Source organism: Gossypium raimondii, chromosome 4 (genome assembly GCF_025698545.1).
Source record: "Gossypium raimondii isolate GPD5lz chromosome 4, ASM2569854v1, whole genome shotgun sequence".
Lineage (NCBI taxonomy): Eukaryota > Viridiplantae > Streptophyta > Magnoliopsida > Malvales > Malvaceae > Gossypium > Gossypium raimondii.
This window is the reverse complement of record NC_068568.1, coordinates 39,195,530-39,267,618: the sequence shown is the minus strand read 5'-3', so window position 1 is coordinate 39,267,618 and position 72,089 is coordinate 39,195,530. Positions and strand designations below refer to the sequence as shown.

The 72,089-nt window shown below is 32.8% G+C and overlaps 2 protein-coding genes, 1 non-coding gene and 1 pseudogene across 4 annotated transcripts; 1 reads left to right on the top strand and 3 right to left on the bottom strand.

The window, feature by feature from the left end:
• The first annotated feature begins 15,013 nt into the window (after positions 1–15,013).
• On the top strand, positions 15,014–15,119 carry LOC128040680 (small nucleolar RNA R71). Its single transcript, XR_008195486.1, has one exon. It is a non-coding gene; the product is annotated as a small nucleolar RNA R71 (small nucleolar RNA).
• A 17,606-nt stretch (positions 15,120–32,725) lies between these two features.
• Positions 32,726–34,047, bottom strand: LOC105778950 (pentatricopeptide repeat-containing protein At2g30100, chloroplastic-like; annotated as a pseudogene).
• Positions 34,048–51,601: 17,554 nt separating this feature from the next.
• On the bottom strand, positions 51,602–53,571 carry LOC105780617 (uncharacterized). Of its 2 annotated transcripts, none has more exons than XM_012605047.2 (3): positions 53,426–53,571; positions 52,571–52,818; positions 51,602–51,868 (listed from the first exon to the last, which is right to left on the bottom strand). In XM_012605047.2, the coding sequence occupies exon 2, from the start codon at positions 52,813–52,815 to the stop codon at positions 52,582–52,584; it is 234 nt and encodes a 77-aa protein (XP_012460501.1). In that variant the 5' UTR covers positions 52,816–52,818; positions 53,426–53,571; the 3' UTR covers positions 51,602–51,868; positions 52,571–52,581. The 2 variants fall into 2 exon arrangements, with proteins under 2 accessions (XP_012460501.1, XP_012460500.1); XM_012605046.2 differs by having other exon boundaries at positions 51,602–51,865; positions 53,426–53,570.
• A 510-nt stretch (positions 53,572–54,081) lies between these two features.
• Positions 54,082–55,889, bottom strand: LOC105781063 (uncharacterized). Its single transcript, XM_012605634.2, has 2 exons — positions 55,751–55,889; positions 54,082–55,406 (listed from the first exon to the last, which is right to left on the bottom strand). The coding sequence occupies exon 2, from the start codon at positions 54,774–54,776 to the stop codon at positions 54,279–54,281; it is 498 nt and encodes a 165-aa protein (XP_012461088.1). The 5' UTR covers positions 54,777–55,406; positions 55,751–55,889; the 3' UTR covers positions 54,082–54,278.
• Between the last annotated feature and the right edge of the window lie 16,200 nt (positions 55,890–72,089).

Sequence of the window (72,089 nt, the reverse complement as noted above, 5' to 3'; positions counted from 1 at the left end):
GGGCGACCTGTGCAACCTTAGAAGTCAAATAGTGAAAATGGGTCCACAGGCCCATGCTGTATGTCCATGTGGGCCCACACACTCGTGTGGCCCGCACGGCCCGAAATGGCCTTGGCCGTGTGGATCACACGGCCTGGCCCAATATTCTCGTACACCCATGTAGGGCCCACACTCCCGTGTGGCCCACATTGCCCAATTCGGCCCGGTTTATGAATTGCAAATGGCCAGCCTCAATGATCACATGCCCATGCTTAATCACACGGCCTACCACACGGTGGTCGCATGTCCGTGTGACATCGACAATCACATTTTTTGGCTTTTCGCCGATTCCCGCTTTTAGAGTTGTGTTTATACACCTGACTTCGTTGGGAGTTAGGTCGCACCCCTGGTACACCAAAACCTAAATTCAACCAAAACGTCATTCAATCAACTACATAATTCGTTAATCAAACAAAGCCAAATGACATTAAGGAATGATCAACAACAAAAAACCCTTACCAAAATCAACCAAAACTGCACCCTCAATTCCTTGATGAAGCACCAACCAACCCTTGATCTCCACCTAGCACGAGAGCCACAAAGCTCTTTTGTTTCAACCCTTAATTGCATTTCACTTAACAAGTCAATTAAACCCAAGAATACACATACAACCTTTCATTCAACAACTTATACAACGAAACAACAAACACCTACTCACTTACCAACTGTCGATAGGATAGAGTGCAAAACCGAAAAAAACAAAGGGTAACGTAGAACTCACCTTTCAATACTCGGCCAAAGAGAGGAACCAAAATTATGCACAGCCGGCTTGAGGGAAAAAGAAGCTAGCGTCAAAAAAATTGAGAACAGAAAGAGGGAACCGAATTTTGAAACAACAGCAGCAAGTGAGGGAAAAACAATTAAAACAAAACCAAGAAGGAGCAGGACAGATGGAGAGGAAAATAGTCACAGCAAAAAGAAAATTGAATGACACAATTAGCACCAAAGAACTTGGAATAGACAACAAAAATCATATTAGAGAAGAAAAAACCAATGAGGAAATTCAGCAGCAACAGAGAGGATTTAGGGGAAGCAAACGACAGCAAAATTGAAAAAATAAGAGAGAAGGGAAAAAAAACTCTATCAGCCACTGAAATTTTGAAACAGAGAGAGAGAGTCGAATTCAACATCCCGTAAATCAAGATAACTTCCCACATCCCATAATTTCCTCCTAAAATCACTCCAACCTTCCCACTACTCAGACTTTTAATGAAACACAAACTCTCGCCGTCAATCCCTGCAAATTTAATCCATTCACGCATGCAAGGATTTGAACTTTAGACCTCAGGTAACAATAGCACGCCACTCATCCCCTAGACCAGTAGGCCCATTCTGACATATTTCACCAACATTTATTTAAAAGCCTACTGATTGGAGATAGGGATTTAATCATCTTAAACAAAAATTTGCTCAAGCTAAAGCTTGAACCCAAGACATTTCAGACTCTCTAAGAACACATAACCACTGACGTAGATACACAGTTGTGTCACAACATATGAAAATAAATATAAAATATTTTAGGGTGTTACATTAAAAGTGGAAGGTGGAACTAGTAAACTGATGGATGTGATGGATAAAAGAATAAACGTCCAATTGAACCTTTTGAGATATAAATCCCAATGAACTCAATTAATGGATCTAATCAAGCCTCCAAGAAATAGTCCTTGGCAAATTGAAGGGTGAAGAATGGATTCACACGACTCCTTGAAGAAAATTAAGAAGAAAACTATTAAAAATCATAAGAAAGAAATCTTGCACAAAAAAAAAACTAACTCCCAGAGTTCAAAAATTTATTAATGAAAAAAAAATTGTCTTCTTAATGAGCAATGAAGAAACCTTTATATAGGATAGCTAAGTGGATCCAAATAAAACTCTAAAGTATATTGAAAATCTAATTAATTTAAACAAAAGTAGCTTTAAACTAAACTTTCTTATTTGACTAAAAAAATAAAACTCCTAAACAATATCCAAAATTCAGGATAAATAAATAAGAAAATAATAAAACCAAATAAATAAAATATTGGGCTCATATATAATAAAAATTAAGTCTAAAATTCAAACCAAATATGATTTAAACCCGAATTAAAAGCCCAAGACTCATAATTTTCGAAATAATCCCGTTTAAAAATTTTGCTCGCACAGTTTTTACTAAATTGGTCATAACTTGAGCTCCCGAACTCAAAATTTAGTGATTCAAAGTTCGTTTCAAAGCCAAGAGATAGACCTTTTAACACCATGAAGACATCTCAACCGAGAATGCTTGGATCCTATTTAAAAAGTCATCGCAATTCTGCTGATTCCTGAAACTCGAAAATTGGCAGCTTCAGTGAATGGAATTTAATAACTTTCACCACATCTGTGCATGTATCATTCCTCCTTTCCTTAAAAAGATTTGTCCTCGAACCTTGATTTGATTTGCTTAGCCTTTAACATTATTGTTGGGCCTTGAGGTAGTGTGAGCCCATCACATCCATGGGTTTGAAATTGGGCTTTGACACCTATATCAAATAAATTAACACATTCCCTACTAACAAATTCGAACTTATGCATTAGCCCGCAAACAATCACACTTATGTTTCCATGTACCAGCTCGTTTTTCAGTGGTAACAGAACAATGGTTTTGGGACCACAAATTTTTGTTGTGTCAACTCGTAAATATCATTTATAGAATATTTATGGATTCATTAGGGTTGTATTAATTTTTGGTTAAGAAATTTTATCGTTTAGTTAGCTAATTAAAGAAGAAGGATTAAATTGAAAAAAGTGTAAAACTTGATAATTATTGAAATTTTATGATTTAATAGCTTAACTAATAAATGTGGGAGGACTAATAAGGCAATTAAACCTTATTGCTTGCTAGCTGACAGTTTTGGAGTGAAATTTCAAAGAAAATTTGAAAGTAAATGAAGTATAATGGCAATTTTATAATTAAAACAAAATCAAAACAAAATTAAGTAAAGAAATAAGTCTTTCTTCTTCATTTTTGCTTCTTCCACCGCCAAAAACACTAAAAACCTAGCTTGGAGGATCGACCAAACTTATTGCCTTGCATGTGAGTGATTTCTATACCCGTTTCTTGTAATTTTTATGTTTTTGAGATCGTTGGAACTAGGTCCAACTAACTCGTACCTTCATTTATGAATCTGTTTAAAATTTTAGAAGTTTCCATTGATGAATGTTGAATTTTTTTTATGATAACTATGTATTTAAAGTTTTGATTGTGGTATCTGGTGATTTTATGAAGTGATTTTTGTTAGATTTTGATTTAAGGATTAAATTGTGAAAATATCAAAATATCAAGGTTTGATAGTGAATTTGATGCTTAATAGGGGCTTTTGGAGGGGCTAGAATATTCATCTGTAATGTTGACTTGAGAAAATGGTTTATTTGATGATTTTCGGGTTAAGGGACTAAATTGCAAAAGTTTTAAAAGTTAGGGGTAACTGTGTAAATTTGAAAAAAGGGTATAAAATGTAAAGTGAATTGGAATGTGAAATATAAGCTAATAATTGAGAAATTTCACATTTTAGATCAAGACCTTGTTGATATACGTGGAAAAGAAAAAATCGCAAATTAATCCCTAAACTTCTACAACTACGACAATTCAGTCCAGGTAAGTTCGTATGACTTATAATTTAACATCTATATGAAATGTTTGATGATATAATATGATATAATAGATATATTTGATTATAGATGATGTAAAGTTATTTAATAAATGTTATTGAATTTTAATACTTGGATCGGTTGGATACGGGATAGAGTACAATCGAATGTTGGCGTGATATGTGGAGGATTAGAGTGGGGATTGATGTGGTTGATACATACATTTTTCCCAACTAGGCCGAGTTTTAACATTTGTTACAAACTCTTATGTTATACTCTTTGTCTTGGCGTGTTTTCGGTTGGACTAGCTCTTCAGAGCAATTGGCGTTAGCTCTTATGAGCAACTGGTATGTTATCGAATGGATTAGCTCTTACGAGTGATTGGCATGTTTTGGTTGGAATCTCTATGTACTCATATCCATAAGTTATTCATTAGATTGCGAATCTTTGTATTGTAACTTATTTTGTAATTTTGATAGTTATAACATGTATTTGAGCTTTGAATTGAACTATACAATTCACCGGGTTGAGATTTTGGATGACAGAGAACACATGTAGTTGAGTTATTATTGAATTATTTGTTTTATTTACTTTGTTAAGATTTATCATTTTTGTACGTCAAACTTACTAAGCTTCAATGAGCTTACCTGTGTTATTTTCTGTTCTTGTAGATGCTTTTGAAGGTTGGACAGTTGGATTAGCACTCAAGTCACACTATCCACCTATTTTCAGTAGTTTTTGAACATTTTGGCCAATGTTTATAATGACATGTATAGGGTGATTTGTAATGATAATTTTTGCTGAATGCGTTGTTGATACTTTGGTATGTATAAACTTCGAAAGTCATGTTGGTTTGGTACCATTTGATGCGTTGACAAGTTATATCACGTTGGCCACCTTGTTATGCATGTTTATAAGGTCCTAAATGGTATATTTTAAATGGATTTGGAATGGTCAATATGCGGTATGTTTTGGTAAGTGTTGAACTAAGATATGATGCTTGAAATGTGGTAATTTTTGACATGTTTAGGTTGGTGTTATTTGTATGCATTTGAGTGCCTTTGAATGGCATATTGGTTAGTTGAATTAGGATTTTGAAATGGTATTTTGATGTGTGTTTTGGTGATGTTTAGGTACTTTTAAAGTGTGTTTAAATGGGTTGAAAGGTCATGCATGAAATGGTCTTGGAAATGACTTGATTTTAGGTAAATTTGAGTCCACATGGGCATGTGACTCAGCCGTGTGAGGCACACAGCTTGGCAACACGGTCGTGTGTCATCTGATGATTTCTTTAGGGTGCAAGTCAGTGAGTTACATGGCCCGACACACAAGCGAGTGAGGCAACCAGAGAGTTACAAAGCCTAGCATACGAGCGTGTGACACGGCCGTGTGACTCTACTCAAAGAGTTACATGGGTGAGGACACAACTGCGAGTCCCTAGTTCAAAAGTTACACGGCCTGAGAATCCCTTATTTTAGCACATAAATTAACCAAAATAAATCCAAATAAATCTAACAATAAACATAAAGTAGAACAATTACAGTAAAATTTGTTATTAAACACCCTGGACTTGAATGAATTTGTAAGTAAAAAGGTCTTAAAATAACTATATATTTTGGAGTTATCACGCCCCAAACTTAATTTATTACCCGTTCCAAGTAATGGCCTTAGGAAAATGCTAAAACATATAAATTCAGCACACTTAAATTAATTCTCCATTTTTGGCCATGCTTTAGAAAACTTATGCTCAAAAATAAAAATTGCAAACATATAACTTAAGTACATATATCATCCAATTTCTCTTAAGTATTAAAATGCTAACTGAAATCATGAATTGAATGTCTTCTCCTCATGATCGTGCACTAAGTTCTTTCCAATCAATTTTTTGTTTCCCTTGATTAAGCTAAGCAGCAATCCTAAGGATTAAATTATGTCTTCATATGTTAAACTTAGTAATTCCTCTCCACTAATGTAGCAGGCTTAAAAATATAAATCAATAAGTCTTTAGTAAGGTTGTAATGGTATGGAAAGAGAGTTATTTTTAGGCTAGACAACCTCAAACTCAGCTTATTTGAGCCTCTAGAAAACAATTTCCCCCCTAAAGTACCCAATTCTTCCATTTTCTTTCACTTTTGGAATTATGTGCTCACTAGTACCCTTTTCTTCACATAACTAGATTTTTTTTAACATATGATACTATATCGAGCATAAAAACACTCCAAACATTAAAGTAAGCACCCAATACCTCTTTCTAACTCCCCCAAACATAAAACCAAAAAAGTACTGAAACAAGTTGACTCTAAGGTTTGGTGAGAAGATAAAAGATAAGTAATTTTAAATAAGGTATAGTTCATTAATGCAAGGTTGTAAAAGAAATAGGCCAATCAACAAAACTGGGTTTCAAGGGATAATTTTAATAAGGTAGGCTTGAAAGACTCAAACGATTTAAACAAAAAAATTTCTAAATCATTTTTAAATTGTTATGCCTCATACAATTCCACATTAAGGAAATTTCTAAGGCAATTATAAAGACTTAATCCTTCATGCATGTTTAATTTTTCTAGGGAATTAAAACAAATTAATTGTTGACCTTATGCGCAATTACTAGGATCTGCAATTTCATCATAATTTAGTTAACATAAAAATATTTAAAATAAAAGGATGATTTGCATATTATGCCAAAATTACATTTTGAGAAAAAAATCGCTTAAACACACCTTTACCAAAGAATCAATTTTTGAAAAGTATCAAAATATAAGTTCTCGAAAAAATATCGAAAAAATTAAAATATCAAAGAAATTATAGCATGGTCCCCCTACTAAAGAGAAGCAATGTCTTTAGTGCCTAAAAGTATATAGCAAAAGGGACAAAATCAAATAAATGAATGTGAGCTATGCACCAGGTAGGCTCCCAGGAAAGGGAGGTAAGTCTCATTCGACTGCTTAAATACCCAGTCTTTCCTTGCCAGAGAGTCTTTCCTTGCCAGAGCTTATCCTAGACATGCACATTTACATTACAATACTTCACATTTTTTAAAAGAATAATTTGCAAATTAACTTAATTTTATTCATAATTGCAACTTAAAAAAATTATTACACAGAAAAACTTAAAGAAATAGAACAAAAAGAACAAAAATCCCCCCCAATTATTTGTTGACATTGTCAAACTCTGTCCCTTCATCCATGTTATCAACTAATATGAATTTGATTACGAGTTTAGAATTTGATCCATGATTTGATATGCCCATTCGTCTAAATAGATACTTTCTCAGAAAAAATGGAAGTTAAGCTTAGAACTTGAAATGTATTTAGGTAATGGAATGGAAGAACGGAATGAATAAAAATTGATAAAACGAAACTTGATCCAAAAATGAACCAGCACTATGAAACAGTGTGACCCGATTTCTACAAAGCAAAGTTAAGTCTTAACAAGTTGGTTGTTTTAAGAAAGATCGTGGCCCATTATCTATATTGAGATAGGAACCAACGATATAGGATGATCGTCACACTTCAGAAAGAGTTGAGAAGGGACGTGATAGGATCTATTAATGAACAGCGCATGAAGGTAAGTTCATGATAAGTTTGGTTTTATTCCTGAAAAGAAGAAAGTATAAAATCAGTTTAAGTTTCAAAGTTGATTGATTGGTTCATTCACTCTTACAAAGTGACCTAGGTCGAATATTTATAGGCCTTGAAAAATGCCTCTTCAAAACCGACCATACGTGTATCCCTTAGGTACAAAGTATTTTCACATTACATGAACCCACATTTAATGTTTGGAAATTCATCAGTCATTCCCCCTTGTGTCGTCCATGCATCTTTAGCCCTTAAGCAATGTTTGTTCATCTTTAAGCATTTAATTAGCAGGAATAATTCATGCACATGCATCCAAATTGAATGGTCCCCTCATGCACTCCTTAATGGTCGAATATCCATGCATGGAAATGGGAGATGGATTGACTCTTAAGCTACTGGTTCATGAACAATTCCTCTCATACATTCATCTCCACTTGACCATTAAAATGCCTTCATGAATCAGCCTTTAAGTGTCCGAAAATTCCATACATCTTCATATAGTTGAATGGCCCTTGGATCATCACTTGAATGGTTACATTTGTTCCCCAAACTGGCCACCCATCGGTGTTCCACTAGAGCACAATAAACAACATTTACGACACTTTAAATATGATAATAAAGTTGTAATAAAATTGGGCAAATTTAATAGCTAAATTAAAACATATTTAAAATGCAATTAAAGTGAATAAATAAACTAACAACTAATTTAACTAAAAACCACCAAAATTAAAGTTTAGCAATCATGAGCTGAGGGAAATTAAATAAATGAAAAACTAGTTGTGGGAAAGCAACCAAACAATCTTCTTAGACTTAATTCATCACGTTCAACAAGTTGCACCAACCTGGATCCTTAACTGGAGCCAAATAGTTGCTGAACGGATTGGGTTCAGCCAATAGATGTTGAATTAGGCCTATGAATGACTCCTTCATTTTCTTGGCCTTAGCTCGCGTAATGGGACCCAAAGGAATTTTAAGGGCATCACGAACCATTCTTTCTTCTGACAATTCTTCTAGATTCGACCCAAATGTTGTGGGATTAGGCTTCTTGAGATTGGGCCTACAAGTTGTATACGAGATCACGTCATCAACATCCTACCTAGATGTAGCAAAATCCTCAGGTTTGATTCTGCGAGTCGGGTTCCAAGGCTAGAAGATGAAATATTTTCCTTTTGAGTCAGAAATTCTCTCTGACAGTAACGAGTACCTTGCCTCAAAAACGTCCATTGAGTTCCAAGAACTGTGACTACTTTCAAAACATCTTGAATTCTTTTCACATTAACATATTCACATAGGGTCAAGAAATCATCGTTCTCAATATCAGGCAAATCAAACAAGCCATTGATGACTAATGTTGTTAGAAACAATTCCCTTTCTCCCATCTGCAACATTGTTACTGTAGACAGATTAAAATGAGAATAAAATTCTTGAACAATACCTTAATCCGAAAGATTTCAGACATCAAAAAATACTTTCCATCCCCATTCATTAACGACTTCCTGAATGAATGCCGGCGCATCGGCATCGCTATTACTAGTAAGCTGGATGTTAAACTATAACAAGAAAACAATAAAGAAATAAGGAAATTCTTCTTATTATTCATGCATGCAGAAAGCCCATGCATTTATAGACATACGTACGTAACCGTTTAACTGTTTAACAGACTAACTGTAAACTAACTACTTTAAACAGTAACCGTTCTTGGTTATAACAAACTGCTTTAGTTACTACTCTAACATTCCCTCTGCTTGTTTGTCTTTTGAGTTACAAAGTTCTTCTGTCGTTAAAACTCGAAGAGCATGTCTGAACATTGAAAATAGCTTCGGTGTGATTGGTTTTGTGAGGACATCTGCAATTTGTTGAGTTGAGGGAACAAAGTTAACTTGTAGGCAACCAGCAAGAATCTTCTCACGAACAAAGTGATGGTCTATTTTAACATGCTTCATCTTGGTGTGATGTGTGGGATTTTCAGCGACAGAAACTGTGGAGGAATTGTCGCACTAGATGATTGGCACCTTGGACACTGGCATTTTAACTTCATTCAGCAACTGTTGGATCCATAATAGTTCAGACACGCAATTAGCCAAGCTGCGATATTCTGCTTCAGCAGATGACCGAGACACCACTGTCTGTTTCTTTGAACACCAGGCCACCGGATTTGGACCAAGATATACCATATACCCAGATGTAGACCGACGATCTTCAACAAATGAGGCCCAGTCAGCATCAGAGTAAGCCACCAGTTCTCGTGGTCCTGCTGTAAGGCATAGTCCATGATCCATGGTGCCTGCTAAATATCGTAAGACACGTTTGAGTGCTTTCCAATGATTTTCACTTGGAGCACTCATGTACTGACTCAGTTTGTTAGTACAAAATGATAAATCCGGTCGGGTAATGCACACATACTGTAGCATACCGACAACACTCCTATACAGGTGCACATCGGAGAAAGACGGGCTACCATCTGAGGCTACTAGTTTGGGAATGCTTACCATAGGCGTTGGTGTTGCTGCTGCTCCACGCATTCCAGTTTTCTCAAGAAGATCTATAACATATTTATTCTGGCTTAATATCAATCCCTGGGGCGTGCGTTGAACCTTTATTCCCAAAAAAAAACTAAGTTCTCCCATGTCTTTAAGAGCAAACTTGCCATGAAGACGTCGAATAACCTCTTCTATATCCTGTTCATGACTGCCAGTGATCACAATGTCATCTACGTAGACCATAAGTAAGAGATGCTTTCCTTCAGACACCCATATGAACAAAGAATAATCAGCTTTGGATCCAAGAAAACCAAGTTGCGTCACGAGATACTCCTTAAGAGTCTGAAACCAGGCACGGGGAGCTTGTCTCAGCCCATATAAAGCTTTGTTTAGCTTACAGACCAACTTTTGACCAGCAACACCAGGAACTTCAAAGCCAGGAGGTTGTTCCATGTAGATTTCTTCAGTAAGCTCTCCATTAAGAAATGCATTGTTTATATCAACTTGCCGTAGAGACCACCTCTGCATAACTGCAAGCGAAAGAACAGTGCGAATGGTAGAAGCTCGCACTACCGGATTATACGTATTATGGAAATCAAACCCTGCATGTTGAGAAAAACCTTTTGCGACTAATCGAGCCTTGTGTCTGTCAATGGATCCATCAGACTTTCTTTTGACTTTAAACAACCATTTGCACCCTACTACTTTTCGATTTTCTGGGAGAGAACACAGAGTCCATGTATTATTGCGAGTTAAAGCTTGCAATTCACTGTAAACTGCTTTCTACCAACACTCAAATGTCATTGCTGTATGAATATCAGGAGGGTCATCGCTGGATGAAGAATCTGTCATGCTAAGGTATGCCTTCGGCCTGAAAATCCTAGCTTTGCTTCTGGTTACCATTTTATGGGTATTAACAGGTGGATGTGGAAGTGGGTGTACTGATTGTTGAGGTAACGATGTCATAGACGTAGGTTGTAAAGAAGGAATTTGTTGTTGCGAAGTTGACATAGGTGATGTGGATAGAGTAGGTTGACTATGTGAGATATTATGGGTGGAAGCATGTGGATAGAGTAGGTTGACTATGTGAGATATTATGGGTGGAAGCATGTGGGGTGGATATTGATTGTGACAGGACAGGTGTAGTAGAAGTAGATGTGGTAATAGGTGGAGGTGTAGGCAGTGTACTTGGACATGGTTCATGGGGAGTAGGTAGAACTAAGAGCTTAGTACTGACGTGTGGGGTAGATGTAGTAGGTGTTGTAGTTGCTGGAAAAGAAGTGTTGTATGGAAAAACATTTTCATTAAAGGTGACATGACAGGTGACATAGACTTTACCATTGGAATCTCTACATTTGTAACCTTTATGGTAAGGGGAGTAACCAAGAAAAACACATGGTGTTGACCGAAATTGTAATTTTGACTTGGTAAACGGCCTAAAGTTAGGAAAACATAAATAGCCAAAGATTTTAAGGTAGGAGTAGTCAGGCTTTATTTGAAATAATTTTTCATATGGTGAGGTATCACTCAACAGATGAGAGGGTAACCTGTTGATCAAGAACACAGCACTGCAGAAAGCTTCATTCCAAAATAGCAAGGGCATTGCAGCATGAGCTAACATAGAAAGCCCTGACTCAACAATCTGTCGATGTTTGCGCTCAACAAGGCCATTCTGAGCTGACGTGTATGGACAAGTAAGATGATGCACGATACCTTGTTGGTTTAAATAACTCTTCAATGCCTGAAACTCCCCTCCCCCATCTGTTTGTAAAGACTTGAGCTTTGTACCAAGTGTTCTTTCAACTTGGCGATGAAACTGTGGGAACACAGTGAAGACATCAATTTGTTCTTCAAAAAATACAGCCAAGTATACCGAGAATAGGCATCAGTAAAAGCAACATAATACCGAAACCCATTAGAGGCAATCGGAGCTGGTCCCCAAACATCAGCCACAACAAGCTGTAGAGCCGACATATATGTAACAGATGATTTTGAAAAAGGAAGCTTACATTCCTTACCAAGATGACAAGTAGTACAATGAACAAATTTATTGCTATCAGAAAACTGAACATTACATCGTATAAGTGCTTTAGTAAGCTTTGCACGACAGGGATGTCCTAGTCGATAGTGCCAAACACTAAGCGGAAGTCTAACACTAGACATGAAACACTGAGCAGACTTAGACGACACATGTGCCCCAGCAGATGAACTAACATGAATAACCTATACAAATCAATAAATCGGCTATTTTAATAAACTCAATTCTTACCAGGTGTTTGTGGAATTTTCTTAATTGATTGAATAACCTGGCTCTGATACCATGTTAAACTATAACAAGAAAACAATAAAGAAATAAGGAAATTCTTCTTCTTATTCATGCATGCAGAAAGCCCATGCATTTATAGACATACGTCGTAATGTAGTTTAAGCTGCTTAATGAGACTAATCGTAAACTAACTACTTTAAACAGTAACCGTTCTTGGTTATAACAAACTGCTTTAGTTACTACTCTAACATTGGAAACCCTTATCCAGGAGCATCGATTTTTTCTTAAAGATCGTAATATATCGTGCTCTTGGAATCAGACTTCAGAACAAGGGTTTTAATCAGTCTGAATATTCACTCTTTCCATTTTCGAGACGTAATACTCTTGTTTACGTGCAAAGAGATCTGGTCGCTTAGGGTGGTAGTCGTTTATTTCTGATACAAAGAGCTGCTACTACTGGCTATGCGACTAGGTGGTGGCAAGGGAGTGGAGCGAATGGATGCTGCAATTGGTTTTATGGTGTTGCGGATGGTGGAAAAAGAGTTGTTGTTCGGTGATGGTGTCACAATATGGTGGTGTGCAACGGTGACGGGGTAAGGGAGAAAGGTGCGGCAATTTGGCTGTCATGGGTGGTGTAGCAGGCTGCTGATGAAGGTGACAATTGATCGTGGAGGGAAAGGCGAGGGCGTGGGATGGGGAAGGCTAGGCGGTGACGCTTGAAGGTGGAGAGAATGAGACAGGATCGACGGCAACTTGGAATGGAAAAGTCAAGGCGGGGACGGTTGGGAAGAGAACCAAGGGAAACAAAAAAAGAAAAGAAACACAATAATAAAAAGTAAAATCATAATTTTACCTAATTCAAAAATTAAGCTAATAAGGGATTTCTTTATTATTATTCTTTATTTACATATTTATATATATTAGGTACATAATAACTAATTTTATTTATTTATGGACTACTCAATTTTTTTTAAAATTAGCAGCCTTCCAGCATAAAAATCATTACGGATCAATTAAAGTGAGTTAAATAATTTTTTCCGCTCAAATTCATCGGTTCGACAATGTTTCAACCATTGACCACTTACCTTAATCTTTCCTTCATAAGGAAAGGCTTGACTGACAGTGGAATTCTCAGGTCATCGAAGTTTAAGTTTTACCTGGATCAAATACCCAAGATCGGGTCAACCTTCACTAACCCTCGATAGTCAAAATTATTCTAGCAGTGGTAAATGATCCTAACTACCGGGACTTTAGTTTCCCTGGATAAAATACTCTATTTTGGAACCGTCTTTTCTGACCTTTATTAGACTCTTCATCAGCTTTTGACAATCTTCCATGTGTATACCAATAACAACTGTTACCTTGAGAATCTGTAATATGACATTCGATATCCTTTTCTGTGCCTTTTCAATTTGATAGGTAACTCTACTTCCTGACCGTCTTGTACTCGCATTGTGAGTTCCCCTTTCTAAACATCTATCAATGTTTTTCTAGTTGCCAAAAATTGCCTTCCCAAAATGGTAGGGACTTTTTTATTTGCTTCAAAATCCAAAATAAGGAAGTCAGCGGGAAAAATAAATTTGTCAACATGTACCAGAACATCTTCAATCTTTCCCTCCAGATGTGTTATCGACTTGTCTGCCAATTGAAGTGTGATAGTTGTCAGTCTAACCTCACCAATCCTCATTGCTTAAACACAGACATGGGTATCAAGTTTATACTTTCTCCCACATCGCATAAAGCCAATTCGCAGTACGAGTCTCTGATGTAGCATGGTATAGAAAAACTCCCCATATCTTTCATTTTTTACAACAGTTTCTCTTGTAGAAATGCGTTGCATTCTTTTGTCAAGGTGACTCTCAAATTCCCTCAGCCTCCTCTTCTTAGAGAGGATGTCCTTTATGAATTTGGCATAGTTTGACATTTGCTCCAAAGCTTCCATAAGAGGGATGTTGATATGAAACTGTTTGAGCACACCTAAGAATTTCTTAAACTGTGTCTCTTGTTGTTACTTCTGGAATCCCTGTGGATAAGGAGTTGGTAGAGTTTTAACCTTTATCAGATAGTTTTTTGGAGGTGTAGATGTCTTTGTGTTTGTTGCGGGCATTGAACCCTTAGGACTATTCTATTGTGCTTGTGTTTCGGTAGGGGTCACAAGATCAAGCTTTTGCACTATGGGAATTTCGACATCTGGTTGACTTTCCTCCCAATTTTTAGCTACAACAAGCTTGTTTTCAATTTCAATAGCCTTAGGTTCCAACACTTTTTCGTTCCTCAAGGTGACAAATTTACACAGTTCTTTTACAGTGTCACTTGGCAAAGCACCTTGGGGTCTGCTTTTGAGCTTGTTGCTTAGTTGTCCCACATGGTTCTCCAAATTATTCAATGTTGTTGTTTGGCTTTGAATCATGGCATCACTTTTTGCCATGTATACCTTCAGCAAATCTTCAAGGCTGTTCGAAGGTTTAGTGGGTAGAGGTTCCTGAACTTGTTGCGAAAACCCTTGCGGTTGGTTTAGTCGGGATTACATATAGAAGTTTCTAGGACCAGCCTTTTAATTACACCATGAGAAATTTGAATGATTTTACCATGAAAAATTGTAATAATTTGATTGTGGCCCTAGCCCACTTCTATTATGATTTTGATTACCCATGGAGTAGATGGATTTTAGGTTTGATCGGTAGTTTTCAAACATGTGACCATCTCCATAATAAACATAGGAGACATTTTCAAACTAGCTTGGCAGTTGACCAGGCATGTAAGCATTAAAATCGTTAGGGATAAAGTTCTTAAGCATAGAAGTCATAGAAGATACTTGGGCTGCCAAAGACGTAAGTGTATCAACTTCGTGAACTCCAACCACTCTTGTTTCTATGGCTACTTTACTAGTCGACCACTGATAATTGTTGCTAGAAATCCTTTCAAAGATCTCAGAAGCTTTATTATATGATTTCGAAAGAAGAGCTTCATTGGTTGAAGCGTCTCCCACCAGTCTTGTATGTGCATTGAGACCATAGTAAAAGGTATCCAACTAAATACAATGAGGAATGCCATGATGAGGATATTTTTACAACAGCTCCTTAAACCACTCTCACGTGTCATAGAGAGATCCGTCTCAAATTATTGAAATGTGGCGATTTCATTTCTGAGCTTGGCATTTTTACTTGCTGGAAAATACTTCATCAAGAATTTTTTAGCCAATTCTTTTCATGTTGATACTAAATAAGGTGGTAAGGAATTCAACGATGCTCGCGCTCGATCTCTCAGCGAGTATGGGAATAACATGGGAATAACTTCAACCTCAAAACGTCTTCGGTCACTCTAGCAAGCTTGAATCAATCGCTTACTTAATGGAGGTGTAGATGTGGACCTTTAGTAGGCATTCCACTAAATTGGCCTACCGTTCGCAAAATTTAGAACATTATCGGCTTTAATTGAAATTGAGGAGCCTCAATTTTGGGTCTTAAATTCCTGAATTGAGTTCATTGAATAAAGTCACGGCATACTGACGAATAGGGCGGTCTCTATCATTAGCAACAAAGACCGATTTATGAGTGTTGTAAAAAGCTCATTGGTTTTGATCTTGTCGTAAAGGATACATTATCATCTGAAACTAGCAAAAATTACTAAAAATAAAAACGAAATGAATTTAAACCAAATTGCCAAATTACAATTTCACAAATAATTACTAAAACATAGTCCCTAGCAACGGTGCCAAAAATTGTTGCAAAATAAATATATATACAATAGATGTGCAATTATACACAGTCGTCAACAAGCAATAAAGTAATGAGTTAGAGCATCGTATCCACATGGACTGTATAGGCAAATATTGTGAAATTATAACTAAGCAAGTTGGTGATGAAAAATAAATAAGTGTGAAGTAGGAATTAACTAAAATAAATAAATAAAAATGCAAAATGTAAAATGGAGCAACAATTCACGAGGTTTAATAACTATGACATGAATGAGCTAGAATAATAACACTCCTCAACTTAATTAATTCATAACAATGTTTAATAAATGTTCAAAAAATCCATGCCAACTCAATTTTTATTAACTTAGAATTTTTAGTCATAAGCTTTTGTCGAAGTCCTATGTTTATCTAATAGTCAATACGCATATGTTTATGTCATATTTAACTAAATATTATATTATAAAGCATCATTCCTTAGAATTTATGTGAAGTAACATGATATGTCTATCTTTGAAACAATTTAATCACATTAATCCTAACATTATGCAAGGTAATAATTACCTTTCGATATTATTAATAATTTGACCTAATTTATCATTAAAAGATCCAACATGCACCATCCAAATATCATTTCCACTTATTATTATCGGTTACGATTAAATAAATAGTTCGGATGCAATCAAACATTTATTATGTATGAGCAAAATGTCTAATTTTATTTGGATGAAATCAATTAATGCACAAAACATTAAAAACATGTTATGAAAAAAATATAAAATAAGAATGTCCAACCATTCTATCATAAACAAAGTGAAGTCATCATTATTAAATTAAAAGCAATAGAATAAATTACAATCATGTTTTTCAACTTAGAAAAAAATACAGATTAAAGGAAAGACAAAACTCTAAGTAGAATCCGGTGGTTCTGTGTGACACTGCTCATGGTTGTTTCTTCCTTTCTTCTCTTCTTCTTTGATGCAAATTACTCCTTAGGTGGTCGGCTTTGAGAGCTTTAACACTCTAGAATTGCTCACTCAATTTTCTCTCAAATGTAGAGAAAAAGCAAAAATGAAAAATGAAATATGAGAGGATGAAATTAATGAATGAGAGATGAGGGATTGATGATGAAAGGCTCCCTACCATACTAGAGAGGCTCCAATTCCCCTTAGCTATTTTTAGCCTTAAAATCCCTTTATTTTCTATCTAGAAGTGGCCGACCTTTAATTAAGGAAGGTGGGTGGACGGTCATGCTATTTGGGAAGGATATTGCTTGATTTTGTCCTTAATTCAAGGAAAGAGTTGTTTGCTTCCCTCATGGCTGATTTGGTGGTTGAATTGGCTAGTTACCAAGACTTCATGGATGGTTTGGGCATCTCCATGGGTTGTAACACCTGGGTATCTCTATTAACCTGAAATCTAAGAAAAGTTAGGACTAAATTGAAAAAATTAGCAAATTATCGAACTCCACCAGGGAACTTATAAATTTTGGTGGCCAAATTTTGATTTGGTTGGATCTTAATTCTGGTTCGGTTAGGATAGATTGTGTTGGTTTCATAGTGGGAGAAAAAATGATTAAAGATAGAGGGTTCAGATGGTCAATGAAGATCATGCATTAGGAGTATATGTGTGTGTATGTGAAGATAGAATTCTCTCAATTCTGTTTACAAATCTTATTATTTCTATAACATCATCTTCTTCAGATGTACTAAAGAAGAAGATGATGTAGCTGAAGGGAGCTCTGCATGTCACAGTAGACAAAAGAATTAAAGTTTGGTAGTAGAGGAATTTAGAAAATGGTAAGCTTCCTTACCTCTCTGCACTTATAGATTGAAAAAATGGTGAAGTAGTAATTCTTAAAAGCTTATTCATAATTCTAGATTTTGGGTTTTAAAAGGGTTGAATACTTTTAGTTTAACCATTAAATGGTTGTCATGCTTAGCTGCTAGGACAATGAAGGCTCTGGCGTGTGGACAAGCTAAGCTGCTAAAGATAAGGGAATTTAGGTTAGTTTTTGCACCTTGACTTCTGGATGGTAGACGTTTTTATGTAAGCTTACAAGTTGTGTGTTGATTGTTAAATGGTAGATAACAAATGTTTAGATAACTGGCGTGATGTATGTAAAATGATAATTTGTATGAAATGTTGAGTAATGTTATGCGTGGCGGAGGGAAATTATTGGCATAGATGAAGTTAGGACTTGGGAATGAGAAGTTTTGTTAGATACCGACATACAGTGTTGTTTAGTGCAAACCGTGATATGCGAAGCTCTGAGCCTTGCGGAGAGGACACTACGGTGTTTGAGTATCAAGGTTAGGAATGGCGAGATGGAGGAATGGAAGGATGAATAGGGAAATTAGAATTTCATTAAATTTTTGCCATTTGGGATTGCTGGGAGAAAACTATGGTTTGTGAAGCTCTAAGCCTTATGGAGGGGACACTTCGGTGTTCGAACATTAAGGTGAAATGTGAAAAAGGAATGATATCAACTGGTCCTTCGGGATGACACCGTGACGATAGTAGTTAGGTTCCATATAGCATCACCACAATGGTAGTCAGCAAGCTCTATGAGGCGGCATCGCGGCCGCGGTAAGGCCTTATAGAGCAACACCTCAAAAGAGGTCTAATGTGTAAGACCATAGTTCGGCTATGACAACGGGGTAGTTCATCGGGATAGTAAACATGGGGTAGTCCGCCATGATGTAAGAAAATAGGGAATCACATTCGAAAAGTTTGAGGTTCGAGAGAGAATTCACCCAAGGAAATAATGAGTGACATCAAGGGTAAATTTCAACTCGGTTAAGGTGAAAAAAGGGAGAGACTCCTTAGTTAGGAGGTCTACTTAATGTACGATAGGATGATTCCACTAGGGAAGCTGTGGATCCCACATGGTTTGAGCTGACATGGAACAGACTATAATAGAGTATAGTAAAAAAATTTGTGAATCGACATAGAGTCGACCAAGAAGGCTTGGTAGGCTAATAAGAGTCTTGTGAGAGGAAAGGATTGTTCAAGGTTGAATGGCCAATAAAGTCTGACGGAGGAAGTGGAAAACAAGGTTTCTTCATAACCATGAGAAAATAGTATTAATCTTGTTGCTCTGTCCAAGGTAAATGTCACATATGATGAAGCATCTTAACAAAATTATGAAAAGGGTGAGTGTTATGGGGACCACATTGTAGGCATCTTTCCCTAAAAGAAAAGAGAATGTATTCTAGTAAATACTTTCATTACAAAAAATTATGGGTAATGTAGAGTATCGCCAGTCTGGAGAATTGAATACAAGGATTAGGGACATGGATCAAAAATAAAAGGGATGGACCCCAATGAGATATCACGATTTCAGCTTGATTAGGAACCTAGGTCCACCAATAAATGGCTTAGAGCGCCCAAGTCATGGGTCTTAAGAACTAGGCTCATGGAATCTCCTATCCAAGGAATTTACTTCCAAACTAGAAAACTCAGTTTCATAGAATAATTTTAAGGGATCCCATATGTTTATACATAGAGATCTCATTGATTTCTTTCGAACTTATAAGAATTTCTACTCGAATGCAGGTTAGCTAGTTACCCGAACAAATCAAGAGGGACCAAGCCAGACTCAGCCAAGTTAAGTGGTGCACAGTAGCATTCATGTATATAGAGGGGCACCCATAGATGCCTCACCTTAGGGTATAAGTTGATTGTATATGTATTCGAACTTCCATCCAGGAATTGTAAACATTTGTTGTAAATAAAGCTCTTAAGAGTATATCACAAGCTATGTACAAGTTGTATTAGCAATTAAAATTATAAAATATACATCTTTAACTATGTAATTAAATAAAAATCAAAATTTTATTAATTTCTTCAAGTTAGTGTAGTATCCGGTACCCGAACCCAACGATCGAGTCGGGTAGAGGGTGCTATATGGATGGTTTGGGCCCATTCCTTCCTTAGTGGACGGTTTGGGATCTTTCCACCTTGTTAGGTTGTCCAGTTTTGTTGACCCACTTAGAAGCTGAGTCAAGAGGAATTCTGAGGGAAAATTATCATAGTTAGGGCATCTAAAGATGATAATAAGTCAACCCACACTGTGTAGGTCCTTTGTTGCAGAGGTGTTGCAACATTAGGCATCAAAGTGTGCATTTTAGTCCCTTTCCTCTTCTGAGTTCACTAGGCACTGTTTTAGCAGACAAATTAACCAAAATGAATTATTCCAAATAAATTTGACAATAAAAAGAAATTAGAACAATTATAGTAAAATTTGTTATTAAACACCCCCGACTTGAATGAATTTGTAAGTAAAAAGGTTTTAAAATAACTATATATTTTAGAGTTATCACTCCCTAATTACATACCATTATGAAAGCTACTTAATAAGTGTTCGTCCAATGACATTTTCATAAGTGTGCTACCCTTATAGGATATCATTAATTTTTTAGGATAAATCCATTCTCCCAATATGATCATATTTTATCTCATGGTAATCATTACATCTTCCTTTATGAAAAGTTAATTACTATCAAATAGTAACCAAGTCATTTATCACAAAGACAAACGACCTGTGATTACTTTTACTTTTCATCTATCATGTAATGCAGATGAGAGGATATCATTTACCCATTATTTGGGCTATGAATTACACTATTGTAAATGATGTTCCATACTGCAGAAGTCATATACCCAACACACCAACTTTCAATTCCTTATTTATTTGAACTCAGGCTTTTACTTACATCAAAGCATAAAAGTTACAGATTCATGGTCCATGGTCTAATCAAAATTAAGTTATGCCACTCTATTGACGTCATAAGTAAAGAAATTCATAAACGGATCGAAGATATATTCTACTTAGGTCATGTCTGACATACTATAAGTCTTATTAGTCATATTCATGTCTTTATCTTCTAAGAGTTATCCACTCCGATGCTCAAGATAAAGCATCTCTTTAACTGGACTTGATGATAGCATATTAGGCTTTCAATTGATTTGTTCATTTTCGATTAGACTAAGAATATGTTTAGGTTTATCTTTTAATACTAGTTTGTTGGATCTAGTTCCCTAAGTGTAGTATTCTCACCTAAGTACACTTGTAATTTTTTTGAACAAATTGGTTAATAAAACAAATTCATAAATTACATTAATACTTTGTATATTGTCCTCACATAGTTTTTGCATGCAAAGAAAAATGGAAGCAAATGTTGTTCATTGGTTGTCTAATGTTTAATTAATATTAAGTGGTAATAAGTGGTCAAATTGTAATATGAAAAGACAAGTTGTATTAGTAAATGAACCTAAACATGTCCTTAGTCTAATCGAAAATGAGCAAACCGATTGAAAGACTAATATGTCTTCTATCAAGTACAATTGGGGAGATTTTTTATCTTGGGCATCGAAGCAGATGACTCTCAAAAGATAAAGACATAGATTGGACTGACAGTACATCGGACTTGACCCAAGTATAATAGACCCAAAATTCGTTCATTAATCTATTCGCTTGTGACATTCATAGTGTGACATACCTAAATCCTGAGTAGATTGCAAACTATGTATGTGTGACTCGTACACTTTGATGTAAGTAAAAGCCTGAGTACAAATAGATAAGGAATCGAAAGTTGGTGCATTGGTTGTAGGACTTCTACAGTATGTAGCGTCATTCACAATAGTGGAATTCATGGCCAGACACATGGGTAAATGATATCCTCTCACTGGCATTACATGGTTGATGAAAAGTAAACATGGCCATGGGTTTTTTGTCTTTGTGATGAATGACTTAATTACTATCCGATTGTAATTGACTTTTCATAAAGAAAGATGTAATGGCTACCATGAGATAAAATAAGATCATATTGGGAGAACGGATATTATTCCAAAGAGATCAAGGATATCCTATGAGGGTAACACACTTATGACAAGGTCATTTGACGAGTATTGAATAGCTGCTTTCGTAATGGTATGTTGTCGGGGGGAGCTCAGTCACGATACTATAGTGGAATAACTTCATGACTAAATGAGTTTATAATTAATAGGTGAAAAATCGAAACTTAATTATAAATCATTTGAGTCCAAATTACATATGTCCAATTAGTCCCTCTGTTAGCTCGTTGAAACTAGAAATGAATTACGAGTTTGAATAGAAATGAACAGAATGAATAGGAAAATAGAAATGGAAAACATTTAGGAATGGTTATGGTTTTTTTCTGAAACAAAAAATGGAATCATTTGGAAATGAATGTAGGTTTCCAAAAATGGAAATGGAAATGATTCATTTGCAATTCTATATGGATTACCTAAAAATGACCAGAAGAATGAGTTTATGTTTTTTGAGCTATTTTGAAGCCTGAAATGAAAATAAATCATTCGATCACAGTGAACATATTGAGTTATGAGATATTGAACATATTTTCTCGAAATTTTACTAGGGGTAGAATCCTCAAAAAATTTATTGGGGTTAAAATAGGGAGAAAATTGTTTAATATAGAATATTAAAGTTTATTTTAGAAAATAGAAAAATTTGAATTGGGTTGGATCACATTATAGAGTACTGGGTCAAAGGCCCAAGAAGTACTCGTAATTGGACCCGATGTGAGAGAGGCCTAAAACCCTTCATACAACACGAAGGGGGCAGCAACCTTAGTAGGAATACTAGGGTGTGTCATCCACCCCACTCCTACTCTAAGTAGGAAGTTCTTTTTCTATTTGAAATAAACTACTACAACTCAAAAAGGGTTCTACCTTCTCTTCCTATAAATAGATGGCATTGGTAGAGCTATTAACACAACTTTGAAGAGTTTATTATTCTACCAAAAATAGAGAAATTTTATTCTCAACTATTAAATACATTTTTCCAGAATAACAATTCTACCAGTTTCTGTTAAGAAGAACGAATTTCCATTTTCACCCCAAATAAAAGAGAGAGAACTTTTTCTAGTTCTATGTTTCGATTCAATTGGTTCAAGCCCACACTCGAAGCAGTTCATGATACGAGAATAGCAGAGAGAATCATTTGGTTGAAAGTCAAGAACAACAAACTTCTACTAAGTTGAAAACACAGGTACGAATTTGGTTAGGGTTTATTGCTATAAATATCACAAATCATGTCAGTTTTCAAATTTTAAATTTTTTGTTGTGCAAGAAAATTGTTTTCATATTGGGATTCTCCTAAAAAAGTTCTCTTTCTATATTACGATTTGACAATGTAATATCACTTAGTATTATTTCAACGATAGATAACAAGTGAGCCAATATTTGCTTCCATCTTACTTTGCGTGCAAAAACACCAGGGACAATATATAAAGACTATTAATGTAATCAATGGATATTTTATCAAACCAGTTTATTCCAAAAATACAAGTATACTTAAATGAAAATACTACACTAAGGGCACTAAATCCCAACACAATAGACTTGTAACATTTGCAGCATTTTGAAATCAAACTTACTCGAAAGCAAAGAGAATCAAGACATCAACACCAATCCAAATCTAAGTAAAAAAAAAACTTAGCAAAAAACACAACCTTGACTTCATAGTTCATACTTCTTAACTAACTAAAACATAAAATACTAAATAACAAAAAATGCCTCAAACAATAAAAGCAACAACTATAGATTTAAGAATAATCAAAAGCTAAAAGAAACTCAAATTCCCATTAGAAAAAAGAGAGAGAAAACGTTACTACTAAAAGGTTTACCATTAACGCAAGAGTTAAACTAGTTACACCAATTCCTCTTGCAATGGAAGACCAATTCCTTACCCCAATTTTTCCACCAAGCAACTCACTATCATATCTTGTTCTACCAATCATAAAACTTTCACTCTATTATTAACCCCACAGCCACCACCAGTACAACTATTGCCTCTACCAAGCTCTGACTTAGTTACAATCAATTGCTACCCATCCCCAACATTGCCACTACCCCCAACCTCTACCTACCCAATTGCAATATGATTTTCAAAACTGAAGGCCAAAACTTTGAGCGTTTTCTTTCCAAAAAGTAATTACCTCTATGTCACTTCTTTCTTGCTTCAAAATGGTGAATTTTTCATCATCATCATCTCCTCCTCTTCCTCTTCCTCTTCCTCTTCCTCCTCCTCCTCCTCTTTTATTTTTTTTACTTTAATTCATTTCTATTTAAATGTGTAACACCCTATACTCAGTTTGGTCACTATCCTGAGCTATAAGGTATTACAGTTGTAAAACCTTAATATAATTCATATTTTAATTCAAACGTAACCAAAATAATTCATCATCAATCATTTCCAAGCTTTTCAATCAAATTGGGACCTAAATCGAGCTTACAGAACATTTAAAAAAACTAAAATCAATTCCAGGTTAAATTGAAACTTCTATGAAATTTTGAGTGAAAAGTGTAAACAAGGGGCACACGGACGTGTAGTTAGGCCAGATGATATAGGCCAGCTCGTGTGGCTACTCCACATGATCGTATTCTTAGACCGACTACGATTCAAAGTTAGGGTCACACAGACGTGTTGCCATGCCAAGTAACTCATTATGATCATGTAGACAAATCCTACACAAAAATTTAAAGGATCATACGGCCGTATCATTTGACCGTGTAGGGCACACAACCATGCGGCATCCCGTGTCACAGGCAGTGTGCACCCAAAACTACCTTAAAAAATAAGTCATTTCACATCCAAATGCTTAAGATCCAAGCTAAGCAATAATCAACAATAAAACTCATCCAAAATGTACCTAAACAAGCCAAAACATACCAATTCACAATCAACCTATGTGGCTAACCAATATGCCCTCATTGGCACCACAATTCAAACATCAAATAAACCATAAACAATTACCATAATTACATATTTGATAATAGCTTAAACATACCAACTCACTAACATCCAGTTTACCAAGCACAACATTCTTACTCAATCACACAATGACTATTAATAAAACGTCGATAATATCTTGCCAAACCCAAAAAACTGCGTACTTTAGAGACATTCCGCAGAGGCTTCCAATTCAAAATAGCAGAAATCTTACTCAGATCAACTCTTACTCCCTCAGTTGAAATTAAATGACCAAGAAACCCAACCTCTTTGAGCCAAAACACACATTTACTAAACTTTATGTATAATCATTTTTCACGTAAAGTCTGTAACACAATTTTTAAGTGCTGGGTATGATCATATTCATCTTTGGAATAACTCAAATTATCATTGATAAAGACAACTACAAACCTCTCAAGATACGGTTGAAAAACCTGATTCATCAAATTCATAAAAGCTTCTGGAGCATTAGTCAACCCGAACGACATAACAGAAAATAATAGTGTCCGTAAAGGGTTCTGAATGTTGTTTTTGACACATCTACATATTTAACCCTCAACTAGTAATAATCCGATCTCATATCAATCTTTGAAAAAATTGTGGACCTTTCAATTAATCAAACAAGTCGTCAATACGAGGCAATGAATACTTATTCTTGATTGTAACTTTGTTCAACTTTTGATAATCTATACACAACCTTATTCTCTCATCTTTATTCTTCATGAATAGTGCACGTGCACCCCAAGGTGATATACTCGACTAAATAATACCTCTGTCAATCAACTCTTGCAACTGTGTTTTTAGTTCTTTAAGTTAGTTGGAGCCGTTTGATATGGAGCGATCGAAATTGAAGCGGTCCCTAATACTAATTCAATAGCAAATTCGACTTCTCGTTCAGGTAGCAAACCAAGAAATTCTTTAGGAAAAACATCAATAAATTCACAAACTATCGGTACTTGATCAACTTTCATATCTGACACTCTAGAATCCAAAATGTAGGCTAGGAATGCATTATAGCCTTTTTGGTCAATTTTTGTGGCTTTATTGCCGAAATCATGCTCAAAACACAATCAGATTTATCAGATTTAACAAAAATCACCTTGCCATTCTAAAACCTCAAATCAACTATTTTCCATCGACAACTAACCACAACATCATGTACATTGAACCAATCCATTCTTAGAATAACATTAAATTTATTGAAAGATAATAACATCAAATCAAGTTATAGCCTTGAATTTTCAGCAAACACTGTTTGCATACCAAGTCAACTATAACACTATAACCTAATAAGTTTGTTACTTTAATAATACAATTAGTTGACTCGACTGGTAAATTCTTTTCTATTACTAACATAGTGCATATATATGAATGTGTCGACCCAGAGTCAATTAATGCGTACACACTAACACCAAAGATAGAAAAGGTAGCGAGAATAACATCAGGAGCTGAGGCGTCTTATCGCGCACAGGTGGCATAAGTTCTGGCAGGAACTCTAGCTTCAGATCTAACCATCATGTCTCTAGCTCCATTTCTATTAGCTCTAGCTAAATTACAATCCTCAGGTCATCTACCTCGAGTAGGAGTAGCAATAGGTTTTGTATCCAGATCTTTATTAGGCTCAATTCGATCCGAACAATCCTTTTTAAAATGGTCAAAGGATCCACAAACAAAACATGATCCTTTTTTCAATCTTCATACTCTAAAATGATATCGACCACACTGATTACATTCGACCCTGTTTGTATTTCGAACACTGCCCGCACTAGCCACTAAAGGAGTCGATAATCTCTTACTACTCAGTTTCAAACGATCCTTACCCAAAAACTCTGATCACACTGAGAATCTTCTACTCGATTCTTTCATCTTCTTTTGTAGGGAATCAAAACAAGTTCTAGGTCCATTACATTTGCCGAAGTCACATGTTTTTGCTTCATTTCGCTTCTTACTAGCACAAATTTCTTTCATCTTTTGAGCTTGACTAGATAGAATCACAAACTCACGGATTTCTATTGCCCCTACTATCATCTTATATCTTCGTTACAATCTCACACATATATCTTCTTCTGTAGGTACAATCTCACTGGCATACTTGCTGAGCTACACAAACTGTCTCTCATACTCAGCCACTGTTTTGTTTCCTTGTTTTAGTTCGAGAAATTCTTTCTTCTTTCTCTCCAAACATTGTTTATTGATATCCTTCTTTCGGAACTCAGTTTTAAAGAAATCCCAGCTAATTTTTTCCTTCTATACTACTGCAGTTAACGTGAACCACCATTAAAATGCTTCCTCTTTTAACAATGACACAGTACATCTCAAACAGTCTTTGGGTGAACACAACATTTCGTCGAGCAACCTCTGAGTATGCTCTAACCAGTACTCGGCTTTGGTTGGGTCATCACTCACATTACCACAAATTCTATTACTCCACATTTTCTAACTGTATCAATGGTAATTCTCTTATCATTCTGTTGGGTTGAGCTTTGAGGACGAAGGGGGTAAGGTTGTTGAGCTGTCGAGTTAACTTTTAAATAAGCATCATACATATCATTCATTATACGGAGAAAGGCATTTGGTGTCATATCTCTCGGCCCTTGAGTCTCGGGCTTATTCTGAGTAGCCTCCTAATTGGTGGTTGGGATAAAACTCTCTACCTCATCGAAATCTGCTCATTTGGATCCATACGATATCTTTTATCTATATAAAAACAATTCAAATTAATCAAGAGTCATCCCACTTTCACAGGTTATAAAGTGGAATGTATATCTAGACTCAATACATGCTATGTTCGATCTTAGAACCGACTAAACCATAGCTCTAATACTACTAAATGTAACACCCTATACCCGGTCCGGTCACCGTCCCAAGCTATAAGGTGTTACAGCTACAAAACCTTAGTATAATTCATATTTTAAATCAAGCATAACCAAAATAATTTATCATCAATCATTTTCATGTTTTTTAATCAAATTGGGACATAAATCAAGCTTACGGAACATTTAAAACAAACCAAGATCAATTCTGGGTTAAATTGAAACTTCTAGGAAATTTTAAGTGAAAAGTGTAAACAAGGGTCACACGGCCGTGTGACAGAGACCAGACCGTATGGCCCTAACATGATCGTGTCCCATGTGACTACTCTATATGCCCATGTGGCTATTCTACACGTCTGTTCTCTCAGACCGTGTACGATTCAAAGTTAGGGTCACACGGCTATATGGCCAGGCCATGTAACTCACTGTGACCATGTGGACAAATCCTGCACAAAAATTTAAAAGGTCACACAACCATGTGGGGCACACGGCCGTATGACAGCCCGTGTCACAAGCCATGTGTACCTAAAACTACCTTAAAAACCAAGTCATTTCACATCCAAATGCTTGGAATCCAAGCTAAGCAATAATCAACAATAAAACTCATCCAAAATGACCTAAACATGCCAAAACATACCAATTCACAATCAACCTATGTGTCTAACCAATATGCCCTCATTGGAACCACAATTCAAACATCAAAATAAACTATAAACAACTACCATAATCACATATTTCATAAGAGCTTAAACATACCATTTTACCGAGCACAACATTCTTACTCAATCACACATAATGACCATTTCAATTTCACCACAATACCAAAAACTAGCTACCATTAATTAACATATTATACCAATCACATCAACCAAGTGTCAAAATGGTAATCACAAACTACCATTCCATCATAAGTTACTTAACAACTAAGGTTTAAAATATATACACATGGATACCCTAATTACATGTCACTTTTAACCGTTCCAAAACAACAAAAATACTACCGAAAGGATAGTGGATAGTGTGTGATCTCCTAAGCTAATCCAATCGATGTCATGATCCCAAAAAATCTACAAGAATAAAATCAAAAAGAGGTAAGCTTATGCAAAGCTTAGTAAGTTCGTGAAATTAAACATATCATACCCGAAAGTTTAAATACACTAATACAAGAACATAACGTAAGATCAATGACCATAATTCAGCTATCTCAATCAACTGAGGCAATTCAACATGTAACATTCACACCATCAATTCACCATATTATTAAATCGTGATATGATACGTAAACAATCAACTAGATCGAAGAGCAATAGTAAATTATTCTGATACGTGGAAGAGAAATATCCAAACGTGTCAACTCTAGGACATTGATCGACACCTCAAGCTTTAGAGAGTCTGCAACACATGTTTGACCTCAAGCTTTCGGTATAGTATCCACTAACTGGTACGGAGTACCCAATATAATTATTCACCAGCTCAAAGCTTGCTAGGCTCAAAGCCTATTACAAATACATTAGCTCAAAGCCTGCTTCTTCCTAATGACTTGTCATTTGTATTCCAACTATTTACCAAGTTCACACGGGCCCCTCATACATTTTCGATACATTTCAATCTCAATAATAATCTTTCATCAAACTAAGCATTCAATAATTATCGCAATAACAATTATTACTACAATAATAGGTAATAAGCAACTAATTATACCATAAATTACATAATACGAACTTACCAAAATACGATAACTACCGCTATTTTAAGATGTCTAGTCAATGACCTTTTCTTTCCCACGATCTCCGATCGATCTACTCGTTTCTTGATCTAGATATAATAATTCAATTCAATTAAACCAATAAAACATCTTAAAACACTTTAATCATATAATTAAATCTTTACTAACATTTTATGTATTTACCCTAAACTTTTACCTTTTATACAATTTAGTTCCTAAAACCGAAACTTCTAATTCAACACAATCCAAGCTTAACCGAACCACCTAAGGACTATGTTCAGCCCATAACTTCTGAAATTTCACAAAATTTCCATGCCAAAATAATTATTTTATTAATTTAATCCTTTAACTAAAAATTATTAAAAAATCACTTTACAAACTTATTTTATCTAGCAACGTCCAACTACACCATTTGACATCAAAAACATTTAAAATCATCAATGGTATACTTCTAAACATTTAGCAATTTCACAAATTAATCTCTGGATTAGCTAGATTAAGCTACAACTGTCTCAAAAACATAAAAACCATTAAAAATGGATTGAAAAACACATAGCATGCAATAACTAGAGCTTGGCGAACCTTGGAGAGTTTAACAATGGTGGCTTTCGGTTGCTAAAAACCAAAGTGAGGAAGATGACATGTTTTTCTTATTCTTGGTTTATACTTATCAGCGTATTTACCATTTTACCTTTTTAACTTAACACCACGTTTGGTTCACTGTAATGGAATAGAGGCGTAATGGAATAGAGGCGTAATAGGTAATTCTTTTGTTTGGTTGAATGTAATGGAATAGAGGCGTAATGGTATTCTTGTGTTTGGTTGAATGGAATAGAGGTGTAATAGCATAATGAAAAAAGCTAAAATGACTAGAATACCCTTAGCAGAATTTTTTTTAAGATAGATGATTATTGTTATTGTTGTTAAATTTTAATAAGATTATTAATATAAATAATAAATAATTTAATCATATTTTAACATAATTATTATAAAATATAATTTAATAAAATATATAATTTAATAAAATTGTTAATAAATATTCTTATATGAATTTACTAATAAAATCATAATATATAACACTATAAAATATAATTTAATAATAATATATAATTTAATAAAATTCTTATTCTTATATGAATTTACTAAAATCATAATATATAATAATATAAAATATAATTTAAATAATTATTATTAAATTATAATTTATAATCTACTTTATTATTATTAAACGCAATACATATTTAATGTGCTAAAATATCATTTGTGGAACAAATAATTTAATTATTCTACAATAAAAAAATATTAGCGATAATAAAAACTTTAGAATTATATTTTGCATATACATAATAACAATGAATATTAACAAAAGGTTAAATGAGATTCATGAAATTCTATGTCACAAACTAGATACATAAAATAACATAAACAAATTAACTCAAACTAATTTTCTCCCTAAACCTAACTAATTTCTAGATGCTTGCCATTCATCGAACATTTGGTTGGCTAGTTCCATCCTCCAAGTAGCCCAAGCATCCGATGGATGAATATTGACGATATTCGGTTCATCGTCATCTACCACATTACTAGGTAATCCTTCTCCCACCTCCGCTTCAACAGGATCAATACTCATATGAGTTCGAATAAAATTATGGAGCAAACAACATGCAATAATGATCCTATTGTGCACCCTTACAAGATAGAATGATGGACTCCTAAGTATTCCCCATCTCATTTTTAATAACCCAAAGCATCTTTCAATAACATTACGTGCTGAGGCATGTTTCATATTAAAAAATTCTTGCGGAGTACTTGGCTGATAACCCTGACGCCAGTCATTCAAATATAACGTTGTCCTCTAAAAGGTGCAAGAAATCCCTCACAATTTGTGTATCCAGCATCAACTAGATAATAATAACCTATAAAAAAATTTAATTAGTAATTCCCCAAAAAATTATGATCTTAATGAATACTTCAAAGTCCTCTAACTATCCACTTTACCATGAGGAACTTTTAGTCCATGCCTCCTACTAATGGCATCTTGAAGAACTCGTCCATCAGCAACAGAACCTTCCCAACGAGGAAGAACATAAATAAATTGCATTTCAGGTGTACAAACACCTAGCATATTTGTTGCTATGTCACTTTTTCACGTTCGATATCTAGGTTTATCAACTTTTGGAACCCTAATCTTGATGTGGGTTCCATCAAGAGCACCTAAGCAATTCTATATCACATGTTAAAAAACCTTAAGTTAGGATACTAAATTTAAATCTAAATCAACTAAATTATGTACAAGCTATATATAAAACTTATTCCAATACCTTAAACCATTTCCACCTTCTGTCTGAAGAATCTGCTGTAATTGGCTCTGGCTTTTTAAATAATACATCTTGTAAGCGTATGACAGCATTTAAAACACTATGAAATGATCTGCTAACAGTTTCCCCAGACCTATTGAAGTGATGCTTGATAACTCGATTTTTAAGGTGATGGGAAATGATATGTAAAAACATTGCAACTTGCTCATCAACAAGCATGTGCCTTGACGACTTCAATCCCCCTAACGTTTGTAACTTCTCACATAGTTTGAAAAAGGCAAATCTATTCATCCTAACTTGTTCAATACAGGTCTCGTCACTAACATGTACAAGCCTTTTCACATAATCCCGTTGTGCATAAAAATCTAAAATATAGGACCTAATCCTTGGTCTATAAGTATGAAGACTATCGATGGCACCCAATGTAAGTATAAACCAACTCGCAATGTTACAGATTATTGACCATATTGCCAATGCAATTCCAATTCTTTTACGCCTCACACTTTGTGCAATTAAAGGCAGACGAGCCATGACTACAAGATATTAATATGTTCCATATTGTCAAATTGTAGTAAAAGGATCACATTTCTCCAATCATAATTTCAGTAACAGTAAACTAAATTTAAATAATTTAATTGCCAAAGAACTTACAATGATTGTGTGAAAAGAAAACGCTGAACTATCGGTGGAGGAAGCAATCAAACAAGCCGCTTCAATAGGAAGCAATATCACACTATCAAGGAAAATTGAACAATACTAGTTTAGAATCTGATCATATTTACTTCACACACAAAACAATCAATAATATATATTACACCACCCAAAAAAGAGTACGTTTTAATGTCATCATGTACATACCTAAGATTCCAGCGATTTTTCCTCTCATTTTATTTTATTTTTGAATTTAAAAGGAAAGAGAAATAAAATAAAATAAAATAACATAAAAGAGTTTCCTCCTAATTAATAAGAAAAATTATATTTTTTAATAATTATAATAATCAAATATTTTAAAGCTTAAAATAAGGCCGGCCATTGCAAGATCTTTGTTTGCAGGGTTGGACTGAAATAAATGTGTTAAAAGTTCATAAAAATAAATAAATAAAGGAAAAAAGGAATAAAATCTCAGCAGAATTACAACTATTTTGGAAATTCATCAAATCTGATTTTGTTCTTCTCCCATCATAATAATTATTATAAATTCCAATATTTTTTCTTTAAATTTGTATCCAACTATAAATTTAACCCAACAAAACTAAGAACCGAATCAAAATTTATCAGTTCAACAATTTATATATATAAAATAGAGGGTAAATAGATGTCCTGGTGGTGCAACTACAATCTATAACACTTCATATCAATGTTATCATACAATTTCGTTTCATATCAATGTTATAAATAAATACCCTATCTTTAAGAATTACAAAGCATCTTAAATCAGAAAATAATCAAAGCTTAAGATAACCATCATCTTCCAAGCAAGATAACCAACTGGCCCTCCCTTCTGTCCTTCACAATCATCATCTTCATATGAAATTCCCCATTTCAAAACTTCCTCCACAAACACAATAGCCCTCTCCCTTTTATCCATCTCCCAGTACATCGAAATCACCTTCTCAATCATACTAAAACCCAGTTTCAACCCCACGCAGTCCATGTCCACAAGGAGATCAACCACATCATCCACATCACCCTCTCCTTCAATCAGCTTTTTGACCCAACTGCACATAATTGAAACCATGAGTTCCATTGTTTCATTATCAACCTTATTCTCCTTTTTGAGCCACTCAAATACTTCAAGTGCACACCAAGAATCTCTCCCTTCTCGAAGAAAAGTAAACTAGAACTAACTGCAACTCTCTTGACGACAACTTATCATTCATTTATTCAAGAATATCAGAGGGCTCCCTTGTCATCCTCTCTAATTCTTCAATTGCCTCAAAGAAGCCTTCACTCATTTTATCTTCATCATCACTCGTTACATATTGGTCCAACTCCACCGACGTGAAATTCCTAAATTTTGGTTGTCTTTTTCCAAGAACAAAGTTCGGGTTTTGGTGGTTACGGATCCTAGTTGGGTGGTGTTGGTGTGTGAAAAGGGCAATAGTTTTTTCTTTTTAAAGGCCGCAACTCGACTCACCAACTCCAGCAGAGAAGGGCAGAACGCTACAAAGGGAGTGACTTTGGTCGAATTTTTTAGTTTTCAGAAACCTTAGATGCCAATTTTAAATGATTGTAAACAGAGATTCAACTAATTTGATGAATCTCTCATCATAGACATAAAAGGGAAAACACGTTCACAGAAAAATTTTAGGGCAGACAATATTTACCTATTGAATTGGAAAGGTTTTCTTCTGGGTTTCTTTGGAGATACTTGTTGAAATTTGAAGAACAGAAGTCTATTTTTGGACTTCTCTACTCACTGCATTTCAAGAACAGAAGGTGAGTTTGGTTCGACAAAACAATCAAATGAAAGTGAAAGAGGAGCGGTGGAGGTCACTCACCTGGCAGCTTCTTTGATGTTGGGAGGGAGAGTTCTGGAGGTGGATTTCGGCTTGGAAGATGAGGGCAAAATAGGGCATAGAAATTTCAAGAATGCTAAACGGAAGCTATTCTGAACTTTGGGCAGGGAATAGAAATTGGGGAGGAATGAGGAATACGCACGTAATGGATTAGGCGCATAATGGGCAAACCAGCGAACTAAACGCTGGAATAGGTGGGGCCCACCGATTCGGCGCGTAATGCTATACGCATTACATCGAACCAAACAGAGTGTAAATGAAATTTCAAGATTTACCTTACTCAAACCGTCCACTAAACCAGTTATAGCCTAATTACCATATAAAGCCCTCAATTCATGTTTTTATAACCATTTAACACATGAACTATTGATGGCTTATTTTTCCAACTTTTACAATTTTATCCTTTTTACTTAATTAAATGACCAAACAATAAAATTAACATATCAAATTTTTATACAACATTCACTCGACCTTATAAACATTAAATAAATAATAAAACTAACTCAATAGTCGAAATTATGGTCTCGAAACTTATAATACCGTTGAAAACGGGCTGTTACAAAATGAAAGCCATGGCTTAGTATCCATTAACGTTTTAACCCTTGAGGTTTAGGGTTTTGTGGTTAGCTTTTATTGTACACTTAGCCCTCTCTATGAAAATTATCCTTTATAACAATATTTCATTATAACAACCAAGTTTATTGTAGAATTGGTCTTTTATTTTTTTTATTTTTACCCTATATAACAATTTTATTTATAACAAACAATCATAAATTATGAAATACACTATTTACTAATTTAGATTTCTTTAACAACCTTTTATCTCAAATTTTAGTCAAATTATTTTCTAAAATGAAATAAAAATAATAATTTTTAGTTAAAATATTATTTCAATAAAATTTTTAAATTTTATATCAAAAATATATCAATCATATTTCATTAAATGAAAATTAATCTTTAGGGTATGTTTGAAAAGCCACCTAGTAATTTGATTTGGGTGCAATTGCTTGTAATTACACACTTTTGGCATGCTTGAGTGGCCATTCTAATTAGTGGGTTCTACTAAATTGAATGTATTTGAAGCACCGAATTACACTTTCCAATTCTTCGGAGATGATGAGAATTGAAGTAATTACAAACATATCTTATGACTTTTAAAACTTGAATGTTCATGATTTAAGTTAAAAAAGATACTTTTATACAATACAAATATTTTAATTTTAGGATATATATATTTTAAAATGTATTTATATATTATTTTACTAATATCGTTTAAATAATTAGAAATTTTTATTGATGAGAGATAATTTCCCATGCATTTTGACCTACTACATAATTAACTAAATTACATAGTATTTACTACAAATTATTTATACTAAATTATATAGTATTTATTATTAATTATTTATACTTGGTAAATGATCTATCAATAATAGCAATGAGTATATGTTTAATGTTAAAGAGAGAATAACTCAACAAATATGGAGTAATAGAGTAATTAGATAAAATTACTTAGAAGGTTTATTTTTCTTATTAATTTATTAGCAATCATATTGTCACATGCTGTTTTTTTGGACAAATGTATTATATACAATGGTTTGATTTTAGGTTTTGTTACTTGTTTAGAGAATTTCTTTTCGGTATAATTTATAATTTTATAATAATTAATATATTTTAAAATTTAGGATAATGCAATCGTGTAATTACAATTTATACTACCAAAACATAAAAATTACTATGTAATTATCGTCTATTAGTGAAACACGTCTAGGGATTAGAATTCCTTGTAATAACAAGAGAGTGTAATTATTATTCATCCAATTAACCTATGGTGTCCAAATACAAATTGAATTGTATTTGTAAATTTTATTAAAAATGTGGTGTAAATCTCATAAATTAGTATTTTTTTAATATATTATAGTTTTTGCAATTTAAAATTTTTAACAAAGTTCAGTAAGGTAAACTTCTATCATCATAATTACGTTTTGCCCTTGCGCAAATGGGCATTCATTTTAGGGGTTTTTTCTCCACAAATTCGTGCCTTTAGTTGGGCTTTGGTCTTATGTCCTAAACCGGAGTTTGATATCTTATGGGCTTCTTAATAGGTGGTTTTTTTACTTTTTTGTGCTAGCATTTTTAGTCATGGAGATTCTATACTCTTTGAATTTTGATAAAATTACGATTACTGTTAGTGGTGGTAAAGAAAAATACATTTGGACAAACATATTAAAATCAGAAATTAATTCTCATGTTGTTATAGGGAACCAAATGATTATTCAAACCTAACTCCCTAAGTAACACATATGGCCAATAAAATGATTGATAACGACAACATCTAGGGCCACCTTCAATATTCAAAATTTTATAGGGAGGCTAGAGACAAGATAATGAGCAAGAAGGAAAAAAATCCCTTAAGTCCCTTAGTAATTGAGGGTCCCAAAAAAACCTAATTTTGATATGCACTCAATGTCCCACTTGCACAAGGCACACCACATTGAAAGATATAGGGATAGAGAGGGTAGGGTAGGGTAGGGGCAATGTCCCTTAGCACTAATTGAATTGTCCTTTTATATATATGAAAGACCCTCCTAATTGAGATCCCATGTGCCATTCACAAAACCAGCAAATGAATACCTCTGCCTCCCCTCCCCCCCCCCCCCTCTTTATCATACATTTTATTTTTAGGGTTTGCTCATTTTTTTCTAAGTATTTATATCCAAACATGAATGTAAGATATGGTGTATCAATGATTTTCCAAATAAATAAAAATCTTGAATACCTGTATTTAGCCCTTATACCTAAGCCAAGTAACATAATCTTAGGGCTAGCTAGACTATCATTAAAATCAAAGTGATGACAGCTGAAAGAAAAGATATAATATATATTTAAATGTGTGTGTGACAAGGATCATTTACTATGTTAGTATTAGTGAATTAATATTTTGCTACATCTGGTTCAAATTATGGGGCAGAAGAGGCAATGAAATTTGTTTTCATCTTAGAAAGAATAATGATATTCCAGTGGATATGTGGTCCAAACTTCATGCATTCAATAAAAAGAATAGTTGTGTACAGATTAGAAGTTGTAGGACCACTAGATGATAATTTCAAATGAATAGAAAGCATAACAATTCAAAATTATAATAAAAAATTAATATTGGAATATTACTAAGGCTCAAAACTCTTAATTTGTCGATAGTAATTAGTTTAATTCAACATCTTATATATTTTCCATATCAATAAATACTATTGTTGTCTATTTCACTATTTGAAAAAAAATTTATTCAAATTGAAATAGTATTTAAGTAAAATTAATGGTTTCAGATTTCAAACTCAATCCAAATGTCTGTGAATAGGATATTATTTTATATATATATATTTAAAGAATTAAATATATTTGTATATGCCGATTGGCATCGACATTGTTGCTGGCATAGGAGAACATGGATTCAAGTGTACTGAAGCGCATTATCTTCTTGTTGATTTAAATTCTTATTATAAGATAAAATATACTATACAAATCACCACTAGAGTCTCTCAAACCCCAAGCACAACATCGAAAGAAGCTGATAATTGGAAAAATAAAGACTATTAAAACAATATTGTCACTATGAATATAGATAATAATTAAAGAAATATAGAAACCCAAATTCCGTATATATATTATATTAAAGAGTTCATAGGTTTCGGCTTCATCCATTTTACTTCATTATCAATATTCAGACTTTCTTATCCAAACCAAAAATTTAGCAGAAACCCTACTTCCATATGTGAAAGCTTTGAAGCATGGGGGGAGTAAATATTTTTGGTTGGTGGGGTCTTAACAGCATAGCAACATGGAAAAATAAAAAGGGTGCACTTTGCATGTGGTCCACTATGCTTCAATTGTTTGGACAATATCTAGCACCATACATCATGATGATCTGGAGAGGTCAATTGAGAGACCCCTCATATGCTTCTTATTTATTTCTGGAGAAATTATACCCTTTAATGTTGTTGCACACCCCTCATAATTATATCATACAGATATCCTAAAACTCTATGCCTGCTTAGTGGATATTAAGCACCTCAATCTTACTCCAAAAAATATTGTGGCACAAACATGACTCATATACCACGACCTTGAATAGGACGGATTATAAACAAAAAAAATAATGTCTATAAAGAGAAATGAGAAATCTTTTTATTTGACTGTGAAAAGGGTTAGAAAATCATCACAATGGAAACACAAGAATTCTCACTTTTTCTTGTAAGGAACTAACTAGATAATGATAAGACTTGGAGACAGCAGCTGCACTAAAACTGACCAAATAAGCTAAAACTTCACTTATATATGATAAAATTATAAATTTTTGAGTGACACGAAATTGATCATGTGGGGATTAAGGTAAACCCTAAACTAATAATCAAGTTCTATTTTATTTTTAAAATTTTGTATTAATCACAAGATGATAAATAAAAGAGTTTTTGATGTAAGAGAAGGAACATGAATGGACCACAAACCTTGATTAAAATAGGCAAATAACAAATAAAATTATTATTACTTACCCACCTAAGTTGTTGGGAATTTCTAAGAATGGATAGCTGACCCACTCCTAGTAAAAACCTTTTGCATGTGTTTGGTTGCTCCGAAAATGAAATATATTCTCTTTTTTAAAAAAAAATGAAATGTATACGTTTTCTTTGATAATTTAACATCTCCCAATTTATATAAATAAAACCCAAAATAAGATTTTCTATTATATTTAAGGTCTCTCCCCCTCTCAAACCAGGGAGAGAGAAAAAAAGGTGTTTTGAGAGAAGAGAAGCTGGCAGCTAGAGGAGGCATCCAAAGGGATCGCATTGATCCTTTATTTTTCTTCCTTCACAATTTTGGATCATGCTATCCCTTCGGATTTTTCCTTTGGTAGCTTCATATATTATGCCTTGGAAGAAAAATTCGATTATAAATTCATCAAAGAATCAAGTAAGTGATGATTACAATCAACTTTGAATTTTGCTTTTTCTTCTTAGGAAACAAAAACTCTATTACAAGTACATATATGTTTTGTTGGGTTTTCTTGTGTTTGAACATCTTCTGCATGAGTTTTGTAGGGTTTTTATTTTTCATTGGACAATATCCCTTATTGCTTCATATGTTAAATTTATTTTATTTTATTTTCTTCTCCTACTGTCCAGTTAAGTATGATAAATTTAAATTTGGATGAATTAAACTCCATGGTTCAAACACGAAATCCTAGATTTTTAAACACATTTGGATCTGATTCTCATGAAAATTTTATAGCTTGATCCCTAGATAATTCATGGAGGATCAGTCCCCAAGAAATTAAATTGTTGAAACTTATCCCATATTTATGATTTATTTAGCTGCATGAAAGTGAAATGATGATAATTTGTCTCTCTTTGAGAAAGTGTGAGGATCATTTAACAAATTTGTGTGTTTGAAAGCAACACCAAAGAAAAAGAGTGAAGAATATCAATAGAATGGGAAGTACGATTTTAAATTAAATAATCGTTTGATAATAATGTAAAAGCCACATACTTGAGACTAAAAATATAACCATTTGTTAGCTATAATAATAAATATACAACTTGTGATTTTTAAAAAATAAGAGAAAGTTTAGAAATTTTGAAACTAAAAATAGGAATTTTATTTACGATTTAGATAATAAAAGTATACTAATTAGGTGACTAATCCAATTGTTCAAAACTAGTATTTATGAATCTTCTGAATTAACTCAATCGAATCATAGATTGTATTTACTAAATCAAACTTGTTCACAAAAGGTAGGATTGAATTATAGTTAATTTTATAGATTATTCAATTAACTACATTCCAAAATCGAGTTGACCTATTTAACTTAAACTATTTATTTGAATCGAATCAAAATTAAAATAACTTGAATTATTTAATTTAAAATTTAAAATTTAATCAATTTATTAGAATGAAGTTAGATTTTATCCACCCTAATTATTATGGTATATATACATTTGTAATTTTCAAAAATAAATATTATTTATATTTTATAATAAAATAACATTTTATTTTTCTTGGTTGATCAAGATATCTCTTTCTTGTTCATTTTACAGTTCATGAAGATTAATTATCTTAGGATTTGTGGTTGTTCATCTCAACCAAAGGCAATACTAAGGGGACTAGCAGGGGATTTGGCCTCTCTAAAAATTAAAATTTTTAGTTTAATTCCTCTATAAATAATAAAAATATAAATTAATTTATTATAAAATTGCACTTTGACCTCAAAAATTTTAAAATTTAGTTAAGATCAAAACTTAAATTCCATCTATAAGAATACAATACTCTTTATAATTACATTCGACACTTATTAGCTGGTTCATCTTGTTATCTTAAGAGTGCTATCTCAATACTTTCTTTGAACTGGTTGAGGATGAATATGTAACTTATTATTCAAAATTCATGAGAACCAAACATATATGTATATAAAGTTTTAAACTTATATCACTTAATAAATGAAATCAAGAAATGTTGGGATCAAAATGGGAACATTGATTAAGTTAGAAAAGATTATTCTTAAGAGTATACATCTAATGAAGTTTGAATTCCAGAGCTTGCAATCACTTCTTCATATTTTGACTACTTTTGTTAAAAACTGAATTCAACTTGAGGTTTAATCAAACTAGTTTTTAAGATGAGACATCATAAGAGTTAAAAATTCAATCAATAATAGAAGAAGAAGAAGAAGAAGAAGAAGAAGAAGAAGAAGAAGAAGAAGAAGAAGAAGAAGAAGAAGAAGAAGAAGAAGAAGAAGAAGAAGAAAGTGAAGAAGAAGAAGAAAGTGAAAATGGTAAGCAAAATATGGGGTCCCGGGCTTGGGGGAAGAATTTATTTTGGACATTAGAGCGTACAAATTGTCCTTTGAATGTGAAATATGTAATTCAAATGTCTCCTCCATGGACTACACAAGCTTAATGAAGGACGCATAACTGCCAAAGCAAAATAATGTACGTACGTACGTACGTATGTATGTATGTATGTATTTCCAAGTCACAGGTGAAAGATTGGATGCCCCTTGCCTGCCCAGGGACCCCAACATCTTGCTTTTTTCTTCTTAATTATCTAATAATGAATTACTTAGTTTAGGTTCAAAGCTTTATTAAGGAGTAAATCGAAACAAGTCTCATTTATTTTTCCACACTGAAAGCCACGTGAAATTTGCAGATTCCTTCCATTAATGACACTAAGAATTTGAGTAAACACAACTTATTTGATTACTCCCTTTCCAAAACACAAGAATAACATTGTCATAAAAAGGATGAGCCAAGCCCTAGATGGTGTAACATAAATTGACGAAATCATTGGTGAATGGCTTCCCAACGTTTAGGGTTCAAAACTTTTCAATATATTGGACAAGATTCAAGTTAAATTAACCATAAATTAATTTATAAATTAATTCATCTGTGATATTTATAGTAAACCCTAAGTAAGAAAATTTTTTATATATGCATAACTTACATATTTTGATATATTGTAAAATTATACATCTTAAAGTAGTAACTAGAAAAAATATATGCGTAGTAATAATAAAAAGTTGGTATATTAAATACATAACTTATATATAACATGACTTTACTTACAAAAATCAAATCACAACTTGATATAGTGTAAATTGTATTCCATTGTACTGTTTGTGAAAATAGAATATGACCTGGAGTCATTTCTCTAGGACAAAGCTTGTATTAATCGTGAAAACAAAAGTTGAAAAGATCCATAAGGGATCTTGCAAGATTTTGTGATTTTCTATAGGAAGTTTCAACTATTTCATCTTTTTCACTATTCTCAAATTCGCATATAATGGGCATGAACCAAATGAAAACCCTAATACTAACCAGAAAATCCATAATAATAAAAAAACATTTTTGAGCAACAAATGTGGGCTAAAAACAATTAACCATTTCTTATTAGATTTTCTTAATGATTTATCTATGGAGTTGTGTGGTAATGTATATTTACACACATGTTGCGATTACAACACAGAAGAAAAAAAGAAGAAACAAAGACTCCTTTAATAAATTATTAAGTTAAGAAGTTAGAAAATGAGGGAAATAGCCTTACAGAGGTGAACTGAGACTAGTGTAGAGGCAATAGAATAAGACTAGTAGTGATAATTTTTAGAAGTTTTTAATTTAATTAATATTAAATCTGTATAGATGGTAATTTCGTAAATATCTCAAGGTGAGGTGGGCGGTTCCATTCTAAACTCGACCCGACTTAACTAGTTTTTTAAAAATTAACCTGCCCTGACCCCTAACTTCAATAAAAAAACCCGACCCTATTAGGTCAGATTGGCTCAAAATCTATCGAATTTGGGTTCTTTTTCTCATCCTTACAACTAACCCATGTGAGATATTAAAATAAGGAGAAAAAAAAGTACTCTTTTTCGAGCCACTTGCAAAAGAACTCTAAAAAGTTGGGATAAAACACAAAATTTAAGATCCAAAAGAAAATAAAAGCATTAAAAACATTGTCTATTCGGGTAGTAATGCTACCAATTATTCCAAATAGGTTCCAAATCAATTGGTTTGGTCAAGTGTGAAGCCTAAATTATAGTAAAAAAAATTGTTGCAAGTGACTTGAAAGATGGTACTCTTTTTCTTAATTTAATATCTTACATGGGTTAGTTGATAGGTTATAAACGACTAAAAATATATTTTTAAAATATCTTTTTAGGTTTTAATGTTAAGACTAAATTGATAGATTTTGTAAATGTTGAGGTCAAATTTATTAATTTTGTTTAGAATTAGAACTTAAAGAGCAAATTTTATAAACATTGAAGGCTAAATTTGTTGAATTTTTTTATATTTAGAATCAAATTGATAAACTGTAAACATTAGAGGGCTAATTTTGTTACTAGACCAATAAAAAGCCACATTAACTCGAGTGACTAAAATATTTAATTTTTAAAAGTTTAGTGACTAAATAAAAAAATTAATAGTTGGGTGATCAAAATAAAACGAAAGACATAAAAATTAATAGTTGAGTGACCATTTTATAGTCTATAAAAGATAATTTTCAGTATTTTTCAGTCAATATTTAAGAGAAAATTTTAATGGAGAGACTAATTTGCATGTTTCAAAATGTATGAAGATTAATTTATGTATACTTTCAATAGAAAAGTTGAAATACAATTCACCCTAAATACAGGAACTTCTATAGTACTTTTATCTCAATAGATCATGTAATGTGCTTTTGGACTTTTAATTCATAAAATTAAAATTAATTATTTAATTAAATAATTTACATGTGTCCAAAATTATAAAAACTTTATGGTTTTAAAATACATATAAGTTAATTAATTTGTAATTGTTCCATCCCAAAATATTAGGCAACATAATCCCTTAATTAATTTTACTTTGGATTGTTTATTTGAAGCTCTTTTGTTGCCACCAGAACTAGTGCTGAAGTCAGTTCAACCAATAATTTTCTTTTTAGTAAAACATTATTCCATGTTAAGGTAATTTGTCTTATTGAGGTGAGAGTTGATATGCTACTACCCGATAAATACATCATAAATATTGATGGATTTCGGTTTTATTTTTTAAGGATGGGTTTGGATTTTGAATTAAATAATATTTAGATATGGTTGATTTTATATCTACAAATATATATTAAAATATATAATTTGGATTGGGTTGAATCAGGTTCGAATTTAAAAAATTTTACTCGAGGTCCGATCTAAATAGAAAATGGGCTTATACATTTATCCAACCTCATTTTTCGGGCTTTATCTACTTGTCCAAATCCTCTCATATTTCAAGCGGACTTTCAGGTTTGAACAGGTAATTTGGCCAGCTCTAGTTTAGCTTATATGTTAAAAAAACCCTTAAGAAAATACAAAAAACCAATTAAGCCCCTGCTTTAAATTTGCATTCAAGTAAGCCCTTATCATTAACTAAAATAATCAATTAAACCCCACCGTTAACAGTTTTCATCATTGACCACATTGACCGTTAAAATAAATTGACAGACCAATCAAATTGTGACATGTGTCAACTTCTAGTTAATCTAATATGTTTCCCATAAAAAATTTAAAAAAAATCATAAACTAAAATAAAAAATTATCAAAAAAATATAAAATAATTAATTATTAAAAAACGAAAATGGATATAAGCTTATAAAAAGTATTAAAAATTATAAATATTATAAAAATCTAATAAATTGTAAAAGAATTATAAAATTAATACAATATATTTAAAATTGTATAAAAATGTATTAAAATTCTATAAAAATCATAAAAAGTATTAAAAGTACTAAAATTGATATAAACTTATAACAATTATAAAAAATTTAATTGGACTAGATCAGTCAGTTGAACCAATTAGACTTAAATTGGCAAGGGTATTGAGCCAGAGAAAGTCATTAGACCGGTTGACCTAGGAACCAGATGGTTGAACTGATTTTTTTTATTTTAATGTTTTAGTTAATTGAACTGGATAGATTAGTCGGTCTGGCAAACCAGTGGCCTAGTTGTTTGACCACTGGTCCGATTTTGAAAACCTTTGTTAGAATATTTCATTCTAACATATGCTAATAGTTGGATAATAAATTTTTGGTTTGATAAAAATATTTTTTAAAATATTGTAACTGCCCAACCCGTCTCAGAAGTTATGTTCGGATTTTGAAGGTCACATTAGCCACCGAAATGACCCAGTAAAAATATTTAGGCTTTCAAAAAAATTTATTTCCTTAAAGTAATTGCTTATTTTACGAAAAAACGAAGTGAGCTTACTTGAATTTATAATATCATTAATTTTTGTTGAACTTAATTTACATCGAATTAAACAAAAGCTCTTATTAATTTTGGAAAGATATTTAACTATTAATTTATCATTTAGAGTTTGGAAAATCAGTTTTATAGCGGAAAATCCAAAATCTAATTATTAATAAAAGCCATAATTCCTAACTTTTAAAGATAAATTATTAGTTAATTAGTCAATTATGTAATTTATCTAATTTTGTTCAAAATGCATGAAAATATCAAAATATTCTCGTAACAATACCCATGTCACAATTCATAAAATTAATTATTACAAACTTCAATAAAATAAAATTATAAAATTTTACACTTATTTAGCAAAAATCTAGACAAGACCTCTGAATGTTGAGCCCGAGCCCTAATCTTGCAGATTACCTGAAAGACGTTAAACTAATGGGATGAGCTTAAAAAGCTCAGCGTGAGATCAATAAAAAATAAATAGTGTACCCAAGACCATAAAATCCTTTGTGTTCACGGAAATAACAAATACAGCAATATCATCAATCACCGTATTGTCAGAGTATATGGAATCACAGAATTTATGCAAATGTACATGGATTTAAATGTAGTGATCTTACCAATCCATCCGCCACACACCATATCAGAAGGAGTCGTAGCTCATTGTGGTTAAACCACCGGTAACAGAAAATTTGTAGTTATACTGCCAGTCAGATTGCGTGGATAAACCACCAGAACAGTGTTGCGAACAAACCTCCAAAACAATATGTGAACAAATCGCCAGAATAATATGCAAACAAATCGCTAGAATAAAATGTGAACAAATCGCCAGAACTCCAGTAATTGCAGGTTTACCGCCATAACTCCAATAATTATGAATATACCACCAAAGCTCCACAGATCTCCTCTGTCTCCGATCAACCCAAACCTCGAAGCAATGTGTAATGTCATTATATCAAAATAGCAGAATCAAATACGATACAATATAGAAGCATGTCATAATCATGCGATCAATAATTAGAAAAGTGGCATTAATGTCCACGAAACCACACTAAAAATTCGACAAAGGCAAGTGCACCTATCAATTAATAGTATAGCTACGTTGAGTATAGATATCGTTCCCACGAAGACTAAAAGTACTAGTAATTACAGTCTTTCTACTATTTAATCGGCGAATTGGAGTGATTGATTAAAACTAAAATTAACTAAATTAATTAACTAGAGAACATAACAAAGAGCAAAGTAGGAAAACAAAATATTAACAACCAAGAAGCGAAACAATACCTAGGAAAGAATCCACCTAGATTTCATATGTCATTATTAATCTGAATTAAACAATTTCTTCACTTAGTATCTTGATCTATAGAAATCCCTAAATTATGCTAATATCTCTTTCAAGAGTAAGAGCAACTGACTCTAGGTTGATTAATTAAAATTTCTTTCTAATTAAAACCTCTATTATCACATTAACTCAATCTATGGATCCCCTATTAGATTTGACTCTAATCCGGTAGATTTATGTTGTCCTATTTCTAGGATTGCATGCAACTCCACTCAATTATACTAGATCTACTCTTAAACAGGGTCTATTCCTCCTCTGATTTAAGCACATTAAAGATGGATTAATAGTCTACAAATATTAAACCAAGAATTAAGCACACATAATTGAGAAAAAGATTCAAGTATTTATTGCGTAAAATAGAAATCAAAAGACATAATTCGTTATATGATTCATCTCCCCGAAGTATTTAGAAAATTAGTTTATAATCACAAATAAAAACATCTCAAAGACAATATAACCACAAGAAATAAATAAACTCATAATAAACTTCAAAGAAATCAAAAGGAGATCTTCGATCTTGATGGAAATCTATTTTAGAGTCTGCTTCAATGGTGTTTACCGAGTTGTTTTCTTGAGTATTCAATGACGGCTTCCTCCCCTATTCTTATATTTTGTATATATAGGTCTTAAAGTGTCCGAAAAACCTAAAAATTATGTTTTTCCGTGTTTTAGAGTCGATTAAATGAAATCCACATGCGGCACATGGTCAGTGTAACAAGCGTGTAGCTCACTGCGGCTATGTGTCCAGCTCGTGTGGAATGCCCCAGCCCGTGTGGCTCTTGAAAGTTGCTTCAATTTTTTTATTTTCACTCATTTTTCGCTTCTTTTGATTTCAAATGCTCTCCTAAGTATAAAAACATAAATTTAAATGATTAGGAGCATAAAATTCACCATTTTACATCGAATACACATCCAAAAATGCATTAAGAATGAGGCTAAAACATGTTACCTTTGGCATTTATCATGCATTCTTTACAGTCATGCAAACAGGAGATACAGAAAATAACAACATGCTTAACATGCATTCAATGAAGCAGAACAGTGGGTTGCACTTAGGCAATTGACGTTTATAATTAAGGGTTGATCGACAAACACACACCAGGCTAAAACAATAAGAAATTGAAGCTAATCGACACCCAAACAACAAGCAGCATATTTAGATGGCAAACGGTGCAAGGTTGAGCAACAAAATTGAAGCAAATTAAATAGCAACTCAGTAACAAAAGTAACCAATAGCAGCTAATTGGGAGTTGATCGATAAGTAGTTGGTACAACAACATTAGTTAGATAATATGAAAAATAGTACACACACATACACCATTCAAAATTGATTTAAATCCCACACCTTTATTACAATTCGTAGAGCACTAACAATTGATCGGAGCACCACTACAACTCGGATTCGTCTCAATTCCTTCCCAATCTGCAACTCGGACATGCTAAACATACAAAAAAATGATTAAAATTAGCCAATGAAACCTCTATGGCATTTGGCCAACATAGATCAAGAAGGAAAACGAAATCTAATTGATTGGATCAACTTACGTTACACTAGTTTAAAGATCTATGGTAACAGTCAATCAATGAAAATGAATGCTCACTAACCATTCTAAGATGGTTCGGCCAAGGGGTGAGAATATGTACAAAATTAGCAGCAAAATAAGAAAAATAATGATGACAAGATGAGACTTAGATGGGCAACAGTGTAGAAATTATGAGAGCAACAAAAGCTTCAATGTGCGACAACGGGAGAAAAAGAAATGGATAACAATGGAGAAGCAAAAAAAATGGCACCAACTTATGAACAAAGTATTGATATTAAAAAGGCAAGGTTTCAACCAAATAAAGCAGAAAAGTGATAGGCAAAGGGGCAGCACAAACAAAAAATAAAAACTAGTGTTTAAGGGCTTCAACAATGGTGAAAATCTTTTAATATTCAAGTTAATCAGATTTTTTAGTGTTTGAGTCAAACTAAAATCTGACAACTTGTTAGGGGTGGACATCACAGGCTTAAAAGAAGAAAAATTTGTGAGTGAAGGAAATCAAACTCGGGTATCAAGGATAACTTCACTAACTCTTTACCACTGGGCCAAATACTCATTCTTGCTACAATTTTACAATATTTATTTTTGAAACAAGGCGTGACACATATTAGGGTTTGAAGCAAAATTTGCAAAATAATAAAAATGATATAATGAAAGAGATTTAAACTTGAGTTTCAAGGATAAATTCACTAAACACTTAACCATCAGACCAATAACTTATTTTTTTTCCAAACGCACAAAGATAATCCTAAAACAAGGGCGTGACCACTCCAGATTCACAATCCCAATTCTACTAACTCGATTTTTGGGATGTAACAAAATTTGTTCAACCGCCCAACTCCTAGATCAACTGGTCTAATGGCTTTCCCCAGACCAGTACCCTTGCCAATTTCGGGTTAACTGATCCAGTTCAAGTTTTTATGATTCTTTTTGTAATTTTTATAAGTTTATATCAATTTTAATATTTTAATATTTTTTACAATTTTTATTATTTTTTAAGAATCTAATGGGTCTTTTTAATTTTAATTTTTAAATAAGTTTTAATAAATTTATTTTTTTAATTTATTAGATTTTTTATATTTTTATAATATTTATAAGTTTTAACTTTTTTATAAGTTTATATGCTTTTAATATTTTTATTTTTATAATTTTTTCTGATTTTAATCATTTTATAGGAAAGATATTAGATTAAACCAAAAGATGCTACGTGTCACCATCTGATTGGTCTGTCAATTTATTTTAACGATCAACATAATCAATGATGTAAACCATTAACGGAAGGACTTAATTGATTATTTTAGTTAACGACAAGAATTTAATTGGGTGTGAATTTAATATAGGGACTTAATTAATTTTTTTGTATTTTCTTAAGCGCATTTTTTGACATATAGTCCCTCTAGTTTGAAGGAATGAAATTGTGGTGACTAATAGTTTTGTCTAATTAGTTAAAAATGTTTCCTTCAAAAAATACGAATTTCCATCTCAATTGGGGGAAGTAAATGTTGGAATGCGTAATAGCTTGGAAAATAGATGTGTAAGGGCTCCATCGATTGCAAAAACACGACCAATCTAAAAGAAAACAAAACACCTGTATAGAAGGGAACATGCAGCTGGGAATGAGGTAGTATTCGCTTTAAGATCAAAAGGACTGAGAGGACAAAATATATGCAAGCATGGAGACACATGCAAAAATCTCGACCCATCTCACATTGCAATCAATAACATATCAAAATTGACTGCCCTCCCTCCATTCCACTTTTTCTTCCATTTTAAATTCAATTATTGGTATATTTGTATTTGGAGGTCATCTTCTCTCATATATTTCTTAAAATGAAAATCCAAATAATAATGGGAGATTCTCTTTCCCTTATCTTAAAAAATTATATTCAGAATTTTTTAAATAGATAAAATAAAATAACGTAGTGTTTATGTGTTAGACATTATGAAAAGATGTTAGTCAAGCAGGCAAACACGTTCCCACCACATGACATAATAGGCAAAAACTGGAAATGAGTACGGCTTTAAAGTGAATTTGCATCCTAAAGGAACAAATGGTTTATCCAATGGTGCATTTGATAGTCATTTTCAACCACATTTCTTTCTTATTTCTCTCCAATTAGCTTTCTTAATCAATGAAATTCGGAAATGGGATCATCCTATTTGTATAACATCTTCCCCCACTAACAGCCATCTTCAATCTTCACATTTTGGGATAGATTTACAAATATGTATATAAACTCGGAGTTTAACTCAGTTGACATGTTATTCAACCATCTGAAATTTGAATCCCAACATCTGACTCCTTTCCTATCCCGAAGCCTCATCTGTTTGATGGGAAAAAGGAAAAGATTTAGAGTAATGTTGGTGGGAGTGTTTGGAGATAGCAAGGCAGCAGGAGGACACAAATGGAACATAAGCTTGGCATTTACAATACTAACAAAACAACATATGTATGAGGGTTTCAGACTATGAGGACCAAGTGTGTGTGAAAAAGACACCCATCAAACTGTAGTGTTTTGAAAAAGCCCGCAAACTGCAGTTTGTTATGTGGCTATCATTGCCAGAGTGGAAGAGAATCAGTCCAAGGAAGCTGGGTTTACACCCTTTTTTTTAAATAATAAAAAATAAATAAATGGGGTCATGGTCCTCACCGCATAGGGTAAGAAATCAAAATATTAAACTTAATAGATGTCACATCCAGATTATGTTGGTCTCAATCCCATTAAGAATTGCAGGGCAACGTGGTTCTTCTGGGATCTTCATTTTAATTAACAGTTATTTGAAGTTGTCAGTTCAATGGTCTCTATATTTGGAAAATGTTAGTATACATTTTTCAATCACATTGTTCCATCTTTCAATCTAAAAATCTTGCTACTGATTCCAAGTTCGAATGGACCACTACAAAATGAATTTGGAATCAACGAATCATGTGCTACCGAACTAATACAAACTGAAAATTACATAATTATCTTTTAAATTAGACCACACCTAAAGGTGCTCATGAGTCAGACCAAATCTATATAAGATATTTAGATTAAAATTTTAAATTCGAGCCCAACTCGACTCAAAGAATAGACTTACTTTTTTATTCAAACCCAACCTAATTTAAGAAAAGTAAACTCGAACCCAATCCACCCATATTTATTTATTTTAGATTAGTTTTTATTCAAAAATAATTTTTTTAGAAAATACAATTCACTAAATGCACTTAAAAACACTAAAATAAAAATTTTCTAACACATTAAAAATATTTATATTAAAAACATTACCATAAATATAATAAATGTTTTATTATATTAAAACACAAATAAATATAATAAATATTTTATTATATTACATACAATTTTAAAATTTCATATTTTGAGCTGAACTATTTAATTGAGTTAGTTTTTTTGTTTATTTTTTTTAAAAGTTTTGGGCAATGAGTTCAATTGTTTAGGTTAGTGATTTGATATAAATATATATAATTATTATTTAATATATATAATTAATATATTTTGTTTTATAAGATAATATATTCGTACTAGACCGGACAGTGTTCAAATCAAAAAATATTGCCCAAGGCTTAACCCATATAAATAACAGATTTTAAATTTTATCCAAGCCCATTTTTCAGATCTTATATTTTATCAAAACCCTCCCATTTTTTCAGAAAAGCCTTCAGGTCAAAGTAGGTGACCCAACCCATGAGCAACCCTACATGAGTCAAAAACTGAAAAAAAAAGGTGACTAATAAGATAGTGTTTTTTTTTTCCTTAAATAATGAATTTAGAATCACTGAATCATGTGATAATGAACTAATCCATAATTCACAATGAGAAGCACATGCTTCCCATTTTTTGGGGTTCTGTTTGTTGGAAGTTGTAACTTCTGTTCTAGGACTATTCATGCATGTTTAGTTCTATCATCTAAGAATGCTGCATCAATGGTGCATTATAGGTTTTTGGAACTGATTTGGGTTATAGAAGGACGATTAGGAACGTCAATGGTACCTTTAAATATTTCCACCCATACTTGCCTAAAACTCAAACTTAACTCTGGTTCTAGCATCAGAATCCAATCCCAAAATGAGAAAAATCCACCAGAAATCAAACCACCCCACCCCCAAACTTGAACTCCATTTTCAAATTTCATGTTCATACAGCAGCAATTAATAGAAATTCCAGGCACAATAAACTGTATATTTCAAAATGACAGCGTAAAGTCTCCAAATTATACAAATGCTAGAGCTATCAAGTTATCACATTTCCAGGTTCGATAAAATCCCATCATGAAACCTCAAATTCTATTTTAAAAGGAGGGGGGATACAAACTTAAGTGTAAAACAGATACATCACCTAATTTTTGAACTGACTGCTTCTGTCTTACACAACCTTCGGCAAATTCCTATGCTCCATATTCGACTTGATGCATTCTGCTAATAATTAACAGATAAGGAATCACATTCTAAGAATATCAGGAGACGCACATGCTTAAGAATATCAGGAATCACAAGGGTGAAATCTGTGGCATGCTTAAGATCGAAAAGGGAAAAGAACAATAATTCTCAAATAACCAAATAGGAAGAAACAGAAAAGCATGAAGATACAAATGTAGTTATCCTCTTTTCTCTGTGATGGATAGCCAATTCAAACAATCAATTTATTTACTTAATTTACATGTTCCGGTAAAATTAACAGAAATTTATCAGACCTGGAAAAAGGTTTGAAAGGCAGCTTCTGCTATTCCTGCTCTGGCCTACTCAACGTTTTGGTCAAGTAACACATTATAGAACTTGCAGTGTTAAAAAGATCTTATTCAAACTTCATAAGTTTCGGGTGTGTAATTCAACAATGGTAATCAGAAAAATTAATCTAAGACTAAGTTTCCCTTTTCACAATATAGTCAACCAATTAATAGGTTTAGAAATAACTACTAATCATTCAGCTTAAGTTTCACAGACACCTATTGATCACACCATTTTAAATCCATGTAATTTTTAGAAATCAGAAACAAAACCGACTAAAATGGTCATCACAACTAATAAACAAGTTCTTGAATGCAAAAAAAACAAGGGGCATCTGTTTGAGAACCTAATACAAATTCAACCAATCATCAGCCATAGACATAAACATCTTACCTAGAGCAGCATCAACCAGAAACTAGCTTAACAAAAATGCAGATTGCATTGAGTAGTATGAGAGGAACTCTCATGTATTGAGTGGCGTAAATGAGACCAATAAGTTGCCCTTTAAATGACTTTGTACGCCCCGCAGAGAATTCCGAGAAACTCCATCCTCTGGGAGCAAGAAAACGATCCTCATTTAATATTGCCAAAGCATTTGCAAGAAGCAAAAATCCTTCTAATATCGTCCACAAGCCCATTTTCTGCATATTAAAGGGTTTCTATTAATCTTCAACCAACTTCTAAAACATTTCACACACAAGCGTAGCTATGAAGATAAAGAAAAATCCATCAATTATGAATCCGGAAAACAAAACAGAAATAACATAAAGATTCTTAAACACGCAGCAGGCATAAGTAACTAAAAAACCCATTACAGCATCTTCAGTTTCGGCTAGAATAAACTTCTAAATGCAAACATAACATCAACGATAATTGAGTTCATTTTGATTTCTAGAACAACAATAAGGTGATTTAGTAAAACCCCATATTCCATAAGCAAGCTATGGAAAAGAGGGTAAACTCAGAAAAGCAGATCAAAGGGATTCCGATGTTGACTAAAAATTAAAACCCATTCGAAAAATCAATACTTTGTTGGATTTAGAGGGAGTAGATCCATGGGTTCTTATCCATATATAGAAAACAAAAACATAATAAACAACTTAAAATCTATGGAATTTGAAGGGAAACAAAAGGCAGATCATGATTTTTAAATAAAAAGACCATGTTTAAACATTGAACAATACAAAGCATCAGAATGAAAGAGATTAAAGGGAACATTGAGAAAATAAATAAAGAATTAAAGGTTACATGCAAAAGAAGTGAAGATATGGGCGCTGCAGATTGAGAGAGCTGGTTCCTTCTTTGCAACTGTAAATAGATTCGACATTTAGAAAAGGAAAAGGACCCGTAAATAAATCCGGTTTGAAATGGGTCGGTTCGGATCCAACAAGGCACAAAAGGGTAGTACTTGTATGACCCAACACCCAAATGTATTTTCCCCCTACTACCCCAAGCCCAAATGTATGGTTTCTTTTTTTTGTACCGAAATATTAACCTGTATTTAATGGCACTAAAATAATATTAAAGGAAAATTGAATATAATAAATTATATTTTAAATTTTCAGAATAAGTAATTCATTAATACAAAAAGGCTTAAATAAAAAGTCGGTACTTGTGTGTGCGAAAAACAAAAGGCTTTTGTGATTTTGGTTGAATATTTTGTGCAATTGAAGCACCTACTTTTTCTTCCCGCAATAATTTAAAAATGTTTAATATTAATATCTTTGGATTGGTAAGAAAAAATTGGAAGCAGAAATGAAAGAGAATATTTTTAAAGAGTTGCGCGATCGCAAACACAAACATTAGCTCGATTTGATATGTCTAATTCTTCCCCAATTTTCTCTTCAACCAAACAGGAAGTTCCGATTAAACTGACACCTAAAGCAGAGAAGCAAAGATAGGAGTGATAGAGGCAAACGAACACTTCACTTTCTATGTAAGGAAATAAACAAAAATACAGGACAATTTAAAATTAAATAAACAGCTTTGACTGAACAAGTGGTCAAACATAAATCTACACACAACAGACTACAACCTCCCTGAAATGAAACGGCGGTAGTGCTACTAAAATGATCCTAGTTTACAATCGATCATATCTTCCTCAATTGTTGAAGTGAATAAGGTGAAAGGGCTCGATTCCGATGACATGAGCTCCTTCACCTTCACCTTCACCTTCGTCTACTTCCGGATCCATCGTGTTGCCATGGCCACCATACTCCGCTCCAGCGTTAATATAGTTATAAAGCTCGATTCCGATGAGATAAGCTCCTTCATCTTCCTCTATTTCAGGCTCCCTCGTGTTTCCATGGCCGCCATCCTCTACACCTGCGTTAATATAGTTATAAAGCGCCATTCCGATGAGCTCAACTCCTTCATCTTCGTCTATTTCAGGCTCTGTCGTGTTGCCATGGCCACCATCCTCTGCTCCATCGTTAATATAATTTGGGATGAAAACTCCGGTGCCTCGCGATGGAGGGAGCTCTCCGACGTAAAAGTACCTATTATTTCCTAACGGAAAGTAAACAGGAATAGGAGCCACCACTACTCTACAGCCAGCACGAGTGGAAAGAGCTCCATCGATGGGGTTGAAGTTCTCCATCCAAGAAGGAAAATGGGGAAAAGTGAATGTAGAGAAACATGCTTAAATCCTTTATAGGATTGAACTTCAATTGCGTGAGATGCAGAAGATGGCGCGACGTCGCGCGTTGTTTTTTCCTTTTGATTTTACGACGCCCCTGTTCAGTCAGCGAGGAGGGGATTGCTAGACATCGCTTTCAGTGCATTTCATTAGAGGGTCAGAAAAACAAAAATTCTCGAGCTACTTATAAAACGCTATCGTTTCAACAATTTAATTACAAACAGAATTCTAAATTTTCTTCATGATTCTCCTTCTTTTTAAGACTAAAATAGTACATCACATCTTTTTTATTAATATTTGAAATCCTAATTGTACAAGCCCAATTTTTAAAACCCGGGCCCAATTACAATACAAAACCCGAATAGCCCAACAACCCAAATTTAGCCCCTAACAGACCTAACCCAGCAAAACCAAGCCCAACTAACCTACCCAATAAACCCTCTAGCCCAACAGACCAAACTTAACTTGGAGCCCAATAGGCTCAAAACCACATTAACCCTAGCAGTCAAACTAGACTGAAACCCTAGCGCCACTTACGATTGCTGCCGTCACTCCTCTGCCACCTGCTCTCTGCCACCGGCCACCAACTACCTGCAAAGACAGAAAAGACACACCAACAAGCAACAACAAATAGGGATAGCAAAAAGAGATTTTTATTTGTATTATGATTTGGGGCTATATAAGGTCGATTGAAAAATCTGTAAAGGGGGGAGTTTTGATTTTAAAATCAGGATAAAACCGATTGCAAACCATGAGAACGGGGTGTTTTTCTTTTTGAAAAAGCAAAAACAAAGAGAAATAAAAACGAAGAAAAGGTTTTAGTTTCCAAATCCTTTTTTGTTCATTTTTATTTATTTTATTCATTTTTTTATTTTGTTTTTGTGCAAAATATATATGTATATATGCATATGCAAAAAAAAAAAAGGATAAAGTACCTTTTTAGATCTTCCGGCCACCGTGTAAGGTGGCCGGCGCGACGACATCAACGGCGGCTCTCCTCGCCGGATTCTGGGCAGTGCCCGGAGAAGGGGAGATGATTTGAGAGAGTTTTCCTTTTTTTTTTGTTTTTTTTTTGAAGAAAGAAAGAAAGAATGAAATCTCAAAAAAAACTGACTTAAATAGGCTTTCAAAACGACGTCGTTTTGGGCAGCCTTCTCAGGCACCAAAACGGCGCCGTTTTAAGGCCGACCCGCGTGTGACCCGACCCGCTCCACCAAGGGTCCGCGTGTTTTGTCTGGAAGGGAAATTTTCGCTTTTAGCCCTTCTATTTTTAATGTTTTTGTAATCAAGTCTTTTTATTTTTTAATTTTACCCCGGTTTGTTTTTGCGTTTTCAGGTTAGTCCCTACTAGAACTCTGCGTTTTGCATAATGGGATTATTCCCATTTGCTCCCTCCTAGTTTTTTCCGCGTTCATTTTGGTCTTTTTCCTTTTTATTTATTTTGAATTTGTCCCGAAATTTTGTTTTTAGCTCAATTTAATCCTTTTTTTCCATATTTTTGTTATTTTATCGTTATTTTTATTATTAGTAGCAATATTATTTATATTATTAATAGCATTATTATTATTATTATTAATGTCATCATTACTATAGTATTATTACTTTTATTACTTTTATTACTTTTATTACTTTTATTTTTATTATTATTATTATTATTATTATTATTATTACTACTACTATCATTTGTTACTGTTGTTTATGTATACTTATTTAAATATTCAAGGTATTTGTCTCATTATATTGTTGTTTGTTTATTTATGTCCTTTTATTCTTTTTATTACAAACTTTGTTATATACGTGTATATATACATTGCTATAATATATATCTATATGCATATATTCTTTATTCTATAACTCATATATGTATACGTATATATATATGCCTCTTATATTTAAGAATTTTGAAATATATTCATGCATACATACTTCCACATATTTTTATGTATAATAGTTTCAAAATGTGAACATACATATGCTTTTCATTTTTCATAATTTTACGCACATATATATGTGTATATATATATATATATATATATATTATTTTCTATAATTTTATAATTTTGTTAATTTATTTATGTACATGTCTGCTACTATTATTTTTCTTGCTTTAGTTTTTATCTATTTATTATTCGTTATTGTGTCTGCATGATTGTTTTTATATTAGTCTTATTATTCATTTATCTTTTATCTCGCTCATGTTATTTTACTTACATTATCATCATCATTCCATTACACCTATTTTTTTATTTAGATTTTAAAAAAAAAGAAATTTTAAAAATATAAGTAATATTCGGTATTTTAGATCTTCGAGAGAATCGAGCCCTAACGTATTGGGTTCCGATTTTTTTCGTTGAACTTAAATAATCGAGATTACTCTTTTAAAAAATGATAAAAAGCTCGTTATCAAGAATTTAATACGTTGTATCCTAACGCATTGGATGTGACACGTTGTTTTCTCGAGACGAGGATTTTTCGAAATAAATGCAATATTCAATGTTTAATATTTTGAGAAATTGTGCCCTAACGTATTGGGTTGCGATTTCTTCATTTGATTTAAACAATTGAATATTCTTTTAAACTTTATTACACGAATTTTTTCAAACTTAAGTTTAAAATGATCTAGGGAATAAAAAAGATCGTGTCCTAATTTATTGGTCGTGATTCTTTTTTAAATTCGAGATAGCTAAATATCTTTTAAATAAGCATTTTTTATTCGCGTATCGAGAATTCGAGACATGGTGTCCTAATTTACTGGATATGATTCTCTTTCTCGAATAGCGTGAAATATGCCCATTTTCTTGAAAATTTTCAACATTTTAATACAAGGATCGTATTTTTAAAAATTCTTCAAAGTTCTCAATTTTCGACATTAAGACATTAAGTAATCAACTAGGTACCAATTTTGGGCGTATCGAGGGTGCTAATCCTTCCTCGTGCGTAACCGACTCCCGAACCCGTTTTTCTGAATTTCGTGGACCAAAATCGTTGTTTTAATAAAATTAAAACCGTTTATTAAAAACAACCACTTTTCGAGGTGATTCAATCACACCTCATTAAAAAAAGATTGGTGGCGACTCCCGTTTTCGTTTCATTTTTCAAAACCCAAGTCGACCCCGTTTTCCATCAAAAAAATGGTGTCAACACTAATATTATAATTTATACCTATTCTAAATTTAATTATAAATTTAAATATTTTAGCATAATGTATCAAATTCAAAATCATATATGATCAATATAGCCCTCAACTATGCTTATTTTCTTATTTTGATATTTGATTTTTTTTTGTTCAACATTAATACTTAAACTATCATTTCGTTATTCGATTCAGCCACTTTTTCCTAACGGTATTAAAAAAATCAATCACCACATGGTGCCACATGGCACATCCAACCAATCACAATGAGTAACGTGGCAATTAAGTTTATTTCAAATAAAAATATTAAATTTAAATTAAAAAAACACTTATAACTTTGACTCACAATGGACCGGCATTGATGTCATTTACCACTGTTGATCGACCATTGACCTTCATTGACCATCCACGTGGCACTATTAGAACACGCCATATATAAATAATTCAAAATTTTTAAAAAAAAAAAGTTTAAATTCTAAAAATTGTAAAAAAACAAAATAAATCTGTTATGAATATCTTATTAAGTGGATGTCCATCATGATCAAAATAAAGCTTTGGTGTACTTTAAATTCTAATAGTTATTAAAATTAGATCTCTCTTTCTTTTATACTTCTTATGCCTATAATAGAGACTCTGATGAAGCATTGTAATTATTCCTTTTGATCAATATTGCTTTTATATTTTCTTTGTTCTTTATTCTCTCTATCTCTCTTTATTTTATAACACGTTATCAGCATGAAGATTCTCTATTTTTTCAAAATCTTTCGAAGTCGTCTCACAAATCAAATTCTTTTTCACCTTAAACTTCCACCCTTATAACTTCATCTTCAGGATGTTGAAAGATTTAATCTCAAAATGGATGTTCGTGATAATAGTCAAGGTTATGACAATGATGTTAAAGATCTTCAGGTATATTTTACTATATTTTATTTATTATATCATGTTTATTATAATTGGAGACTAATAATGACAACATGAATAGATAGATTTTGATTTGAAATCTCACGCATGTTTGCGATGGTGATTATGAAATAAAGAATCTATTGGGACGTTTATAAGTTTGTCCTAGTAAATCTATTGCATTCCTCGAAGTGAATGTAAACATAAAGAAAATAAAAGATATACTTATGGACCACTAAAAGTGGAATGTAGTAATAAATAAGAGAACAATGAGAGTTCTCAAGATAAATCTTCAAAGGGTAAAGATAACTTATGTTATCAATGTGATATGAAAGATTATTGGTCACATATGTGGTGTATGCTTAAATGTTTTGTCTCTGTTAATATTCTTTAAGGAATGATATGAGAATGTAGTAATGAATTTTATCATTACAAATAGAAAATATTTATCTTATTTGGTACTGAAATAAATAAAATATTCAAATATTTGATAGTACAAATTTAGTTGAAAGCTCTAGAATACATCAATTTCTAAAAATCATAAAGTTTGTGATGGTTAATGCATTAGTTTTAAAAGATATTCATAATGGATCTCATATTGAGATTGTGAATGAGGAAAAGATTATACTTCATATGAATCAAAAGAGGATTGGGTTATTTATATTTTGAATCGAACTCGGGACCTCTCGCACTCTAAGCGAGAATCATACCACTAGACCAAATGTCTTATATTTGAATATTTTGACATATTCCCTGAAGCGAATATTACATATAATTATTTGAAAATTATATTTATTTATTGACTTAGTGGCATTATAGACTTCACATTTATTTAGACATTTCCAATAGTAAATGGCACAATAGTATTTATATGTGGATACAAAATAAAAGAATGACAATTAAAATTATCAATTTGTTACAATTTAGTACAATTGAAACACATGTTAAAATAAACCGAAGTTTACAAATACAAATGCATTTACTACTTGGCATGACCAGTTAGACCATCATGGATCATATATGATGCGAAAATTAATTGAGAATTCATATGGATATTCATTAAAGAACCAGAAGATTATTTAATTTAAAAAATTCTCATTTGTTGCTTATTCTCAATGAAAATTGATTCTTAGAAACTCACTAGCTAAAGTTGAGATTTAATGTCATTGCATTTCTGAAATGAATATGGGCTCATCCATCCACCATGTGGATGGTTTTGATATTATATGATTTTGGTAGATGGATCTACAAAATAATCACATGCATTATCAACTCGCAACATGTCGTTTGTGAGATTGCTTGTTTAAATAATTAATTTAAGATTATGCAATTAAAATAATTCATCTTGCTAATGTTGGTGAGTTTACATCCCAAGTTTTCAATGATTATTGCATGTCAATTGGGATAAAAGTTGAACATCCTGTAGCTCATGTTCACACACAAAATGATTTAGCTGAATTATTTATCAAATGCCTCCAACTAATAGCTAAACTATTACTTATGAGAACTAAACTTTATATTTCAACATGAGATTATGTTGATTTACGTGTTGTATGCATTAAGCCAATAAGTTATAAATACTCCCCATTACAATTGGTTTTTGATCAATACCTAAATATTTTTCATCTTTGAATTTTTGTATGTGCGTATATGTTCCAATTGCTCCACCACAACGCATAAAGATGAGTGAATCCTGAAAGAAAGTTGGGAATATATATTAGTTACAAGTTTATTTGTGATTATAATTTTGATTCGATAGTTTTCCCGACATTAGGGGGAAGAAATAATAACTTGTAATGAGTTAGGGGGAAAATAATTTGAATCAGAAGTTCAATAAGGATAACTCATTTCAAGTTAACTATTAGATGTATTTATAAACTTAATGAGAATAACCAAGTGTTATATACCATCTAATATTTTAATTTGAATCAAAGTCCTAGTTAGAAAAAATAATAGATTGATCGGTTCCAAAGATGAAAATTCTTCTAGATGGTTATATAGTGGAGGTGGGTGCTCCAAAAGAGACCTAAGACATAACAAATAAGTAAAACTCTAGAAGAGATTTAGGAACCTGAAACTGAATTTTAAAATAATGAAAATAAAATATCTTGATAAGTTATGTCAATTCGAGAAAATCTGGAACTGAATAATAAAAGTGGTCGACAATGATTTTGCATGTAATATTATTATTGAAATAATGAAATAAAAAGAAGATCTTGAATAAATCTATTGAGAAATATAGATATGGAATAAATTGATCAAAATAGAAAGAAGCAACTCAAGTGCAATTAAATTCGTGAAGTTTTTGTACCAGTAGTCCAAATATCTAAATGTATAAAGCCAGTGAGGGTGCAAATGAAGTAGTTTTGTAAAAGCGAAATAGAAATATGAAGTTTTTCGCTAAGTATTGGTATTGATTATGAAAAGATATAATATTCTTTTGTGGATGCAATAATCTTTAGACATATTATTTTGACAATTCATAAAAGATTTAACTTGCGTCTAATGGTTGTTGTTACAACATTTTTAAATCACTATATAGTAAAGTTTATATTAAAATCCTTGAAGGATTTAGAATGGTAGAAGCATATTGAAATTCTTGGGAAATTATTTATTTATACAAATTGAAATAATTGAACATATATGGTAAATTTGACTTAGTCAATAGTAGTTGAAAGAGGATTATAAAATGATCCAAAATACCTATTTGTATTTTTATTGAAGGATCATGTTTAAAGTTTGCTATGATTATTGTTGAAATTCTTGAAGAGATTAAAATATATTTCCCCAAGATTTTCTCTCACTCATGAGTTTTAAAAGAATGGTAATACAAATGCTTATCAAATACATTCAAATAGTCATTTGAAAAACTAGTATTTAAGATTGCATACGTAGAATATAAGAAAATATGTGATGTTTTCATGAGGGGGAGTAAATACGTGTTGCACTCTTTTTCCCTTAATCGAGGTTTTGTCCCATTGGGTTTTCTTGGTAAGGTTTTTAATGAGGCAGCATATTATGCGTATTATAAATTGTGTATTCTTTTTCCTTCATTAGGTTTTTATCCCACGAGGTTTTTCCTAATGAGATTTTAACGAGATACATTATCTACCAATGGACATCCAATGGGGAGTGTTATGAATATCTTATTAAGTGGATGTCCATCATAATCAAGATAAAGTTTTGGTGTACTTTAAATTCTAATAGTTATTAGAATTAGACATTTACTTCTTTTATACTTCTTATGTCTATAAATAGAGACTCGAAGAAGCATTGTAATTATCCCTTTTGAACAATAAAGTACATTCTCTATTGCTTTTTTGTTTTTATTATCTCCATCTCTCTTTATTTTATAACAAAATTTAATTTAAAACAATTTATTTTTTCTAGAATTTATATTTTTGAAAATTTAAGTTTTCTTTTTCAATTTTTAAAATTCAAATACCTTTTTTAATTTTTTATAAAATCAATTTTATATATTATTTTGATTTTTAAATTTTAAATTTATATATTTTAGAATTTTTTAGTTTTTTAAATTTGAATTATTTATATATTATATATGATTTTTACATTTTAAATCAATATAATATATGATATTTAAAAACAAAAGGACATAACACGTTCTAATGATGCCACGTGGATAGTTAATAACAGTGGTCAACATCAATCAACTGTCAATCAAAGTCAAAGGTGTTTTATAATTTAATTTAGTGTTTTTATTTAAAAAACTTAATTGCCACGTGACACATTACGATTGATTGGATGTACCACATGGTACATTCTGGTTAGCGCCACATGGCGACCGATTTTTTAATGTCGATATAAGAAAAGGGATGAACCAAGTAACAAAATGATAGTTTAAAAACTAATCTAGAAAAAAAAAATTCAAGTACCAAAATGAGAAAATAAGCATAGTTTAAGGGCCAAAATGAACATTAAGCTTATATCTATGCTATTATAGCATTATATGTTACAAATTGAGAGACACTAACTCAATTGACTAAAATTTAAAAGGAACATTTTAATTTTATAAATATAAGAAACAAAGAGTATAATGTTACATTTAGTATAGTAATGAGTTAGCCACTTGATAATTTGTAATAATTCATATGACTTGTTTTGAACAAAACCTTTTACTTATTTTTAAAGAAATCTTATTTTTACTAGAATTTTATTCATCTTCTAATTTACAATTTAAATTTATATTAATTATTTTTCACGTTGTCACAAACTAATTTAATTGTTATGTAATAATTAAGTTGTTCCTTATGTTAATATATTAGAAAATCAAAAGTGTTATTAATTTTGGGTTATTTTAATTAATTATTTAGCATATATATTATTGATGTTACGAGTTAATTCAATATCAATTTATTTAAAGAGATTATGCAACTCCCCTACAAGTATACTCAAGGTGGAAATCAAGGGCACGTGGAAAAAATATGAAAGAATTCACATTTAGTCAGTTAGTTGAAATCATGGAACCACCTTGGTTACACTAATTTGAAAATTAGGAACCACTTTGACTGTTACAGATTATGTTCCTTTATTTAAGCTTGTTAGTTGACGTTAATACCTAAGATTGTTAATATAAATAACCCAGGAAACTCTTTAGTAGGATAGGAGTCTTTTTATTGAAAAATATTATTTGAGAGAGTGGTCCATCTCGAATCAGACTGATCCTACAAGTAAATTTTCAGTTCTTTATTTTCTATTTATCACTTCAGTATTTCTCTTTATTTCCCTGCCCCTATCATATTTGGTTCTATTGCCGGGAAATAAAGATGGTAGTCACCACCTGAAGTACTTCTAATCCCTCCAACAAAACACAAGAAAACCGTCTAGTATCACCCAAAAAAACTTCTGACCTTATAGCCACTCAACTAGCCACCATGGCATCCGAATTGGAAGTCGTGGAAACCCTTAGAGCAAAGGTAGCTGTAACACCCCTAACTTGTATCCATTACTGGAATATGGTTTAGGAGCATTACCGAGTAACCATAATCTAAATCATTCATTTCAAAACATTTCAAAAATCATAATATAATTCATCATTAACATGCATAACGTCCCTTATTCAAGCCTTCGAGGCCTAAAAATCACTTTAGAAACGATTTGGGACTAAATCAAAAACATTTGAAAATTTTAGGAAAAAGTTAGAAAAACTTTAACTGCAGAGGTCACATGACCGTGTGGGCATTCGAAGTAGGGACACACGGCTGTGTCCTAGCCTATGTCCGTGCTCGTGTAACTCACTGACTTGGGTCATACGACCAACTCACACGCCTGTGTGTAAGGCCTGTGCAACCCTTGAAATGGCCTCGCACGCCCGTGTGCTAGCTGTGTGTCTCACACGGCCAAGTCACATGCCCATGTGGACCTAAAATGTGTCTTAAACAACAAGTTTACCATTTTCTACTTGCTTGGGAATTAAGCAACTCAAAAACCATTCGTTTAATCCATTCAAAACACGATCGAACACACTCAAAACATGCCAAAACAATCATTTCAGGTGCCTAACCAATGTACCCTCATTGGTACCACATTTATATCATCAAAACATATCATCAATGCATCATTCAAATCAAAATTTTAAACATGCCAAAATCCATCAATTTGGCCTAGCTCATATCTACCTAAAACATCAATTTATATTCACATACACATAATAAACATTAGTTCAAAACAATATGCCAAATTATGGCTTCAAACACAAACGTACATTTATATACTTAAACCAACATTACACTTATAACTTCAAAATAACTATCAACTAGGCATCTTAGGTACATGCCAACACAAAAAGATAAACATCACCACATTTGAGATTGGGATCGTTGCTGGATGCTGAATCGGCGATCAAAAGAGAAGTACCTAACCTGCGCACGGAAAACAAAATCGTACTCTGAGTAAAACTCAGAAATATTTTAATAATCCGACCATTTAAAGATATATAGATACATGAATATTCAATTTGAAATGCATAATCACATTACTATCTAACAAGCAATTGTAAATTTATTACCATCTCAATTTCATGCATAATACCACATTATATCATGATTTGCACCTTCACTAATATTCTTCCATTAGTTGATTTAACATATAACTCAATTAACATCACTTGCTATAAAATAGCTTTTCATAGATCAATCAACATTTCATTTTAACAATGACATAAGTCAATTATATTCAATCAATGAGTACATTACTCATATATCTCATTTATAATCACAACCTATCTCATTTTCAATTCACATACAATATCAGTCAATATCGATTACAGAACTTTATTATTTGATTACCCCTATTAACATGATTCGGACTCAGACGGATACACGGATCCAACTAACACACTAGTTTGGCACCCAGTGCCTCATCAAATAAATTCGAAGTAATAACTGCGCCCAATGCTATATAAATTGACACCTAGTGTCTCATCGGTTAAACCAAAGTAAATTGGCACCCAATGCCTCATCAACTTGAATTTGAAGAAATCCTTGAACTCTTCATATCCTATGGCATGCCATCTATATCCGACTCAACCCGATACAGTTAATAGGGTTCCAATTCACTTTCCAAATACAACCAATATCCAATTATCATAATTGCACATTATCACATTTACACATATATTCATTTCAATTCAAATAACCAATACATTCATAATATATATACCAATTCAATCCATTTCAATTAACTATAATTTCAATTCAATATCAAAGTGCCAAAATACAACAATTAGTAACTAGGTTCAGATTATAGAAATACAAACCGTAGATTCTGAGCTATTCGAGGTCGATTTTATCCTTCCCCTTTTTAGTCGAAGATTCCGATACGACGTTATCTACGAAATTAAAACAATTAAAATACATTAATACAACACAATTCAATTTCACATTGACTATTTAAATTTTACTCAATATTTGGTTAAATTCCAATTTAGTCTCTAAAACGAGACTAATTTTTATTCTTCACATTTAATTCTAAATTTAGCTCCTTATTTTCAATTAAACCCTAAATTTTGAAATTTTCACAATTTAGTCCCTATTACACAAAATTTACAATTTGCTCTACAATTTAATCCTTTCCATTTCTAGCTTAAAAATCTATCAATTTAATCCCTAATACTAAAACTATTCAACATTAACAACATCTAAAATCTTAATAATTGCTAAAGTTTCAACATTGGTCAGGTAGTACTAAACACAGGGATTCTAAAAATATAAAAATTACAAGAAAATAGACTAAATTAACTAACCAATTGAAGTTTGAAACCTAAAAGCCCTTTGATGCCGTGCGTCCTTCCTTCTTTCTTTTATTTTGCATGTCTTTTTCTTCCTTTTTCCACTTACTATACTATTATAATTTCATTTATTTTATAATATATATTGTATAATACATATACATACTTTTAACTTTTAGTTTATTAATTATAATATAACTTATATATATTAAACTATTATAATATATATATATCATATCATTAATTGTTTTAACCCATTCACCGTCCACTTAAAGAAACAAAGGTAAAATTGCTTCTTTAGTCCCTTTAATTAGTTTTAAATCATAATTCAACTTCTACCTTATACGCGATTTAGTCCTTATACTTAATAACTTTTAATTTCAAGCAAATTTGCTCAACCGGAACCTAATTAAAATATTTACGAGTCTGATTTACGAGAATAGAGTCTCAAGAATGCATTTTCTGACACCCCTAACTATAGGGTCGTTACAGTAGCAGCCTTGAAAATTCAATCCTAAACTTATCAACCTTCTGCTTCCAATACAATCGACCCTCGAGACAAAGGAAGATGAAAGATGAACTAGAGCAGTCGTGAGCAATGACGCGACAACTGGCCTTCAGATGATGATGACGGTGTTCTACCCTGGTGGAAAAGAAATTCAGTACACCATCCCCATACAAAAATTGAATTCCCCAAATTTAATGGTGGCGACCCACGTGGGTGGATTCTCAAAGCGGAAATATATTTTCGCTGTTATCAAACTCCAAAAGAGCTTAAAGTAGACATAGCAACGATGTCCCTTGAAGGTGATGCTCTTGATTTATTTTCATGGCTCAACTCTAAACAAGGCATCCTTTTTTGTGACGAGTTGTTCTGGGCATTACACGAAAATTACAGACCAGCAGAATTTCATAATCCTGATGAGCATCTTTGCAATATCAAGCAGATTGGTATCGTTTAAGAATATCACTAGGAGTTCGCAAAAAGGTCAACTCGAGTAACAAATTGGCCCGATCATTGCCTGTTAAGGCTTTTTCTCAATAGATTGAGAGAAGAGTTAAAGGTTGATGTGCGCATCCATAAACCACAGACAGCTACAGAGCAATGAGTCTAGCGCTCGAATATGAGTCCAAACTAGGCTCAAGTAAGCCCAACCCCGCTCTATAACAATCTCGTCCTCCCATATCTCGAGAAGGACACGGTAACATAACCCAACTAGTCGCGAATACGTACTTAAACAACCCCAGTCGAAATTGAGATGCTGAGAGACAAGCAGGATTAGCCAAAGGGCTTTGTTTTAGATGTAATGAAAAATACGGTCCTAGCCATCATTGCAAAATAGGATCTTTCTAACTTTTGGAGACTACTGAAGAAGATGATGAGCAAAAGACTTACCTGACTCAGGAAGTTGATAATCTTCAGCAAAATGACTTAGCTAAATTTTAGTTTTCATGCCATATTGGGGAAGACAAATACCACCACCATGAAGCTTAGGGGGACATCAAGACCAAAGAAGTTTTAATTCTTATTGATAGTGGCTCTACACACAATTTCATAGCCGATACCATTGTTAAGGAATTGAATCTGAAGACACAAATTCTGCCATCTTTTGGGGTCCAGATTGGCAATGGGGACATCATAAGTTGTAATTATGTTTGTCGCAATGTAGAGATCCAGCTTCCTAGGTTGAAGATTATACAAGGTCTTTATCCTTTTAATATTGGAGGAGCCGATGTGGTTTTAGGCATCTAGTGGTTGGTATCCCTTAACACGGTGCAGGCAAACTGGAATGAAATGTTCGTTGTCTTCTCGATTGACTGGCAAAAGTATAAACTACAAGGAGAGCTATTGATAACTACAGCTACTGCCACCGTTCAGTATTTTTCTACTGAAGTTAACCATGCCTATGTATCACCTAGCCCCCTTGCAATTGTTAGTTTTGAATACCAAGTTATTTTCCAAGAATCGAGTACTTTACCTCCCTTTCATTCTTACACTCACTCCATTCCCCTTATACCCAATGCCCAACCTCCAAACATTCAACCATACTGTTATCCTTATAACCAAAAAATTGAAATAGAAAAACAAGTAGCTGAAGTTTTGACCACTGGATTTATTCGACCCAGCACCAGCCCCTTTGTTAGCTTGGTACTCTTAGTAAAAAAAAGACCATACCTAGAGGATATGAGTCGATTACCGTGTCTTTAAAAAAATCACCATACCCGATAAATATCTGATTTCCAATATTGATGAATTATTAGATGAATTACAATGGGTACGATCTTTTCCAAGATCGACTAGTGTTCTGGCTACCATCAAATCAGAGTCAAACCAGAAGGCCTAGCCAAGACAACATTCAGAATGCACTCAGGGCATTACGAATTTGTAGTCATACCATTTGGTCTCACTCAGACTCCATCAACATTTCAAGCTGCAATGAATGATCTGTTCAAGCCTTATTTGTGAAAATTTATTCTAGTCTTCTTCGATGATATCCTTATTTACAGCAAGGACATGAACCAACACTTACAGCACCTCCGTACAGCTCTTGATCTACTCCGCAACAACATATATCATGCCAAAGCTTCCAATTGCCACTTCGGCCAACCACAGATAAATTTTCTTGGACATATGGTAAATTATCAAGGTGTACAGGTTGATCACGCCAAAATCTAAGTAGTCTAGTCCTGACTTATTCCTACCAACTTGAAGGAGTTGCGTGGATTTCTAGGCCTGACAGGATACTATCGCAAATTCATCAGGAACTATGGGCTGATGGCACGTCCTCATACTCAACTCACTAAGAAAGATGGCTTCCAATGGTCCCCAATTGCAGAAAAAGCATTCAGCAACCTCAAGCGTGCATTAACGACAGTCCTAGTATTACTCCTTCCTAATTTTTCACAACCATTCACCGTAGAATGTGATGCATCATCTGAAGAAGTGGGTGCCATCCTATTGTAGGCTAAGCATCCAATAGCCTAGTAAAGGGCTTTCCTTTACGAATAACATAAAATTAGCATATGATCGAGAATTACTTACTTTGGTGCTGGCATTATAGAAATGGAAACATTATTTATTGGGGAGGCATTTTTTTTTCAAAACAAACCACTATACGCTTAAGTTCTTGTTGGAACAACGTATTACGACAACCTAACAATAACAATTCTTGATGAAACTAATGCCATTTGACTTTTCCATTATCTATAAGGTAGGAAAAGAAAATAAGAGAGCTGATGCACTTTCCCACATACCACATTCTATATATTTTTAATCTCTAGCACTTCCATTTAACTTAGATTTGTTGGATTTACAAAAGGCAAAGTGGATCCTTACTCTAGCCATATATGTTGTCACTAACGTCTAATCCTGCTTCCTTCCTAGATTTTGTTATTGTAGGGCAGATGCTCTATTATAAAAATAGACTGGTTATTACTGAAAATGCAACCCTTAAGCAAAAGATTCTTCTTGAGTCTCACAATACTCCTACCGTAGGCCATGTAGGATATTTGAAGACTCTTAAACGGTTGTTAGCACAATTCTTTTGGCCTCAATTAAAACAAGATGTTCGCCACTATGTCCAAAACTTTTTGGAGTGCCAACAAAACAAATATCAAGCTTTGACGCCAACTGGTCTCCTCTAACCCTTGCTGATTCCGGATTGTATTTGGGAAGACATGTCTCTTGATTTCATTGTGGGCCTTTCCAAGTCACACCGGTTTCACACGATTCTTGTAGTGGTAGACCGTTTGAGTAAATATACTCACTTTGTTCCCTTGGCTCATCCTTTGACAGCCAAGATAGTTGCTGTGAATTTTTGCAAGGAAATTGTTAGATTCCATGGTTTTCCACGTTCGATTATATCTAACTGAGATGTTATTTTCCTCAGTAATTTTTGGCAAGAACTATTCGAACTAAGTAAAACGAAACTATGGATGATCACAAGTTACCACCCATAAACTGATGGCCAAACAGATGTGGTAAATCGATGCTTAAAGGCCTATCTTCGCTGTTTTGCACATGAACAACCTACCAGATGGAGTAGATTTTTGTCGTGGGCCAAATTATCTTTTAATACTGGTTTTCACACAGAAACAAATACTACTCCTTTCAAGATAGTTTATGGTCGTGATCTGCCATCGCTTTATCCTTATGTTCCTGGCGAGACTGCAGTGACGAAATTTGAGCAACAACTAATCCAACGAGATGACACACTGAAGCTTTTGAAGGGCAACTTGCTCAAAGCTCAGTCTCGTATGAAATCTCAAGCTGATTCTAAGTATCAAGACCTCTCTTTCGAGGTTGGGGGTTATATTTTCCTATGTCTTCAACCTTATCGACAAAAATCACTTGCCAAGAAACGGTATGAAAAGTTGTCTCCATGTTTTTTTGGCCCTTATAAAATCTTGCGACGTATTGGTAAGGTGGTGTATGAAATAAGCTTGCTGCCACCTTCTCAAGTTCATCTTATATTCCATGTGTCACAACTTCGACCAGCCACGGGCCAGCTGCCCTGTTCACCACCTGCTCTTTTGCCTATTTCAGCAGATTGGGAAATAATTCTTTCTTCTGCCAAAATATTATGTCACCGGTGGATTCGGGAAGTTGGGGATCCTATACTGGATTTGTTGATTGAATGGAAAGGGAGGCCTTTGGAAGAAGCTTCATGGAAAAATTATGATCTCCTTTTGATCTCCTTATCGAACAATTTCCATCCTTTCGCCTTGAGGGCAAGCCGTCTTATAAGGGGGGAAGTATTAATGCAACTCCCCTACAAGTATACTCAAGGCGAAAATCGAGGGCATGTGGAAAAAATATGAAAGAAGTCACATTTATTCAGTTAGCTGAAATCATGGAACCACCTTGGTAACACTAATCTAAAAATTAGGAATTACAGATTATGTTTCTTTATTTAAGCTTATTAGTTGAGGTTATTACCTAGGATTGTTAGTATAAATAATCTAGGAAACTCTTTAGTAGGATAGAAGTTTTTTTTATTGAAAAGTATTATTTGGGAGAGTGGTTCATCTTGAATCGGACTGATCCTACAAGTAAATTTTCAGTTCTTTATTTTATATTTATCACTCTAGTATTTCTCTTTATTTCCCTAACTCTATCAAGAGATCATTAAAAATTATGTTTTAAACAATTAATATATACTATTATAGGATATTTCTATGTTTTCTTGTCTTTATATAAAATAATTTAAAAAACAACTTCAAGTTAAGCCTCATTATTATCTTATGTGATAGTTTTTTTTTGCAAAAAAATATTTCTCATCCACATTGTATTTATGTATTATATTATATATTGAAGGGCTGATTGAGTTGATGTCACCCTCAATTAGGTCCCAAATTAGTTAAAAATTACCAAAACTTCATTTATTTTATAACCTAACAAATATTATGTTGATGGTATTTATATATTTTTATATTTTGATGAATCTAAAAACTATATACACATAAAGACAAGAATGAAATTTGATCTGAAAATGTTATACGTGTTAATATCATAACTTTACCATTTCAACGAGCCACATTATATTTTTATATTAATTTTACGTATTTCTTACATAAATGTTCCACTAATATATATTTTTTTCTTTTATCTATAATAATGAACAACTACTATTAAAATTTATCATTCACTTAAATTAATTACTTTTTAATTTTGATTTATTTTTCTTTTGAAAATGAAATACAATTATTTTTAATGATTACAATTATTTAAAAATTTGTTTCTCACCCACAAAGTGGGTGATATTGTAACACCCCAATACTCGACCCTATCACCGGGTCCGAGTACTGGAATGTTACATTCGTTGTCGTAGCAACTACAATAAAATCCAATTTGATTAACAAATTTTATTCAACTAATTAGTTTATTTCACCTTTACGACACATTTTAAATACATACCTAGACATAACAAGAACTCTAGATAGATCTATTAACATTTTATAAAGAATAGGGATCAAAATTGAAAATTTTGAAAAG

Bases quoted from the DNA above. Each gene is read 5' to 3' on its own strand.
- LOC105780617 (XM_012605047.2), bottom strand. From the start codon at position 52,815: ATGGGCTTGTGGACGATATTAGAAGGATTTTTGCTTCTTGCAAATGCT.
- LOC105781063 (XM_012605634.2), bottom strand. From the start codon at position 54,776: ATGGAGAACTTCAACCCCATCGATGGAGCTCTTTCCACTCGTGCTGGC.